The sequence below is a fragment of the Oryx dammah genome, unplaced genomic scaffold (assembly GCF_014754425.2).
Source record: "Oryx dammah isolate SB20612 unplaced genomic scaffold, SCBI_Odam_1.1 HiC_scaffold_4, whole genome shotgun sequence".
Lineage (NCBI taxonomy): Eukaryota > Metazoa > Chordata > Mammalia > Artiodactyla > Bovidae > Oryx > Oryx dammah.
Genome location: NW_024070188.1, coordinates 57,895,485 through 57,967,311, shown reverse-complemented (window position 1 = coordinate 57,967,311; position 71,827 = coordinate 57,895,485). Strand labels below are relative to the sequence as shown.

Below are 71,827 nucleotides of genomic sequence, written 5' to 3'. Positions count from 1 at the left end.
TCTTTTGATAGGAGAAAAGATTATTATATAGCAATAAAAATGAATGAACTACAGTTATATATAGTATAAAATTAAGTGAAAAAATAAGAGCAAAACAAATTCTAGAAGACAACAAATTGCATGATACCCATTTTATAAGAAATTCAAAAAAAGAAACCCATCAATACTTTGATTTAATCATGAACCATAACATGATAAATCTATTAAAGGAATACAAAAACTGATAAACACAAAATTCAGTGTAGTAATTATCTGAGGTGATAGAAAGCAGAATACAGAAATAAGGACACAATTGTCAAGCTAGTTCACAGTCATGGGTGTTTATAATGTTACAAACAAAGCAATAAAGCAAGTAAGATGTATGGCATGATCGTGACCAGGTCGTGCTAAGTTCCTTCAGTCGTGTCCAACTCTGTGCGACCCCATGGGCTGTAGACCGCCAGGCTCCTCTGTCTATGGGATTCTCCAGGCAAGAATACTGGAGTGGGTAGCCATTCCCTTCTCCAGGGGATCTTCCCAACGCAGGGATCAAACCAATGTCTCTTATGCGTAACCTGCACTGGCAGACAAGTTCTTTACCATTAGTGCCACCTGGGAAGCCCTGTGGCATGATTCAGTTCAGTTCAGTTCAGACACTCAGTCGTGTCCGACGCTTTGCAACCCCATGAATCACAGCACGCCAGGCCTCCCTGTCCATCACCAACTCCTGGAGTTCACTCAGACTCATGTCCATCGAGTTGGTGATGCCATCCAGCCATCTCATCCTCTGTCGTCCCCTTCTCCTCCTGCCCCCAATCCCTCCCAGCATCAGAGTCTTTTCCAATGAGTCAACTCTTCTCATGAGGTGGCCAAAGTACTGGAGTTTCAGCTTCAGCATCAGTCCTTCCAATGAACACCCAGGACTGATCTCCTTCAGAATGGACTGGCTGGATCTCCTTGCGGTCCAAGGGACTCTCAAGAATCTTCTCCAATACCACAGTTCAAAAGCATCAATTCTTCCATGCTCAGCTTTCTTCACAGTCCAGCTCTCACATCCATACATGACTACTGGAAAAACCATAGCCTTGACTAGATGGACCTTTATTGGCAAAGTAATGTCTTTGCTTTTCAATATCCTATCTAGGTTGGTCATAACTTTCCTTCCAAGGAGTAAGCGTCTTTTAATTTCGTGGCTGCAGTCACCATCTGCAGTGATTTTGGAGCCCCCCAAAATAAAGTCTGACACTGTTTCCACTGTTTCCCCATCTATTTCCCAGGAAGTGATGGGACCAGATGCCATGATCTTCGTTTTCTGAATGTTGAGCTTTCAGCTAACTTTTTCACTCTCCTCTTCCACTTTCAGTCAAGAGGCTTTTTAGTTCCTCTTCACTTTCTGCCAAAAGGGTGGTGTCATCTGCATAGCTGAGGTGGCATGATTAATTGTAATTAATTCTGTACATCTGAGTTTCATTAAAAATGTGAACAGTTATATTAGTGATAATCCATTTACTCCGGCTTGAGGAAAAAAATAAAATCATATCCCTTTGTTTTACTTAAATTAACTATCTTTCTTATATCCTTTCTGATCTTTTGATGCATTCTGTAAGGACTGAATCCGAAGATTCAGTTCTCCCAAGTTGCCACAAGGTGTCACTGTTGAAAGTATCACTAGGGAGCCACCCAGTGTGGTGTCATTCCATCTGCAATGATGCAGATAATGGGGCTGCCAGGGGACACTATAGATTCCAGGGGCTTAGAAAGGAGAGGACTGAGTTGACACTCGCTGCACTTACATTCAGGAGAAGGCAATGGCACCCCAATCCAGTACTCTTGCCTGGAAAATCCCATGGACGGGGGAGCCTGGTGGGCTGCAGTCCATGGGGTCGCTGGGAATCGGGCACGACTGAGCAACTTCACTTTCGCTTTTCACTTTCATGCATTGGAGAAGGAAATGAAAAACCCACTCCAGTGTTCTTGCCTGGAGAATCCCAGGGATGGGGGAGCCTGGTGGGCTACCGTCTATGGGGTCGCACAGAGTTGGACACGACTGAAGCGACTTAGCAGCAGCAGCAGCAGCACTTACATTCACCAAAGAGTTCGCTTTCAAATCTTTTCATTGGTATTAAAGAGGCTGGTTTAGAGGAGTTTTCAAGGGTCAATTGTCTATCTGCCCTCCATCATGGTCAGTCTTACTCAAGAAAATTCTAATGTTCTTTCTTGCCAACTGGTATATTAGGCTCGTTTATTAAGCTTTTGTATATTAAGATGATATACTTTAGTTTATTAGATATATTCTATCACAGTGAACCTTAGAAAGGAAGAGGACAAAACTCATTCCTTTTGCTCCTTAGCTCTTTAAAAGCAACAATTTATATTCTAACCTGCCTCTGCTACATGTCTCCCATCTACATAATTAAAAGAGAAAGTTTAATTCTTTACAGAATCAAGAAGATTTATCTAAGATGACTTACTGTCTTCCCCCAGAAGTCAGAGTAGTTGCTGGCAACCTTGGAGTAGTAATGCCTTTTGCTTTTAAAATAATTGCTACCTTCTTGGCAAGCAACTGTGCTAATATTTGTAAAGTTTTCTTTAAAAGATACCTTCATATACATTTTCTCAACTATCATGAATATGAATATACTCTGAAATAAGAGGGTTTTTTTTTTTTTTTTCTTATTTCTCTTCTTCAAGAAGAGCTCCCAAGAGATTGAGCAGGACCAGCTATGTAGTTTAGGGAACTCACAGCAAACCAAATATGCAATTTTTTTAAAAAATTTTATTTGTTTATTTTTAGTTGTGCTAGGTCTTTGATGCTGCACATGGGCTTTCTCTACTTTCAGGGAGGAAGGGATACTCTCTAGTTGTGATGTACGGGCCTCTCATTGCAGTGGCTTCCCCTGTGGAGCATGTGCTCTGAATGTGTGGGCTCTGTGGGTGCAGAACGGGGCTCAGTCATTGTGGCACGCAGGCTCTAGAGCACAGGCTCAGTAGTTGTGCTGCGCGGGCATAGTTGCTGCATGACATGTGGAATCTTCCCGGACCTGGGATTGAACCCATCTCCCCTGCATTGTGCTGTGTTAAGTCTCTCTTCAGTCGTGTCCGACTCTGCAATTCTATGGATCGTAGCCCGCCAGGCTCCTGTCCATGGGCTTCTCCAGGCAAGAATACTGCATTGGCAAGCAGATTCTTGACCCACTGGACCACCAGGGAAGCCCTACAGTTTCTTTCCTAAGATGTATTAAGCATTTCAAGAGGGCATTAGCGGAGCCATTGAGCCAAGAGTGGACCCTTTGAAGCTCAGGACTTCATGTGACCCCATGTGACTGCACAAGTGGCATATCCAAGCAACAGCTGTACGCCAAGCTGACAAATCACAGAATAGCTATAATTTTAATCCAGGCAAGCAGACCCTGATCTTTTTTTCTGTTTTCTTTTGAAGTTTTTATTTTGTATTGAGGTATAGCCAGTTAACAATATCATGATAGTTTCAGGTGAATAGTAAAGGGACTCAGCCATACATACATTAATATATGTATCCATTCTCCCTCAAACTCCCCTCCCATCCAGGCTGCTACATAACATTGAGCAGAGTTCTAACAAGGACAATAGGTCCTTGTTGACAGACTCTGATGCCTTTTAGTGACCAGTATTATAGTTTCTCTACATCTGGAATGTGTTGCCTCCCAAAGTTGTCCCCAACAGTGCAAAAGGAGCTTTCACATTTTAAAAGAACAAAACGAAAAGGTAAGTTCTTCAACATGTGAACAGATTTAAGTTGGTAACATCTGAGATTTTGGCATCATTACTTGAGTTCCTTAAAGAGGTTATAATTATGCTCCATTCCTCCAGATCTAAGAGGGTTGATGAGACTTGCTCTTTTAGTCAATTTAAACAAAGGAAAAAGACAAAAATGTTAGGTGATAAGAGCCCTTCTTAGTGACTGAAATGTGAGACATGCATGGACAGTGACAATTAGATTTTCCTAAAGAGATGGGGGACATAATACCATTCTTCTACTCAAACTACCAATCTCACTTATGTGTAATTGAGTCAGGTTCCTTAGGGTCTCCCGTCACTGGAAGGTTTAGAGTTACTTTTACATTTGTTGTATAATTGTGGATTTAGAGCCGTCAGTGCTGGAGGTGATGACAACTTCGGAAAGCAGAGTCCTGAGAGGATGGAGGAATGGTTTAGGCTCATTTAGCTGTTAAACTTTAGAAAGGCAAGGTTTTGCTTTGCTTTTTTTTTTTTTTTTTTTAATTTTCAGAGCCAATTCCCTTGAGACTAATTGTTAAGTTGCAGAACAGCGCAATGTACATAGTTCAGGTGGTTCAGTTCCATAAAAGCATTCGCTTAGATGGAAAAAAAAAAAAAAACAAAGAAATACAGTTCCTCTAGTAAGGAGTTTAATTAGCAATGTCATCTTCTGCAGTACAGCAGGTATGTGGAGAAGAGATTGAGAAGGACGGATCTGCACTTTCTTTTCCTTGGGTTTTCTCAGGAAGCAAATTGTCACTCTAATAATACAGTGGTATTGCTGGTAGATTGATTCTTTTTTTTTTTTTTTTTTTGCGTTTTGGTCCAGTACAAAGAGACATGTAGGAATACAGAAGATTATACATGCAGGACTTAATATAAATTTGTAATAAAAGGCAGAGGTTTTTAAATATGCTAAGAGGAAAGTGTGCTGCCTTTTGGCAGGGCAGCTTGTTTCCTAGGAAGAAGATTTAGAATTATGGAAAGGGTTATTTGTTTATAAGCTGCTGAGCAAATCATTTACCACAGTGTTCACCTGTGTGAGGCAGAGGGTTAAGGCAGTTACCTGGGTTTTTACATACAGTCCCCTTCCTTTGCTTTCTTAGGAGACATCTTTTCTTGTCAAATGTATCCTTGAATGTTGAATGTGGTGCTCATCCCAACCAGGAAAGAGGGAAGGAAGAAAAGGAGGAAGAACAAGAGGCCAGTCACCTTTGATAGTGTACTTTATACATCAGGCATTGTGCTATGACTGTTTACATGTATTATTTAATATGTTAAGATTCATTAACATGAGTTTCAGATAGAAATTAAGCAACTGAAAGAAACCAATTGCTTGGGTAAGGTCAAAATAATTCAAGGAAAGTAGAAAGAATGATTATCAGAACAAAGTACTTTTAAAACCCTCTTAAAATCCTTAAAGAGTGGATTCTAAAGCAGTCGAATATTTTAAATGGGAGCATAAAAATTTAATGACAAGATAAAAAGAAATGAGATCATATTAGAACAATCAGAAAATTCTTTATTATTATGGTCTGCTCCTACAGTTTAATCACTTTCTAAGGGAATGCAGCAATCACTTTTAACACTCGATAGAAGGCAGTTCAGACATAACTGCTTAAATATGAGAACCAAGTGGGAAAGCTCCTTTGACTGAATACAGACTAAGAACAGTGGCTTGAAGGAACTTGACACTAGAAATTCTCCCTTCTCCCATTCCAACCTCTCCTCCACACCCAATTTTCTCTGTCATGTTTCAGAGACACTGAGAATGATTTTCAAAGGTCTCTGAATAACCTCATGCCATTTCTTCACCCTTCCTGCTTAAAATAGAGTTTTTGCTTTTCTGTTCAAATCTTACTCACCCAGTGAGAACCAGGCAAAAGTCTTATCCTCACTGGGGCATTCTTGTTGACCCAGCCTGAAAGCCTCTTGTCCACTTTTGATATTTGAATGCACATATTGCCTAGACTTTTCTCTGGTCAGTTCATCACCACAGTTGCTTTTAATCTGTGGTCCAAAATCATTTGGGTTTTAAGCGTTGATGTATTTTGTCTTTTTAGCTGTTTTATAGACTCTCTACTGCCAGGGATTAGTTCATGCTTTCTTGTTCCTTTCGTTGTGTCTCATGGATTGTGGACATGTATTTGTATTTAGATAGTGATTTTTTTTCTCCCTAATGTACATTTAAAAAAGAAAGTTATCCTGAGATTTCTCTGGTGGTTCAGTACCTGAGACTCCATGTGTCCAATGCAGGGGGCCCAAGTCAGATCCTTGACGGGGAACTAGATTCCACATGCTGCAACTAAGATCCAGCAAAGCAAAATAAATAAATAATATACTTTAGAAAAAAAGAAAAGTTATCCTCATTCATAAACATGTTCCATCCCTAGTATACATGTAAATGGTTACATGCAGATTTTTATATGCAAAATAAAGACACTGGGTCAATGCATGGAGAACATGTGCTACTTAGAACTGGCTTTCTTTCCTAAAACTCGCTACTGCCCAGCCCCTAGCTCTCTGTGTGACCTGCACACTGAAACTTGCCAGGCTGTTACCACTGCACGGGGCTTGAGAGATACTGCAGCGGTGCCCTTACTCTCCACAAAGATGGGGGGTGGTCGGCTTTGGCCTCGGCCTGCCTCTGATTTAGCTGCTCTGAGGGTGAGATGCTTATCAAAGTTCCATGACCAGCTGAAGAGGATGATTCTTCCAGACCGTTAGACTTCCTTAAGTGATTCTTCCTCTTTCAAATGAGCTTAGCATGAAAAAGATAAAAGCACAATGGGAGTGATAGAACATATGCAGGTTTTCGCTTAGTAAACTCCTGGTCCCATAAGCCAATAGACCCCAATCAAACAAGGTCTGGTTACATGTTCCTGACTCATTTGAGGAAGAAGTGATTGTATTGTCTAATAAGTATCAGTATCTATTCTTACTATGTACACAGAGAAGAACAATTAATATTAAGTTCAATAACAAACTTTTCTTCTTCTCTTTGTTTTCCCTTCCTCTTTTCTTCCTCCCCTCAATCTTTTCCTGACTCCCCTCCTCCTCCTCTTCCTTCTAATTTCAGGCCCTGGCATAAATTAAGAGCTTACTGAATGTCAGTGGTATAATTTGAGTAAGTGAGAAGTGAAAGTCACTCAGTTGTGCCCGACTCTTTGCAACCCCGTGGACTATACAGTCCATGGAATTCTCCAGGTCAGAACACTCCAAGTCAGTGTGGGTAGCCTTTCCCTTCTTCAGGGGATCTTCCCAACTCAAGGATCGAACCCAGGTCTCCTGCATTGCAGGCAGATTCTTTACCTGCTGGGCCACACGGGAAGCCCAAGAACACTGGAGTGGGTAGCCTATTCCTTCTCCAGCAGATCTTCCTGACCCAGGAATTGAACCAGGGTCTCCTGCATTGCAGATGGATTCTTCATCTGAGCTATCAGGGAAGCCTTAATTTGAATAAAGGCAAGAGTAAAGTAAATTATGATCACTTAAACTCATTAGGTTAGGATTCTATGAATTGCAAATTTACAGGGTAAGATAAAATACAGATTAAGATAAATAAGAAAGATTATAATAATTCATCATAAATTATATTCCTGAAGTTTTCTATGTCTTTTTTGAATTTTTCTATGAAAGTATATAAAAAACGTGATATATTATCTATTACCTGACACAATCCCATGTGTTCTTGCTTTTTCCTAAGAAACTATTGAATTGCTCTCAATATGGAAGTGGATCTTGCCCAGAAAACGAAAGGCCGGTAGGGGTCCGAGCTGCCATGTATTCCTTCATGGCTGGAGCCATATTCATCACAGTGTTTGGCAATCTTGCCATGATCCTTTCCATTTCCTGCTTCAAACAGCTTCACACACCAACCAACTTTCTCATCCTCTCCATGGCGGTCACTGATTTCCTGCTGGGATTCATCATCATGCCATACAGTATGATAAGATCAGTGGAGAACTGCTGGTATTTTGGGCTTATGTTTTGCAAGATTCATTATAGCTTTGATCTGATGCTCAGCATAACATCCATTTTCCATCTTTGCTCAGTGGCCATTGATAGATTTTATGCTATCTGTTACCCTTTACAGTATTCGATCAAAATGACAATTCCAGTCATTAAACAGTTGCTGATTCTCTGCTGGTCAGTCCCCAGGACATTTGCCTTTGGAGTGGTCTTCTCTGAGGCCTACGCTGATGGAATAGAAGGCTATGACATCTTGGTTGCTTGCTCTAGTTCCTGCCCAGTGATGTTCAACAAGCTGTGGGGCACCACCTTGTTCATGGCAGGTTTCTTCGCTCCTGGGTCTGTGATGGTCGGGATTTATGGCAAAATTTTTGCAGTATCCAGAAAGCATGCTCGTGCAATCAATAACTTACCAGAAAATCAAAATAATCAAATGAGGAAAGACAAGAAAGCAGCCAAGACTTTAGGGATAGTGATGGGTGTTTTTTTATTATGTTGGTTTCCCTGTTTTTTCATGATTTTATTGGATCCCTTTCTGAGCTTCTCTACTCCTGTAGTTTTGTTTGATGCTTTGACATGGTTTGGCTATTTTAACTCCACATGTAATCCCTTAATATATGGTTTCTTTTATCCCTGGTTTCGCAGAGCCCTGAAGTACATTTTCCTGGGTAAGATTTTCAGCTCACATTTCCATAATACTAATTTGTTTACAGAAAAAGAAACTGAATAGATTTATTTGTATGAGTGGATAGAAGCAAAGGACTGGAATTTAGAAGAATGAAGTTACTTAAATTCTGTGTGTGGTGTGTGCGTGTATGTGTGACTTTGGCTACCATGGAAAGTTTTTAGTTTCTAAAACTTTGAGAGGAAAAAATAATTTTTTCTTTGAACCCCAAATCCTGTCTTTTCAGAATTGTTTTTATTGCTTATAGGTGGAGAAGAAAGAAGAAAGTCAGAAAGGTAAAGAGAAGGTAGGAAAAGCCAGGAAGGGGATGAAGGGAACACACACAAAGTTTTGTACTATTTGGAAGGAACCAAAACACAAGCTGAGCTTGAGTATTGCTCTCCCCACTCTCACCATCACACACATTTTGTGTGATATTTTTTTACATTGTCTTCCTCAGAGTCTGATCAGAGGTATTTTGAAACATCGACTACTAAAAATTATAGGTAAGTAAATATGAAAATAACAATTTCAAGAAGTCATATGCTGTCAAGAATCAATCATTTGATAGCTGAAATGTAAGCCTTTACTAGATTTTACAGTTGTGAGATTGAACCTTTTTTTTTTTTAATAAAATAAGAAATGTAAACTGTGTAACTGAGGCCCCAGATTCCATCTTCATTTCCATCCAAGAATCATCTTAATCATGCAGTTGGCATTTTTTCTTTTTTCTATTTTCTATTCTCTATTTTACTAGCCAGAGAATTCCAGCCAGAGCTGTCCTTTCTTTCTCTGGCTCATTCACACTTTGTATGACTACTGGTGTTCTGATTTTTAATAAATGTGAAGTACATACCAAAAAAAGGTTGCAGTTTTACTCATTCACTCATTTTTGCTTAATATGTGTACATATATCTTTGAATAATAGAGTAGCAGCAGAAAGAAGCAAAGAAGAAAGCTTCTATTTATGGTGGTACTTCTGGGTACAAGAAACTTTATACAGTATTTGCTATTCAATGACTTTTAAACTATAAGTTGTGACCCATTAGTAATTTGTAAAATCCACTTAGAAGTCTGCAACCAGTGGTGTGTTAGAAAATGTTTATCATCTGGCTTTGAAAAGAAAGAAAAAAGCCCAGATTTGTAGAATTTGATTTTTTTTTTCCATTGAGCTGATTTCAAGCTATGAGTGTAATGTCAACAGGTTCTAAATTCCTCAAAAGTTAACCTATTCCTGCACATGGACATGAGAGGTTCTAGTTTACCACTGACTGCAAAAAAACATTTTTAATGAAAAGCAAACCAGACTAGAAGAAAGTAAATAATTTCAGAATACACTTGCATTGAGGGTAAAGATCGCCTTATGAAGTTTTCATTTTAATTGTATATACACAAGTATGTTTGTGGATGTATTTTGTGTGTGTGTAAGGGCACTGTGTTTCACTGAAATTTTTTTTTTGGTTAATTTTTCCATTACATTATTTCAATGAGCAACTTTTTTCTGTCTTTGGAAATGTTTACATAACTCCCCACAAATGTGCTTCGATCTTAGTTCACTGCACAGATGACAATGAAACAGTAACTACCCAGCAGTCCGCTTAAGTGGTGTCTTGCCTGGCTGCCTGAAGACGGACTGACCCATGTTCTCCAGACCTTCTCTCTCCCTTCCATCCTTGCTGTCCTAATGATAGGTTGGTCTCACCCGATAGCCTATAAGGCAGAGGTGGAACAGAGCATCTTCTTTGAAATGGTGTTCTGTTTACAAAATGATAGTGTTTGTGATGGTGGTGGTTGTTTATTCTGGTTTTTAAGGATGAAATAACAATTTGTCAGTCCTATCTGGTCTAAAAGTTTCTCATTATGCTTCTCTCTATTAGAATCCTCCTCATATTTTAAAAATCATTCAAGTAGCTAAACATTCTACTCATTTATTCCCCTGTCACTGAAACATAATTTTCTTTGCACTTTTAAAAAGTTATTTTAACCATATTTAGCTGTACAGTTCAGAGGCACTAAGTGGATTCACACTGTTGTGCAACTCTCACCACCATCCAGCTCTCAAAGTTTTCACATTCTTCAACCAGACTTTGTTCCCGTTAAAAACTCCACCTTCCCCTTCCCCGCTTTACTACCCTCTACTCTGCAACCCTTGGCAGCTACCAGAGTGCTTCATGACTCTATGAATGTGACTATTCTAGGCATCTCATAGAAGTGGAGTCATATACAGTAGGCCTCACCAGCCATCTACTTCATACATAGTAGTGTACACATGTCGGTCCCCATCTCCCAATTCATCCCACCCCCTCCCTCCCCTCTTGGTGTCCGTACATTTGTTCTCTAAGTCTGTGTCTCTATGAGGCACTTTTCAGTTTCAAACTGTGGTCATCCTGGCTTGTTCACTAGTTCAAAGACAGTAGTAACCCAGCATCCTATCTGCTTTCCTCCTTCCACTGTTCACTCTGCATTCATTCCCAAAGTCAGTACTGTTTCCCCTCACACGCAGAATTTTATAGGCCATTAGAGATGAGAAAGCTGAATTCAAGGGAGATTGCATGATTTGCCCCAGATTATACAATTTCCTATTGTATTGAAGCTGAAACTCCAATACTTTGGCCACCTGATGTGAAGAACTGACTCACTGGAAAAGACTCTGATGCTGGGAAGATTGAAGGCAGGAGGAAAAGGGGACGACAGAAGATGAGATGGTTGGATGGCACCACTGACTCGATGGGTATGGGTTTGAGCAGGCTCTGGGTGTTGGTGATGGACAGGGAAGCCTGGTGTGCTACAGTCCATGGGATCGCAAAGAGTTGGACACGACTGAGCAACTGAATGGAACTGAACTGATACAATTTTCTTCAGAAGCAGAACTAGAACTTAGCTTTCTGGACTTCTTGTTCAGTGTTCCTGATTTACACTCGTTTTTATCAAGATTTAATGGGATTGTCTATTTTTGTTTTTTTTTTTAACTAAGGATTCTATTAAACTGGAACAAATCACTGAAACAAAAATAAATACTTTTCTCCCATCCCAATATTTTCTCATTTCATCCAGGAATCAAAGTGTAAACTGAGGCCTTTTATGATTCAGACAATTATTTCGACTTTGGATATCAGCCAACATTTACTTTAGCTATATAAAGTGAAAAGTGAAAGTGAAGTCGCTCAGTCGTGTCCGACTCTTTGCGACCCTGTGGAGTATAGCCCACCAGGCTCCTCAGTCCGTGGGATTCTCCAGGCAAGAATACTGGAGTGGGTTGCCATTTCCTTCTCCAGGGGATCTTCCTGACCCAGGGATTGAACCCAGGTCTCCCGCATTGCAGGCAGATGCTTTAACCTCTGAACCACCAGGGAAGTCTATATGGTTTTAAGATACAGAAATTTTATTACCCTATTTTACCAGAATGAAGCCCAAATGACCATGAAATTGATATGAAATTGTCATCCTTTATTTGGAAAAAAAAAAAAAAGCACTGAAAACTATCTGGGATATTAAAAATAGACAGAATAGGTTAATATCCCTCAGGAAAGAGAGGTCAAAGAGCAATTCCACTGGGGCTGTGCACATAGTTTCCCTCTAGGAACTCCTGAAACTGTGTTCTTCACTCCAGTCCTCTGGAGGGAAGAGATAAACTTTTATGAGTCAGATATCTCAGTCCTTGACACTACACTCTCTACAATCCTGACCTGATGCCTGCAAAGCCACCAGAAGAGACACAATGATTCACAACTAACTTATCAAGAGAGGGAAGGTACCGAGTCAACAAAAAAAATTAGAAATGTATTATCCTAGTTTTTTAAAATCTGATTTATTCTCTTCTCCAAAATAACTGAATAACAGTAACTAAATTTTACAAAGAACACAAAATTGTTACAAATAGCATGCAAGAGAGAAGGCAGGATTTTTTTTCTAACTGCAAAATAATTATTATGAAAAAAAGTCTTAGATTTTACATCAAAACGGCAAGGTTTAAAGTCTCTATGTAGTGGCATTTTAAAAATGTTTTTGCAGATAACAAGAACTATGCAAGACATGATTTATATTAAGTGCAAGTTACATATGTGTTTTAATAATGTTAAAATGCACTCTCCTCTTTGATAATATATCTAAATAAAAAAAACTCTTGGTATATACTATTTAATTCACTGCCAGGCACTACACATTTCACTTTTGATATTTTTTCTCTTGCAAGCAACATTTACTTAAGTTAGTCTGTCACTGTTTATTCCTCAAGATTATCCACCCATTTCATACTCAGAGTGTCCAAACTAAAAGTACAGCTTCTTTATTGTCTAGAACCATTCTTCCAGAATTCAATGGTCATGTAAATAACATATTATCCTGCCAAAATGTGCATTGGGGGAGGGGTCTGAGATTTTTCATTTCCAAAAATGTTCCCAGGAGATGATGTCATTCATAGCTGATTACAGGCCATAATTTAATTAGCAAGGACTGTATGAAAGAAATATGATGAAGCCATAGACTTTCTTATTGATATTATTATTATTTCCCATTCTTGGAGAGTAAACAATCGTGGGAAGCTTATTGCAGCAGGAACCAAAAGATCTGGATTGCAATGTTAGTTACAGCATTTAGTAACAACTGTTCCCTCAAGACCTTGGTTACTTTCTATACATGAAAAAGTTGGGAGAAGGCAATGGAAATGTGCCTTTCAAGTAATTTAAAAACTTTAAAATATCCAAATTTTTGTTGTCTGGGTTTCATTTGGAATATTGTATGTTTAGGGAGAGGATTTATTAGGTACTTTCTAAATAAGCCATAAAAAAGAACAAATTTGAGTAAGCTCTAGTGAGGTGGATGAAGTAAGTCAGAAGGAGAAAAACAAATAGAGTGTATTACGCATATATACGGAATCTAGAAAAATTATATTGATGAACCTATTTGCAGGGAAGGAATGGAGATGCAGACGTAGAGATTGGATGCAGACGTAGAGACTGGACTTGTGCACCCAGTGCAGGAGGGAGAGAGTGGGATGAATGGAGAAAGTAGCATCAGCTACTTTATATATACACTATAAGGTGTAAGATGGATAGCTGGTGAGAAGTTGCTGTGTAGCACATAGAGCCCAGCCTGCTGCTCTGTGATGACCTGGAGGGATGGGAGGAGGGAAGGGAAGGGAGGTTAGGGAGGAAGGAAATGTATGTATAATTATGGCTGATCTGAGCTGTTGTATGGCAGAAACCAACACAACATCATAATTTTTTTTTAATATTTAAATAGACAAGATTTACTGTTTCCCTAATGATTTAATCTTTCTCAAACCAAATGTCTCTAATACCATGAGACAAAGTGCCTATTATGTAGGCTTCTTAATGTGTTAAAATTAATTTCTTTCCATTTAATTCAGCAAGCCATTACTGCTTACCTGAGATGAACACAGCTCTGTACTAAGTGTTGCCAGGCTTAGACAGTTAAGGGCATTTTATCTCATTAACTGTAAACTTCTCAAAAAATTGAATTGTAAATTAACGTAATACATATTTTTAAAGAGTTGTGCTAGGAAAAGGATAAAATAAAAGGCATTTGAAATCAAAGTCAGCTGTAAAACGAGGAAGACAATATAACTCTAAGATCTTTAGTCATCCCAATAGTCCAACTGGGAGAGTGAAAAAAGGTTTCTAGAAGGAAATGATATTTGAGCTGAGCCTTTAGACTTTCAAGAGATGAAGGGTCAGGTGGAGAAAAGGGGACTGGCCAAACCACAGGTGTTTGCAGGGGATATAGAGACTACATGACCAAAGGTTGCTGGAGTGTTGTAGATTGAAAGGAGGAAGGGTTACAACCAGGGTTTCCATGCCAACAGATGCTGAAAAGATTTATCTTTTATCACAGGCAAACTAGTGCTCCGATGTTCCAGCCAAAGCATGTTTTTCCAGACCGTTTCCATGTATCCACCAAAAAAAGTACACATCAACTTGATAAAACATTTATTTAGATCAATTTCCATTGGACCTCATACTTCTTTGATAGTTATAGTAAAGATTTTTCTCTTCTGTCTTTCAATAATGCTATAGTTTATGGCTATTATTTATGAGAAAGATATTTACTATGGTTTTAATTTTCACTCTCCTTTCTCTCCCTGCTCTCTGACATGGAGGTCTCTCTGCCTGTTTCTGGTATGTATTTACTGTCAGTTAAAATATTTTTCCTGCTCTCAGATGTTTTCAAGAAGATTGTTTTCAAGGTGTTATCTCTGCCCATTGCCAACTGCCATATGGTTTTATGAAGCTTACTTACAGACTGTGATTCCATTTATTTGGAATATATTAATCATTTGTCATAGAAATCAGTCACAGAAAAAAAATTTTTCTTCTCTTCATCTTAGTTTTCAGCACAGCATTTGAATGCAGTCTTCTTATTGTCATCCCTGGAATGGTTTCCAAGCAGTTTCTGTTACTGTAGTCTTCAAATAATCATTATGGTCTATGTAAGATGTTAGAGAACTTACAGAAAAGATCCAACATCATGGATTTTTGCCAATTTTAAGCTTTAGTTTATCTTTCCTGTTATACTACACGTACCATTTACACTGTTGCAATATAGATACTCTTCAAATTTTGAAATTACTCATAAAATCATACTTTTATCTTTATTTAATAAAAATATTAACACAAATCTGCTGTTTGAATGACATCTGCTTTTTAGGCTAAGCATGATTTTGGAGCTTTAAAAAATAGAATTTATATTTGAGACTTGGAGTTTAAGATCTTTTTTTTTAATAGATACTATAAAAATTGTCATTATTTTCTGACCAATGGAGAGAGAAATGAAACAGTTATTATTGGTGTTAGTTCCAGGTTTTTAAATTGGTCCTAGTTTCAGTAAAAAGTCTCTTTCTCCTAACTGAAAGACATAAACAGAGACATTCAGAAAAGTCTACATTTAGAGAAGTGGATTTGAAAATTTATATAGTTCTCTTAAGCAGTTTTGTAACAGCTGAAATACTTTAGGCTTCAGCCTTAGATGCCAGGAAGCATGGAACAATCAAAATTTAAAGGAGAAAGTGAAAGCACATTATTTATCAACCTTATCTAAGTTCAAACAAATAAAAAATTAAAACATTTAATTTGAGTTAGTATATTAAAGAACTAACAACACTAATGTTTGTTTTCCTTTGCTAATCCATCTGATATGATTTTTTTCAACAAATAAAAAGGAGGAAAAACTAAATTTGGATAATAGTGTACTTTGCCTGCATGTTCATGGACTTAGAAGTATGTAAGTGTAGTTGTAAGTTGTAAGCCTCCCACATAGTATTTTCTTTAATTTTTCAGAGTATGTGAATCAGCAGGAAGAACACTTCCAACTCTGCAAAGGTAAGGCGCCAAACAATGCATAAGGGACGTTAAAGCCAGTATAACCCCATCCTGGCTTCCCTGATGACTTAGCGGGTAAGGAAACTACCAGCAACGCAGAAAACACAGGAGACATAAGTTCAATCCCTGGGTCGGGATGATCCCCTGGAGCAGGAAATGACAACTCACTCCAGTATTCTTGCCTGGAAAATCCCATTGACTGAGCAGCCTGGCGGGCTACAGTTCATAGGGTTTCAAAGAGTTGGACATGACTGAGAACACATATAACTCCATCCTAACAGGGTCCTGGAGCACTGAGTGGGTTCTTATGCCACCACTGCCACCATCTCCCAAAGGCATTTAGCTGAAACCCCTGCAGCGGTTTTTGTTTTTGTTTTTTCCTTTCACTGATACCTTCATATCTGTATCTGTGCTCAAAATCCTTAGGTCTTATCTCACTAACCTAAAGGATCAGGAAAATATGTTTAGAGAAAATCTCTCAGGTCTGCCTCTCTAAATGCTACTCTGGGAGTGATTCTTTTATAGCAGTATCAGAAGTAATTTAATATAGAAAGATACTTTCCTGAACTGAGTTCCTGAATTATTTGATTCTTTTCAGCAAAGTTATAAATGTATTGAAACAGTTGCTTTTATTGGAACAATGCAAGTATTTTAAAACAGCCATAATTTCACATTTATGTATATACTTATTCACTCATAAATATGCATCTAGTGCCTGCTACAAGCATTAACCTAAGTACCGAGAATTCAGGGAAAACAAGATAGACTAGTTCTTTGCCTCCCAGTAGAATAAGAGAAAGGCATGCCTATGATCAATATGAGTCATGTGAGATTTGATTGGCCAAAGTGTGAATAAAGGATGAAATGAATAAAGAGAAGGGTGAAATAGAATAAAATTGACTAAAACAGGAAAAAGTGAGCAGTTGAGGTTTTTCACTTTCGAATGCAGCAAACAACTCAGAAAGTAAGCACCATTTATATAATTTTAAATATTTAAATATATTATAATTGAAATGAATTAATGACAGATGACTTCATTGTACTTTCAGGGCTGAAATTTCCTGGAATCATTTTAAGAGGAGAAGAAACATTGACTTACCTTCCAAAAAAGGAGTTTAAAGAGATAAAGCACCATGGATCTAACGTATATTCCTGAAGATTTATCCAGTTGTCCAAAATTTGGAAATAAATCCTGTCCTCCCACCAACCGCCATTTTCATATTCGAGTAATAATGTACTCAATTATGATCGGAGCCATGTTCATCACTATCTTTGGAAACTTGGTTATAATCATTTCCATATCGCATTTCAAGCAGCTTCACTCTCCCACAAATTTTCTGATCCTCTCCATGGCAACCACAGACTTTCTGCTGGGTTTGGTCATTATGCCATATAGCATGGTGCGATCAGTAGAGAGCTGCTGGTATTTTGGGGATGGCTTTTGTAAATTCCACACAAGCTTTGACATGATGCTAAGTCTGGCCTCCATTTTCCACCTCTGCTCCATTGCTATTGATAGATTTTATGCTGTGTGTTACCCTCTACACTACACAACCACAATGACCATCTCCATGATAAAGTGGCTGCTGGCATTTTGCTGGTCAGCCCCTGCTCTTTTTTCCTTTGGTTTAGTTCTATCCAAGGCCAATGTTTCTGGTATGCAGAACTATGAGATTTTTGTTGCTTGCTTCAATTTCTGTGCACTTGCTTTCAACAAATTTTGGGGGACAATATTGTTCACTACATGTTTTTTTACTCCTGGCTCCGTTATGGTTGGTATTTATGGGAAAATCTTTATTGTTTCCAAACGACATGCTCAAGTTATAGACAACATGCCTGAAAACACAAAGAGGGAAGTGAGAAAAAACTTATCCAAGAAAAAGGATCGCAAAGCAGCCAAGACCCTGGGCATAGTAATGGGAGTGTTTCTAGCTTGCTGGTTGCCTTGTTTTCTTGCTGTTTTGATTGACCCATATCTAGGCTACTCCACTCCCACGATAGTACTTGATCTTTTAGTGTGGCTTGGGTACTTCAACTCCACTTGCAATCCTCTCATTCATGGCTTCTTTTATCCATGGTTTCAGAAAGCTCTAAAATATATAGTGTCAGGAAAAATATTTAGCTCCCATTCAGAAAGTGCAAATCTGTTTCCTGAAGCACATTAATATAAAGGCCATTACAAGTGAATGGAGTATTGAAAGTGAGATTATTATTATTTTGACCTGAAGCATGTATGTTACATCCCCAAGTCACTGCAAATATTATTTTATTAAATTTCAATAATTCTAGATCCAAGAATAATTTAATAATATAATTCAAATATATAGGTTCAAATTGTGTCTTGAAGCATAATATTCAGTAAGGACTACTTCATTCATTACAGTTTTTATTCCCTGTACTTGTTACATGCACCATGAAATTAAGACATTTGCTCTTTGAAGGAAAGCTATGAGAAACCTAGGTAGCGTATTAAAAAGCAGAGACATCACTTTGCTGACAAAAATCCGTATAGTCAAATCTATGGTTTTTCTAGTAATCATGTATGGATGTGAGAGTTGGATCATAAACAAAGCTGAATGCCGAAGAACTGATGCTTTTGAACTGTGGTGTTGGAGAAGACTCTTGAAAGTCTCTTGGATTTCAAGCAGATCAAACCGGTCAATCCTAAAAGAAATCAATCCTGAATATTCATCAGAAGGACTGGTGCTGAAACTGAAGCTCCGATACTCTGGCTACCTGTTGGGAAGAGCTGACTCACTGCACTCATTAGAAAAGACCCTGATGCTGGGAAAGATTGAGGGGGCAGGAGAAGGGTTGGCAGAGGATGAGATGGTTAGATAGCATCACTGACGCAATGGACATGAATTTGAGCAAACTCTGGGAGATAGTGGAGGACAGAGGTGCCTGGTATGCTGCAGTCCATGGGGTCACAAAGAAGTGGACACAACTTAGTAACTGAACAACAATAATTTGCTGGTAGAAAAGCAAATGTGCATAATAAATATATAATTGGTAACCAATGAATCTTTTTATGTTTACCAAAGAGTATTTATTAACCCAATCTGACTGCTGGTCTTGAAGTGAATATTTTAGGCTCTGTCCAGGAAGAAACATATTAGGTTGTGAGAGCAAGGCCAGGATCCTTCTTCCTGAGAGTCTCAGAAGACCATGGACGTGATTCTATTATGCCACTCCCTTCACAGATGAGGGCATTAAAATAGACTCAAACCCCTTCAGTAGCAGATACACTTCACATCCAGTGATTGGGCTGCTCTGTTTGGCTTCCTTCAACTTTTAAAATTCTCATCTGTTTCTCTATTTCTGAACAATTTCTTTACTCTTAAAAACTTCATGCTCTGTGTGTTAGAGATAAGAAATTATTCATGACATTTGTTAAAGACTGTAAGGCAGACTTTATTCAAGGAAAGCTTCTACAATAGGGTTTTTGTAGTAAAGTAGAGAGATCGAATTCAACTCTAACAAGGTGCAGTGGGGATTTGTTACCAGGAGATTGGGTTGTGAGTAGTGGATGGAAAATTATTAAGAGGAAACATCAAGGAGCATTCTTGCTAGACTGACTCATCAGAATTCTTGCTGAACACAGGGCAGAGTGATAAGATAGTGAAGCTAGTCATATACCAAGAGTGGGGGAGTTTTTGCTAAACTGACTTAGCAGGATTCTTGCTCAATCTAGAGTCTACCACGGCAAAGAGGAAGTCCAAGTTTGGCTTAGGCAAGCAGAGGAGTCATAGGAGCTTGATTAAAATTTGATCAAAGGAGAGAGTCTTTGTCCTCTGTTTGTGTGTCTGTGTGTCTGTGTGTGTCTGTATGTTTATGCCCATGTGTTTCTCATGGAAGCAGGATCAGGCATTTTCTAAGTGGGAAGGGAGCAGCGTAGGGATGGCCAGCTTTAATATGTGGAACATTAGCCTGCAATTATTAGACTGAACATATAAATCTATCTAAATATAAACAGGACAATCTATTAGAATGGACTTAGCTAGCTTCATGAAATATATAGCCTAGAGGCTACAGGAAAACTGTCTACATTCACTGAGATAGATATTGGATACTCAGTAAAGGGTAAGAATATTTACTTAGAATTGATTCTCAGCATACGCCTCTTCTCTCACCATGTTAGCTAGTGTTCTTGCTTCCCATTTTACAGCTTTGCAATCTACTCTGCACAGTTATCCCAAGAGGACACTTTCCTCTTAAATATCTCACGTGGCTTCCAAGCTAAATCCCTTCTGCTTGTCCAAGCCTTCTCCACGAACTCCATGAAGAGAACACAGGTTCGGATTAGGATGTACGAGGTCTCTTGCCCTGGAGTGTCTGATGGATGGCATTTTACCAACAGGAAGCACCTGCAGGGGAGGTGAGGATGGAAGGAGGGGCAATCGGGGTGCTTAACCCAGGCCACCTCCCTGCCAAGTTACCCTGGGGCTGGCTGAATCCTTCAGGAAAGGCCATTCAGCCATCCTCTGGTGTTCCTGGAACCATCCTCATCTTCTGTCAATTTCAGCAAAGGTAATGTTCCTGTGCTCAGTCGCGTCTGCCTCTTTGTGACCTGATGGCCTATAGCCCACGAGGCTCCTCTGGCCATAGGATTTTCCTGCTATTGCTGCCCCTGGGTGCTAGAATTTTCTGGCTGGTTTCCTTAAACACTGCCCACATCTTTGTAAATAGTTTCTTTCTTTTCTTTTTTTTTTAAATTAAACTCTCCTCAATCATACAGGCTGATTACACCATCTGTTTCCTGCTGGACTCAGAACGAATGTAGCTTTTCATTGTTTTGAGATAAAAATTTGAAACTCCCCTCAAAGACATCAGGTCTGTTTAAGCCTGACTTGGCCTTTCTTTGTGTTTCTACACAAAGTCACTCTTTGTGTAGAAACTAAGTTTCTACACTTAGTTGCTCTTCTGAAGTCTACCCTTCTCTAAAGGAATCACTGGCCCCCTAAGAAGTCATTCCCTCTTTGTTGGCCCTACCAGAGGGTGATTCACCCTCCCCCATTTGGCAAACTTCTTTCTCTTTTGAAGATCAGTTGTCATCTTGAGATTTCTGGTGTCCTTTTGTGTATAAAGAAGAGTATTTAAGATAATTTTGGCTTTAAGAATAAATATTTTATTTAGAAAACAATATTAAAGAAATTAGCTCTTCTTTTAAAATTTATTTAACTTATACTTTCTATAGAACTTTATTTAACTTAGAATATAAGTTATTCTATACTTAGTAAATTTTCACAACATCTTTTAAGAAGCAGTTAGAGACTTAGGTAATTGAATTCCCTCAATATTTTTATTTACATTTATCAAATTAAAATTTCAAGGTCACTTTTTGAAAATTTAATTGTCAAATATACATAAAACATTCCCCAGTACCTAGCTCTTGCAAATTTAATGACTTACAAATATGGTAAATTTAACCATCTTAACAATCATCATTACTTTAGTAAACTTAGAAAACTTTACTTCTTCCTCTCAACTTAAAAATCATGGTTAAATCAATGATTTAATGATATATTTTTAAGTGGAAATCATAAAGCTTTTGTAGTAAGTGCTAAATTCCCTTAAACATTACAAATACTGAAAATGACAAATGTACAAAGATTACTTTTAAACTGAGCACAAACTGTATTAATACTATGTGGTTGATTTGCTTCATCTACCTGGGAAGAAATTTCTAAAGAGAAGTTTCATAAACCCAGATGAATGTGTAAAGAAACAGTATTTTCCTATCATTCCTATTCATTTTATGATGAAAATCCTTAGAGGCTGTAAAAGTTAATTTTGACCAGTTAATTTAAAAATAGATAATCTGATTCTATTTTTTATAAGTAAGCTTTGATACCCTCTAAGCATTGGGTATTTAAAATATAACGGTTCTGTGGTTTGATGGATAATAAAATTATCATCATAAACTCCCTGAAGATTAGTGCACCATTGGAACTACGGTGCACTCGAGGCTACACCTTGTCATAGTGACTATGAAAATATCCACATGATGATGGAAGCTTCCCCTTTACACTTGGTTGGTTTGAAGCATGGTTCTTATTGCCTTTTGTTTGGGCTCAGGAAATTATAGACAAAGCACTGCAGTGTGAATGAGTATCACTGATTTGTACATGGCAGCAAAAGGAAAAGATGTATAAATTAGTCAAATTTTTACAAGAATTAAAAAACTCACTATTTGAAAACATCTGGCATTTGTTACATGACTGAGCGACTTCACTTTGACTTTTCACTTTCATGTATTGGAGAAGGAAATGGCAACCCACTCCAGTGTTCTTGCCTGGAGAATCCCAGGGATGGGGGAGCCTGGTGGGCTGCCGTCTATGGGGTCGCACAGAGTCGGACACAACTGAAGCGACTTAGCAGCAGCAGCAGCAGCAGCATTTGGTAATAAGTATAGTGAGCATTTGTTGGATTTTAACTCCTTCCTTCCTTCCTACTTCCCACCTTTCCTCTCCCCTTTTCAATCTTCTCCACTTTTGCCTTGTGTGAGGCTAGTTCTTTGAAGTCATGGAGATGATAACACAAAACTTTTATTCTCCCAGAGCCAATTCTCTGGTGACTCGATATAGCATTTCTGCTGACAACATGCCGAAGTTTGTTAAAGAACACTCCTGTTAATAGCAGAACCCAGGTAATGCAGCCACAGGAGGCATATTTTGTGTATAAATACTGATGACAACACAGACTGCCAGGAGCCTACCAATAAGATCTCAGGCCTAAGTGTCTTTTCTGGGGGAAAATCAGCACGGAAGAGAATGGTGAAGCATAAGGCTCATTTGCATGGTAAGACACCTTAGCACAGCAAATAAATCACTTTTCAACCATGTTAGCTCCAAACTACCAGCTTAGCCAAACAAATTCTGATAAGCAAAAGAAGAGTATCTTAAGAGAGAGAAAAGATCAGATATATGTATTTAGGTATGTATGTATGTGTTTATTTATTTCAAGTTCAAAGAAAATATTAATCTATAAATTCTATAAAGCACAAGATCTATAAAAATAAATTTGGATCATTTTTTAAAAATCACTGGAATTCTAAAGAGGTAATTCTAAAGATCCACAACAGTCATTTCTCACATCTAATTCACAAGTAATCTCTCTTACCTAGGAAATTATTGTTTCAGTGAGATAGAGCAAAGCAAGATAAAATCATTGTTTTCCGAAAAACAGTTTCAGAGGTGGAGTGTTTAGGTCTCACAACTAGTAAAAGGGGAAAAATCATTCTTGATAAAGCAAATATAAGTTCTCGCCTTATTTCTTGCATTTCATTTGCAATATATTATTGAATTTGTTGGATATTTTCCTTATTTGAGGAAAATACATATATATTAATAGAATTTTAAATATTTAATACTTGGGTAAAATTATTATATAATTTATTTTTCATATTTTCCTTGAAATTCTGAGGAACTTTTACATTTTTCAAAATTATCATTTCAATGTCCTTGAGTCTGTTTATCCATTCTGTAATTTTTTCCCTGAAAGAATGAAATTTGAACTAAAAAGTAATACAGTTTTTACTTCTCTCCAGAACTGCTAGTAAATATTTCTTATTACCTCCTGGTAAAGTTAACAATTTTCTGTACTTTGCTTAGGCCATTCTTTGCAGTGTTGTCATTAATTTGATCCTTTTTTGAAATGTCAGTAATTAAAAAAAAAAAATAGGTGTAACAACAATGTCCCATGATAAAAGTCAGATGATATAGAGGTTTGAACTTTAAATTGTTAAAAATTACTGTTATTAAAAAATTCTTTTCTGGAGGTTAATCTTCAACAAAAAGGAATTTTACTTTGTTAAGTTTTTAAATAAAATTCTGTGCACTTAATAAATTCCTTTTTTTTTTTTTTTTGGACTATTTTCTTTTTTAACAAAGCAGTAGACTAGTAGTTATGCTTGCATTTGGTTCCTTATTTTGCAACTTTTAACTAATAACTTAAGATAAAGGCTTAATTATCTTTGATAATATCTTAACAAATCTTCCATGTATTAACTTTAAAAATAAATGTGTATTATTCTATCCTTTTGTCTTAATATGATACTTAAATGTTGAAATACTTCTCTAGTATACACAACCACTCATCAAAAACATGAAATAATACTATTAATTTCTAGCAGCTGTTTCATAACTTGTCTTCCAAAATAAAACAAACAAAATTCACTTTACAAACCTAGGAGGTTAAATTATATCAATCCTTTGTTCATGGAATTTTCCAGGCAAGAATACTGGAATGGGTTGCCATTCTTTACCAGAAGTCTATAAGTGACAAATGTATAGGTTATTTTGTGGTAATTGTTAGATATCTTTCAAGATAATTTTAAATAATTAAAGAAAAAATTTTAATTCATGAGACTACAAAGGATAAAATAATTTTTTAAAGTTCATTTATTAAAGAAGTTGATTAGGTATTAAAGATTTTATTATGAATATCAGAGTTTAGGAACCAAAATGATAAGTAATCAAATAATTAGTGCTGGATAATCTGCAGCTTAAAAAAACAGTTGAATAAATCTTTGTCTCTCTTATTTTACTCTCTACATTTTGGTTTCTCAAGTTCAACTCCGTTGCATAATATTGTAATGGTTTAGTTAAAATATATCTTAAGAAAAATGCTAGTCTGAGAAATTAATTCACTATACCCAGAGCAAATAAAATGTGCCATAATGTTAAGGTTTCAAATAATGCACATTGGAAAAAGTTGTTAAGCTATGGTTGCAAGTACTGTAAATGTAAATATTATTTTCAAGGTTACATGTATTCTCACTAGTATCTTTTCCAAGTAAATCTGGCAAGGACTTGCTGGTGGGTTCATTTTCCCAATGGACCAGTGAGTCTTAATCTATTCTCAGGCTAAACTCCATTCTCCAACCTGACCTTAGATCTCATGAATGCTTGTCATTGGTCATCAGAGTTATACATTCAGTCCTAGCTCTGGAAAAACAAATCAAACCCTTGTCATACTCCAGATGAGTCAGTCCCATTATTTTCACATTTTAAGTACAACAGTGTAAATTACATAAAGTAAAATCAATGAGCACCCTATCTGTCAAATTCATTACCAATGTGAGACTTAAAGTCTGTGGACAAAATGACATCAACTTGAATGTGAGTTTATAAATGAATGTGGCTGCCAAATGGAAGGAGGCAACCCAGAGAATTTCACAAGCTATCATTTGAGATATTTCCCACCCCTCTCTTGAGGCAATTTCTGTAAAATCGTGTAGGCTTTAAAGTATTTTTAATTACATATATTGTTCTAAACCCTGAAATCTATATTGACCCCATTGAAGAGAAAATATTTTCTTAATTGAAGAGTATGTATTAAATGGCAGGATCCAAAACATTTGCAAATATTCACAAGAGAAATTAAAGAAAAAAGAAGATGCATAATCTTTAGATCACAATTATTGTTTAAACTCAGCATTAAAGAATAGTTCCCAAGGTCCTGGTAATTCTTGAGGGGAATTATCCAGTAAATTAAATTGATTAATAAAAGTGGGACAGGGAAAATTCTTGATCTGCCCATGTTTTCAGAATCCTGAATAAGGACAACATATTGGTACAATCAGAACATGCCTTTACCTGGATTACTTAGGTGGTTTTAACTGGGTTATTTAGGTGTTGGGTGACAATATTCATTTAGTTGTATTTAGTCCCTTTCTAATCAAGGGATGGTCCTTAGACTAATAACACTGGCATTTCCCAAGAGCTGGTGAGTAAAGCAAATTCTTAGTCCCCATCCCAGAACCAGAATCTGTGTTTTGAAAAGATCTCTAACTGATTCGTATGCATATTAAAGTTGGGAAGCAGCACTCACAGTCAGTAGGGAGCTATCCCAGGAGTGAAGTGCAGTTAGTTGGGCCTCTCTGAAAAGCTGCACTATTTTTATTGTTTTTCCTCTTTCACAGGAAAGAGAGAAACACAGTATTTCTGCAAAAGACTCATAGTACCCACAAGACAGAGACAATGAATTCGCTGGACCGTTGGAACCCTTCAGAAGTCCAACTCTGCTTTGCTCTGGTGAACAATTCATGCCCGAGAAACCTGAGGTCTGGGCTGAGTGCCTGTGCCTTATATGTTCTCATGATCGGTGCCATAGCAATGACCATGCTGGGCAACCTGCTTGTGATCATTTCCATTGCCCACTTCAAGCAGCTCCACTCCCCCACCAACTTCCTGATCCTCTCCATGGCCACCACTGACTTCTTGCTGAGCTGTGTGGTCATGCCCTTCAGTATGATCCGGTCCATTGAGTCCTGCTGGTACTTTGGAGATCTCTTTTGCAAAGTCCACAGCTGCTGTGACATCATGCTCTGTACCACCTCCATTTTTCACCTCTGCTTCATCTCAGTGGACCGCTACTATGCTGTTTGTGACCCTTTACATTATGTCACCAAAATTACCATCTCTCTCGTAGGAGTCTTTCTACTCATCAGTTGGTCTATTCCCATCTTTTTTGCTTTTGGCCTGGTATTCTCAGAATTAAACATAATTGGTGCAGAAGACTTTGTTGCAGCCATTGACTGTACAGGTTTATGTGTGCTGATATTTAACAAGCTCTGGGGGGTGCTGGCCTCCTTTATAGCCTTCTTTCTCCCTGGGACGGTAATGGTGGGAATTTACATACATATTTTCACAGTAGCCAGGAAGCACGCTAAGCAAATTGGCACAGGTTCTATGATGAAACACGTTGGGTCAGAAAGCAAAATGAAGGCATCAACCAAAACAGAAAGCAAGGCCACCAAGACTTTGAGCATCGTCATGGGAGTATTTGTGTTGTGTTGGCTGCCCTTTTTTGTCTTGACAATCACAGACCCTTTCATTAATTTTACAACGCCTGAAGATTTGTACAATGTCTTTCTCTGGTTGGGCTATTTTAATTCCGCTTTCAATCCCATTATATATGGTATGTTTTATCCTTGGTTTTGCAAGGCGTTGAGGACAATTGTCTCAGGAATGATATTCCACCCTGACTCTTCCAGCCTAAGCATATTTCCTGCATGTGCTTAGGCAATGCTCTCCATTTTCTACAATTCTTTCCTACTAGGGAAACTGGATGTTCTTTCTCCCTAGAGGTAAGGGAGTGGATTGACTAGACAAGGATATTCTTCCAGTTGGTGTAATAGACACCTGTGTATTAGTCACTCAGTTGTGTCAGACTCTTTGTGACACCATAGATTATAGCCTGCCAGGTTCCTCTGTCCATGGAATTCTCCAGGCAAGTGGGTTGCCATTCCCTTCTCCAGGAGATCTTCTTGACCCAGGAATCAAACCCTGCATTGTAAGTAGATTCTTTACCATCTGAGCCACCAGCTAGTGTAATAGACACCTAGGTAGAAGCAATAGATCTAGCCTTCTGGTTATACCAGAGTTCCCAAAGTGGTCAGTTTCTGGAGTTCTGGGGGAGACACCTCCAGTAAAAAGACACTCTCTCCCAAGACTTGTTGATTCCTGAATTTCCAAAATTAGAGATTTAGATTTTCACTCCTTTGGCATGTCAGATGGGGATCTTCTTTTTATCCTCCAAACATCAAAAGAGGAGACAGTTGGATTTCACACTTTTAATAGCCATGTAGAGTTTATCTAAGTCTTTCCTGAGCTTATTACATTTTGGGAGAGTGGGGAGAGCTTGAGAATGCTGTGAGGCTGAAGTACAGAACATGTGAGGACACGGAAAGGGAGAAGGAAGCAGCTGCAGTTGCTTCCAGTTTTACTGATTCTGATTTAATCTCTTAAAAAAGATTTCAAGTGACTTTTGCAATAGTTTGATAAAATTGGACTGTCTCATTAAATGAGCAGAATGGATAAAGAAGGATTTTAGGAATGTATTCTTTCTCTAACATATGTTTTTGATCTATATAGTCACATGGCCTACATGTATACATACAAGCGCTGTGAATATCTCTTTGGCTATGTGTGTATATTTTATTGACCAAGATTAAACTTCATTCACAAAACTGAAGTTCTTTCCTTCCCGCACTGTTTTGGTTAATATTTACTGCCAATAATATTTACTGTAAATATTTAATATATTTGGTTATATATTTTTGGTTAATCATTTAGCTCAATGATCGTCTTTTCTCCATGTTGTTTTGCTTTTCTCCTCCTTCTCCTACCCTAGAAACCTATTTCATCAAATTGTGTCCTTTGTGATCTTTTCACCCTTCACACTATTACTCTGTCTCTCTCACCCAGTGGTCCTTAGCCTGGGACAGTTTTGCCCCTTGAGTGCATTTGGCAAAGTCTAGAGACATTTTGGGTTGTTATAACCGGTGAGGGAGTTCTACTGACATTTCAAGAGTAGAGGTAAAGGATACTGACAAAAATCATACAATGCATGGAACAGCCTCCCTGACAACAGAGGATTATCTGGCCCCAAACTTCAATAGTGCCATGGTTGAGAAATTCTGCTCTAACCTTATTTAGCCTCACAGCTTCAATTACTACCTCTCCATGTATTTCTCTCAAAAATGTTTATTTTCAATCTTATCATTTCCTTCAAATTTGAGTTTCTTACTTCTTACTACCAGAGGAGGATCTTTTTGGGTGCCCCAATAAGATCTTAAATTCAATGTAGCTGACATCTTCCTTCTATGTTCCCTGCCCCAATCATGTCTCTTCTGCCTCCTACTTTGTATTGGAGTTGCCTGCTTAGTCATTCAGTTCAGTGCAGTTCAGTTAAGTCACTCAGTCGTGTCTAACTCTTTGCAGCTCCATGGACTGCAGCATGCCAGGCCTCTCTGTCCATCACCAACTCCTGGAGTTTACCCAAACTCATTTCCATTGAGTCGGTGATGCCATCCAACCATCTCATCCTCTGTCATCCCCTTCTCCTCTTGCCTTCAATCTTTCCCAGCATCAGGGTCTTTTCAAATGAGTTAGCTCTTTGTGTCAGATGGCCAAAATATTGGAGTTTCAGCTTCAGCATCAGTCCTTCCAATGAACACCCAGGACTGATCTCCTTTAGGATGGACTGGTTGGATCTCCTTACAGTCCAAGGGACTCTCAAGAGTCTTCTCCAACACCGCAGTTCAAAAGCATCAATTCTTTGGCACTCAGCTTTCTGTATAGTTCAACTCTCACATCCATACATGACTACTGGAAAAACCATAGCCTTGATAAGATGGACCTTTGTTGGCATAGTAATGTCTCTACTTTTTAATTCATTCAGTTGTGTCCAACTCTTTGTGACCCTATGGACTGTAGCTTGCCATGCATCTCTGTCCATGGGGTTTTCCAGGCAAGAGTACTGGACAGGGTAGCCTTTTCCTTCTCTTGGGGACCTTCTTGACCCAGGGATCAAACCTGGGTCTCTTGCACCAGAGGTGGATTCTTTACCATCTGAGCCACCGGTGCTGGAGTTAAGTATGCACAAATGTGTTGGTTGTTCATGTAGATTATGAGCTTCTTATGTGCAAGACTCTTTATATTATTCATCTTTGTATCCCACAGTGATTGGTATAGTTCCTTTCCAATAAATATCTCTTGATGCATTCATTGGATAACCAAAACATAGAAACTTTGAAGAAAATGGGAGGGAGTTCCTCAAATTCATAGAAAGAAACAATGATAAAGGATATTGGACAGTGGGGGCTCCTTCTCCTGGCAAGGAAGATGGGGAAAAAGTCCACTTGTAAAGAAGGAATTGAACTGAATTTAAAACATGTTCTAATGGGCCTTGGTCATATGTGTACAATGTTGTGCTGGGAAACTTGAGGACAAGGCCAGAGGAGGCACACAGTGGGAAATGACTGACCAGCTCAGAAACACTTGCAACATTCAGACTACAGTTTTCATGCTCATACAGTGAACTTCCTGAGGATAGAAATTAAGTCTCTCCTTTCCTAATGCCTCAGTAGTACAAGTGCTATATAGAAAGGTGTGGTTGTACAGAAATATTGTTCACTATTCTATGTATTAACAGATGGAGGTTTTCAAATTTATTAATTTTTAATTGAAGGATAATTGCTTTATCATATTGGGTTGGTTTCTACCATACATGAATTTGAATCAGCCACACCAGACTGAGATTTGTTTTTAAAATGTAAATCATTATAATAGGCTCATTCTTCCAGCTCAAATGGAATATAGTCACAAACTTAGAATTTGTTCACATGTAGCTAGAGCAACATATTCATCAACCTTAGGTTTTTTTTTTTTTTTTTTTTTGCAGAAAGTAAGGTTGTTTTTCATAACAATAACCAAAAGTCACTGGCAAATTGCAAAGAGAAAACTTGTTATCTTTAGCATGTATGTATTTGCTACAAATAAGTGTGTATTTGATTGCAGTAATTCTTACAGTGATATCAGAATGTTTGGTTAACCAATCCCCGCCCCCATTCTCTGACCTGGTAAAATGACATCACACATTTATGCAGTACAGCTAATCCTAAGGTTTCCAATATTCATATAGGTAAATCCTAAGGCTTTCATGAAACTTTTTACTTTTTTTTGAATCTACCCTTGCTTCAGTGTATCTATTGAGGAAACTACACATTATTTTAAAACACCTTTAACAACATCTCTATTCAATTGGAAATCCCCAATACTCTCTTGATCTATCTGTTCTATTGAACATTCATAGCTTCCCAAAGTTAGTACTTGTAATTCAGTAATTTGAATATAACATATTTAAGTACTGAGATGTTTCAGCAAATTACTGTTATCACAGTACAATATATGAAATCAAAACTGGACATTCAGTTCAGTTCATTTCAGTCACTCAGTTGTGTCCGACTCTTTGCAAGCCCATGAATCGCAGCACGCCAGGCCTCCCTGTCCATCACCAACCCCTGGATTTCACTCAGACTCACATCCATCGAGTCAGTGATGCCATCCCGCCATCTCATCCTCTGTCGTCCCCTTCTCCTCCTGTCCCCAATCCCTCCCAGCATCAAAGTCTTCTCCAATGAGTCAACTCTTTGCATGAGGTGGCCAAAGTACTGGAGTTTCAGCTTTAGCATCATTCCTTCCAAAGAAATCCCAGGGTTGATCTCCTTTAGAATGGACTGGTTGGATCTCCTTGCAGTCCAAGGGATCCTCAAGAGTCTTCTCCAACACCACAGTTCAAAAGCATCAATTCTTCAGCGCTCAGCCTTCTTCACAGTCCAACTCACATCCATACATGACTACTGGAAAAATGATAGCCTTGACTAGACAGACCTTAGTCAGCAAAGTAATGTCTCTGCTTTTGAATATGCTATCTAGGTTGCTCATAACTTTTCTTCCAAGGAGTAGGCATCTTTTAATTTCATGGCTGCAGTCACCATCTGCAGTGATTTTGGAGCCCCCCAAAATAAAGTCTGACACTGTTTCCACTGTTTACCCATCTATTTCCCATTGAGTGATGGGACCGGATGCCATGATCTTCGTTTTCTAAATGTTGAGCTTTAAGCCAACTTTTTCACTCTCCTCTTTCACTTTCATCAAGAGGCTTTTTAGTTCCTCTTCACTTTCTGCCATAAGGGTGGTGTCATCTGCATATCTGAGGTTATTGATATTTCTCCTGGCAATCTTGATTCCAGCTTGTGCTTCTTTCAGTCCAGCGTTTCTCATGGTGTACTCTGCATAGAAGTTAACTAAGCAGGGTGACAATATACAGCCTTGACGTACTCCTTTTCCTATTTGGAACCAGTTTGTTGTTCCATGTCCAGTTCTAACTGTTGCTTCCTGGCCTGCATACAGATTTCTCAAGAGGCAGGTTAGATGGTCTGGTATTCCCATCTCTTTCAGAATTTTCCACAGTTTATTGTGATCCACACAGTCAAAGGCTTTGGCATAGTCAATAAAGCAGAAATAGATGCTTTTCTGGAACTCTCTTGCTTTTTCCATGATCCAGCAGATGTTGGCAATTTGATCTCTGGCTCCTCTGCCTTTTCTAAAACCAGCTTGAATATCAGGAAGTTCACAGTTCACGTATTGCTGAAGCCTGGCTTGGAGAATTTTGACCATTACTTTACTAGTGTGTGAGATGAGTGCAATTGTGCAGTAGTTTGAGCATTCTTTAGCATTGCCTTTCTTTGGGATTGGAATGAAAACTGACCTTTTCCAGTCCTGTGGCCACTGCTGAGTTTTCCAAATTTGCTGGCATATTGAGTGCGGCACTTTCACAACATCATCTTTCAATATTTCAAACTGGACATTAAGATGCTTAATAGAGAATTAGTTTATTCTCTTCTGAGAACAGTTATGTAGTCCTCAGGAGGAGATTTTCTCCACCCATAATCCTGAAGGCAATATTTGGATGGTAAGGCACTTCTTTTGGAAAATCAAAAGAACAGGAATCGTTCCTCAGACTTCAGGCCAAGTTAGACCTCCTTCCAGGGCCTGATGGGCAATAGACCACTTTATGATAACAGGAGCACTTTATAATCTGCTTTCCATGATGAGCCTCTTTTCCTCTTTGGGAATTTAGCACAGATGTTTGGGTTGCTGATTCTGAGGGGCTGAATAGGAAGGGCAGCCATTCACTCAGCACATACTTCTTTTCTCCTTAAGATCACATAAAATGTGTTACTTAACATCAAGAAACTGGGGTCTGAGGCCATGGGGTGGTCCTTTTTGTAGACCACCTAGCTTTTTTTTTTTTTTTTTTGCCCACTAGGAGCCAAGCTACATAGAGAAGAAATGAAGGAGCAGGTAGAAGCTTCTACTGCAGTCACAATCAGTATCTCAATGGAGGACTTTTGTAATTTTGAAAGGGTGTCCCATGAATGTTAGTTCAGTTGCTTCACAAAACAGCTTCACATGCTCTTCTCAGGCCAGTCCATATAAAAAGTGAATCATCCCACCCTTATTCCTAATCCAAAATAGATCTTCTATCTAGGTATTATCTAGGATGAACAGAGTAGCCATTTTCTCAAGAGCATGGTGACTGCATGGACACTTTGTTCTCTTTATTAAAAACCACTAAGTTCATTAAACATTTATTGGCCATCTACTATGTGCCAAGTGCTGCTCTGAGTGCTTGTGGTTCCAAGATGAATAAACAAATCCTGGCCTTATGAAGCTTATGATCCGTCACCACTCAATTATACTGCAGGAAGCTAAAGAAGTATGGAGGAGGAAATTTTAGCCAGGTTTGGGATTTAGAGAAGACTGCCTGCATTTTGGAAAAGGAAATGGCAACCCACTCCAGCATTCTTGCCTGGAGAATCTCATGGATAGAGGAGCCTTCTGGGCTACAGTCCATAGGGTCACAAAGAGTTGGACACGACTGAAGTGACTTAGCAGCAGGAGCAGCAGCCTGCGTTTTAGGCCAAAGGATTGTATCATCAGGCTCATTAAAGAACTCACTTCCAATCACTGACTGCTGCTGCTGCTGCTAAGTTGCTTCAGTCATGTCCGATTCTGTGCGACCCCATAGACGGCAGCCTATCAGGCTCCTCTGTCCCTGGGATTCTCCAGGCAAGAATACTGGAGTGGGCTTCCATTTCCTTCTCCAATGCATGAATGCATGCTAAGTTGCTTCAGTTGTGTCTGACTCTGTGCAACCCCATGGACAGCAGCCCACCAGGCTCCTCTGTCCACGAGATTCTCCAGGCGAGAATACTGGAGTGGATTGCCATTTCTTCTCCACCAATCACTGACACAGGACTGCAAAGTCAACACTTATAGAGAAGTCAATGGTTAGCTGTTGTCTCTGGCTGACTGCTGCCTTGGTGCATCCTTCCAGGAATTTGGTGGGAGACCTGAGGCTACCATTGGTCAGCAGTGCCAGCAGACAGGAGTGAGGCCAAGCTGGAACCTGTTACCTCTGTCTGTCCACCATTTAGTCACTAAGTCATGTCCGACTCTTTGTGACCCCATGGACTGCAGCACGCCAGGCTTCCCTGTCCTTCACCAGCTCCCAGAGTTTGCTCAGACTCATGTCCATTGAGCCAGTGATGCCATCCAAACATCTCATCCTCTGTGTCTTCCAGGAAAAACCAGCAGAATAATGACTGCAGCTTCATTTCTGCTTTCCAAATCTCCCCCAAAGTTCCTCTAACTTGGAATCATACACTTAAAGAGATTCTGGGAAACATATTTCTCAGGCTGGCAGAGCATAATTCATCACAAGGAATAAAACAAGTGAAAGAAAAAAGCAGCCAGATATTTGTGTGAGAATAGAACCAGTTTGGCCATGTGACATAGGGAGATGAAACTGCAGAGATGTTGGAAGTGAACTGGGAGCATCTTCTGTGCCTGTTAAAGGCTGAATTTCACCCATTAGGTGAGGGGGAGGCATTGAAATAGATTGAAATTTCCAATACTAGATTTAAACTGTTTCCTCCCCATCATATTACACTTTGGTTTTAATATACATAGGAATGAAAGGATGCAAATTAGAGACAATTCAGCATAAATATTATATATAACACCATCTTTCCAGGATTATTGCTGAGCTAGGAAGTGGTTACATACAAGCTGTGTTAGCTGCTCCTGTCTCTTTACACACTAGTCGAAATAATCCATGTGGACTCTTGAATGGCCTTTGGGATACCAGATGGGGCTTGTTTAGAAGAAGGAGATGGAAGAAAAGATATAAACTAGGAGCTGGTATTCCCGAACAGTCTGTTTTGTGGTCTTGGTTCAGGAGAAACTGTAGGATCTACTTCATGGAAATACTTGTCCCTAAATTTCTATTGCCTAGGAAAAGCTTATTTTTTTTAATGTGCATTGTTTTAGAGGTGAGTTTATTCATATGACGTTAATTGCTGAACCTCCAGTTCGCAAGACAAATGGATTGTGTGTCTTCTTGTGCTTGTCTTTTACGTCTTAGTCCATCACCTTAAAACCAAGCACAAGGCAAGTTTCTGACAGTCAACACTGGGTGTGACCCTGACTTTGCAGAGAAGGCGGAGGTACCTGCCAAATTCCTTTCTTTCTTTTTGGACTTCCCACCTTGTCCTGCGGGCCCTGCTGCTAGATATAATCTATTGTTTCCTTTAGAATTCTGTCATTTTTGTGACATCAGTTTAATTTGCACTGTGGAATGATTTCTCCAAGGCTGCAAAGAGACATTCCATCCTCTGGAGGTTTGGTACCAAGAAACAGAAATAGCAGAGTATGATTGAACACATTATTTTCCTTGATATTATCTCTGTGATATACGACATATGAGTCTAATCATAGGTAGTCTTATCAATGGGGAAACAAAGGGAAGGAGAGGATCAGTGATGACCTAGAAAGTGGCAGAACAAGAATCTAACTTTGCTATGTCCAGGTGAACTGTTTCACATTCTTTGATTTCTTTAACCAGCACAAAATGGAGAGCTTAAAAAGAATACATGATGAATCCAATGTAGGAGTCACAAACCAAGGTGCTTATGATCAATTATTCTCAATTATTTCTCATGCTGGGAGAAAAATACATAATCTTAAAGCAGAAGGGATATATGGAACATACTTAAAGTAAAATTAAGCAAAATAAAATGTAAATCCAGTTTCCTTAAATTTCATCTCTAATTAATTAGCAGGATAAATGATCCTATATTGAGAAGGAGCCTTAAACTACTGAGACTTGTGAACCATGCAAACGAGGTCCCTGGGTACTCCTTCAGTACTAATTTGTTTCACATGCCAAAATAAAGGAGCAGTTTCTATTTGGAGTATAAAATCATTACCTGCTTGTACATCTGCCATCTTTGCTAAAGGAAGTGAATGCTATGCACCTTATGTCACCTGCTAAAAGAACTCCTTTCCATGAAGTGATTCTGACTCTTCTGTAAGTCGCTTAAAAGCTCAGAATACAATTTTATTAGACTTTGTTTAAAATTTCACAGACTAGTGACTAGACTAGATAGATAAAAATGCTTTTTTTATTTGTGACAGTTCCTCCAGGATGTGTGTCTTCAGAAATTGTATAGCACGCAAAACTAAAATAGGGCAATTCTATTCTTTTAATTATTTGTATGCTGAATTCTTTTCCTGAGGAGAGTTGACATGTAATTCAAAAAGCTTACTCTTTGCAGGGAAGGAATGGAGACACAGATGTCAAGAACAGACTTGCAGATGTAGCAGGGGATGGTGAAGATGGAATAAATTGAGAAAATATCATTGACATGTATCCACTATCATAACCAGTGGGAAGTTGCTGTATACCACAGGGAGCCCAGCCTGGTGCTCTGTGATGACCTAGAGGGGCAGGAAGGTGGGAGGTATAAGGGAGGTTCAAGAGGGAGGGAGTTATATTTATGACTGATTTGTGGTGGTGTACAGTAGAAACCAATGCAAAATTGTAAAGTAATTACCCTCCAATTAAAAAATAAATAATAAATTACATGGAATATATTTTAGTCATAAAAAATTCAATCTTGCAATCTGAGACAACACTGATGGACCTTGAGGGCATTATGCTAAGTGAAATAAATCAGACAGAGAAAAATAAATACTGTGTGATCTCACTTATATGTAGAATTAAAAAAAAACAAGCTCATAGATACAGAGAACAGATTGGAAGTTGCCAGACACTGGGACTGAGTGAATGGGTGAAGGGTGTCAAAACATTTAAACATCCATTTATAAAATAATTAAGTCATGGGGATGATGATTGAAATTAATATTACTGTACTGCCTACTTGAAAGTTGCTAAGAGAGTAAATCTTAAAAGTTTTCATCATAAGAAAAATTCTATAACTATGTGCAGTGTCGAATGCTAACTAAACTTAGTGTGAAGATCATTTCATAATATAAATATATATAAATATAGAAACATTATGTTGTTCTTGAAACTAAGTCAAGGTTACATGTCATTATATGTGTGTCAGTCGCTCAATCGTGCCCGACTCTTTGCGACCCCATGGACTGCAGCTCACCAGGCTCCTCTGTCCATGGGATTTTCAGGCAAAGATACTAGAGTGGTTTTTCCAGGGGATCTTCCTGACCCAGGGGGCTCGAACCTTGGGTCCCTTGCAGCACAGGCAGATTCTTTACTGACTGAGCAGGCAGGGAAGTTCCATATGTCTTTATACCTCAATATAAGTAAATAAATCAAAAACAGCTTGATCAGTTGATTTTACTGTCAGTTTATTTAATTCTTAGAAGGAGGGGACAGAAGTTACATCTTCCCAAATAATGATTTATTAACAAGAATTAATTCTTCCCTGGTTCAGACTCAAAAATAATTTTATTTTTCCCCAGTTTTATTTAGATATAATTGACCTACAGTGCTGTATAAGTTGAAGTACTGTATAATTTTAAAATTTCTCCTTGTGAGGAGAACTCTTAGGATTTGCTCTCCCAAGAATTTCCATGTATAACATACAGCAGTGTTAATTACATTTACCATGTTGTATTTTATATCCCAGGTACTTATTCATCTTATAACTGAAAGTTTGTATCTTTTTGACTATTTTCATCCAATTCCCCCTCATCACTTTAATCTCACTTTACATTTGACAGGAGGTACGTTTTCAAAATGCAAGAGACACCTCTCAATAATTTTATACTCCCTACTGTGATATAATTAACTTTTTATTTGAGGAAATAGGTACTTACATCCTTCTTCTCTTTCCTTAAGGATATTGTCTCCAGTAGTTTTAAAAGTGCTTAGTCAGACAAACCAGGGCTAACAGAAGTAACTCTTCTGGGACCTTGAGTCCCATGCTGTATTTGATTTTCAAGGCACAGTTGATTCAAATGTTCCTTTAGTTCTTCCTGCATATCTCACTTTCTGGTTGTTTATCAGATAAATTTTGTTGTTGTTGCTGTTGTTGCTGGGGACAGGCAACTCTTCCCAGAAAGAGAAGAGGAGGAGAAACCATAAATGAGTGTGGTCCTCAACCAAGATGCTGAAGAACGCCCCGAGACTTTCTGCTACCAGGTGAATGGGTCTTGCCCCAGGACAGTTCATCCCCTGGGCATCCAGCTGGCCATCTACCTGTCCTGTGCAGCAGGCGTGCTGATTACAGTCCTAGGAAATTTGTTTGTGGTGTTTGCTGTGTCCTACTTCAAAGCACTTCACACTCCCACCAACTTCTTGCTGCTTTCCCTGGCCCTGGCTGACATGTTTCTGGGTCTGCTGGTCCTGCCCCTCAGTACCATCCGCTCCGTGGAGAGCTGCTGGTTCTTTGGAGACTCTCTCTGCCGCTTGCATACCTACCTGGACACCCTCTTCTGCCTCACCTCCAACTTGCATCTCTGTTTCATTTCCATTGACCGCCACTGTGCTATCTGTGAGCCCCTGCTCTACCCCTCTAAGTTCACGGTCAGGGTGGCCCTCAGGTACATCCTGGCAGGCTGGGGGGTGCCAGCAGCTTACACTGCCTTCTTGCTCTACACAGACGTGGCAGAGAGAGGACTCCACCTGTGGCCGGAAGGGATGCCTTGTGTGGGCAGTTGCCAGCTGCTGTTCAATAAGTTTTGGGGCTGGCTAAACTTCCCTGTGTTCTTTTTCCCCTGCCTCATCATGATCAGCTTATATGTGAAGATCTTTGTGGTTGCAACCAAGCAGGCTAAGCAGATCAACAACTTAAGCAAAAGCCTGGCTGGAGCTGCCAAACATGAAAGAAAAGCTGCCAAGACCCTGGGCATCGCAGTGGGTGTGTACCTCTTGTGCTGGCTTCCCTTCACCATCGACACGATGGTCGACAGCCTCCTTCACTTCATCACGCCACCACTAGTCTTCGACATGTTTATCTGGCTTGCTTACTTCAACTCGGCCTGCAACCCCATCATCTATGTCTTTTCCTACCGGTGGTTCAGGAAGGCGCTGAAACTTCTCCTGAGTCGGGAGATCTTCTCACCACGGACTCCCACAATTGATTTGTACCAAGATTGACTGAATGTAGGCTTGTTGTTTTTCAGCCACTAAGTCATGTCTGACTCTTTGTGACCCCATGAACTGCAGCACCCCAGGCTTCCCTGTCCTCTACTATCTCCCAGAGTTTGCTCAAACTCATGTCCATTGACTTGGTGACACTAACCATCTAGGGACAGGGTTTTGCAAAAAGCACGAGCGGAATGGTGAAGGTGGGCTGTGTGGTGTTAGAAGTTCGTGGGCAGGCTTCCAGGGCAGCATGGTTTGAGCAGTGGGGAAAAAGACAAACTTCTTATTCTGAGAAGAGATACAGCGTTCTTCTTCAATGTTTCTACAGAATGTAGGGAAAGGCGAGAGTGCCATCCTCTAAATGTTTATTGGATATTTCAAAACTTTGTGCAAATATTAATCTCCTTATTTATAACTTCCTTGGAGACAACTAAGATCAAGTGAAGGGAAAGAAACACAGAGGGCAGTTTTCTGAGCTCCTGTCCTGGTCCTGTAACGTGGCAGCACCAGGTCAGGCTATTTTGACAATATCTTACCCCTCCCCTCATCAGTTTCCCCATCAAAAAAAAAAAAAAATCAAGGGGTTGTACTCTTTGCTCTCTAAGATGCCCTTAAGTTCAAATAATTGAGCTTTGTATAACTGAACTTTGGGAAAGATTGTTTGCATCCTAATTTCACGTCACTTTTCATCATCATGGTCAAGTGTTCAGACTGTCTCTTTTTAAAAATGGTCCCTTTAAAAATGCTGTCTCCTTGGAACCGAGTTGCTAAACAGGTTGATGATAAGCCAGGTTTGTTTCAATGTCTGTTTCAATGCTCATTGAGTAAATGTATTATATTCTTGAAGGAATGTTTTCTTTTTTTTCTTTAATAATTGAAAAATGAAAATGTGTGGCATATTTGTAAAGGGATGATGCTCCACATCTCACCATTTTAATATTTTCTCCTTTTAAAAAATCATACAAGTTAGACCTATTTTTCCAGAGACACTGGTATGTGGATTTTCTTCAGAAAAATAAGTTGTTTATGCCACATGCTTGCTCAGAATTGAGTCATTCTTTACAGGAGCTATTGCTAGGAAGGATGTGTCTTTTTTGTACATATTATTTTTGTTTTCTTCTTAAATCTTTCCCTACAGGTCTCTAGTCAGTCTAATTCCATGTTTCTTAGTGACTTTTTCAGATTAATACTTACTGGAAAACTATTGGTAAATTAATTTTAAGTGTCCGGTGTACAGATATATAGATGATATTATAGCTGCAGATACAGACATAGACATAGCAATCAATAAAGAAGTAAAAGTCATATTTTGGCAATGAAGTTAGCTAAAATGGATTTATTTCTTTTAATTTTTGATGGAAGGATAACTCTTATTGATCCCACTCTTTCATAATTAAAAAATACATTTGTTGTAAAAATATTTTCCAATATATTTTTGTTTTTAATTTTATTTTTTAACAACAAAAACATTTTGTATTGTTGTATAGCTGATTATTGTATTAACAATATTAACAATAATGTATTAACAACATTGTATTAACAGGTGAACAGGTGATAGTTTCAGGTGAACAGTGAAGGAACTCAGCCATACATATACGTGTATCCATTCTCCCCGAAATCCTCTTCTCATCCAGGCTGGCAAATAACATTGAGCAGAGTTCCATGTGCTATACAATAGGTTTTTGTCAGTTAACCATTTAAACTATAGCAGTGTTCATGTACAAACTGCTATATTCAATGTATTTTTTAACACTAAATACTTCTTTGAAAGTAGTTATTCTTTCTTTTGCATTAACTCAAGCATTATGAGATAAATTACAATTGAGTTACAACTCAAATTATCTTAGTACTACAGTTTTGAAACATTAAGGAGCTTGGAACACTGTGTCTTAGATGTAGCAATAAATATAATTTGCAAAGTATGTCAGTCATTACTTTTAAAAACACTTTCCACTTCCCTTCTTAGAATACATCCATACCCATTCCCAGTCCATTAGGTATGGTGCTGTCTGTCCTGAAAGTAAGACTACTTAGCAGCTTCACAAGCTGGAACTCTGCAAGTCAATCACATCCACACAGCAGGAAATGATTCTGCTTTTGTATGAAACTGACCATTATTTTTCCCCTAAACATCTCTCAATTTAATTACATTGTTTTCTTACAATTTAATCAAACCAGGTTATAGCTCATCCCAGCAGGTAGCATCTGAGAATATAGAAAACACATGAATGTATATGTGCTTAGTCGCTTCAGTCACGTCTATTTGCAACCTCATGGACTGTAGCTTGACAGGCTCCTCTATCCATGGAATTCTCCAGGCAAGAATACTGGAGTTGGTTGCTGGGCCCTCCTCCAGGGAATCTTCCCAACCCAGGGATCGAACCCAGGTCTCCCTCATTGCAGTCAGATTCTTTACTGCTGAGGCACCTGGGAAGCCCATGAATGTATATGTGTATGAGTATAAACATGAAACTATATATGTTTTACATATGATCAAAGGTTTTGAGCAGGGCAATTTCCATAGCAAGGTCCCCTTTGTATTGCTTCTGAATAGCTCTGTTCTGTAAAGTTAGTTCTGCAGAAGGCATTGGGAACCAAAAGGTCACACAAACAGTGGCCTACAAAGTGTGTGAAAGAAGCTGGTCCTTCCCCCACACAGACCTTTACAGTTTGCATGGATTTACTCTGCAACTCTGGTAGCTGCAAATTTGGAATTATAGGGAAAGGTGTTGAGAATCAAAGGAAAGGAATACATCATCCTCAGTCTTGGCCCTTGGCACCTCTCACAGGATGGCACTGAGGCTTTGTCTTCTCTACTTCCACCTCTATTTCATGCTTCTTTCTCACTGCAGTCTCCCCTGCTCCCTAATCCCTGGGAAGTAGCAAATGTCCCAGGTCCACTGATGTTGGGCTTGGCCATACATGTTCTGATCATTAAAATATGGGCTAATGTGGCATTCAGTTCAGTCGCTCAGTCATGTCTGCCTATTTGCAACCCCATGGAGTGCAGCACACCAGTTTTCCCTGTTTGTCACCAACTCCCAGAGCTTAGTCAAACTCATGTCCATAGAGTCGGTGATACCATCCAACCATCTCATCCTCTGTCATCCCCTTCTCCTGCCTTCAATCTTTCCCAACATCAGGGTCTTTTCAAATGAATCAGTTCTTCACATCAGGTGGCCAAAGCATTGGAGTTTCAGCTTCAGCATCAATCCTTCCAATGAATATTCAGGACTGATTTCCTTTCGGATGGACTGATTGGGTTCAAATTCTGATATATACACTTAAGAACATGAGAAAACAAGGTAAATAAAAGAACAAAAAAAAGCAGTACCAACTGAGAACAGTACCAATTAGCTGAGACAGTGATTTTTCTGAGGAAGTCATTTTAAAGCTGAGGCCTAAAGAATGAGAAAGAACCTGTGAAAATCTGAGCAAAGAATGATGCAGGCAGATGAGAGTCTGTGCTAAGGCCTTGAGGCATCCATTTGGGGTAATGAGGGCATAGGAGTAGAAGCTCAGAGCATGGAGGCTCAGAACATAGAATCTGGAGCCAAATGGCTTAGATGCAAATGCCCAAGGTCATCATTAACTAGAAGTGTAACCTTAGGCAAGTTATTAGCTTCTCAGTTTATCAGTTTTTTCATTTATAAAATAATGATAATAATACTTCTGACTTCATTTATTTTTTTGGAACATAACCATTTTATGACTTAATACATGTAAACCAAACCACTTATATATACTGTTTGCTGCTTGCTACCATTATAAGGATGGTTGCATTAAAGTAACATGTCTTGCACATCTTAATCTATTCTCTGTGAGTCAGAGAAGATACTTGTGGGTGTGTCTGGAATATCCATCATGTTTTAGGATGCACACATCAGGATGCCTACTGATTAAAAGTTGTAAGCCAAGGGCTGTGACTCAAATTCTAAGAAAACTGGTGTGAAGATAGATGTACAGTAGGCTTTCTGAAGTTATATTCAGTTCAGAAATTACAAGTGACTGTGATGAGAGAATTTGAAAAAGAACTTCGGAATATTCCCAAATTTCTGGACATACACAGGGTAATTAGCAAGAAACTAGGAGAGAAGGAGAGATGGAAGAAGGAAGATAAAAAAACAGAAAACTGACCGAGTACTCTGACATAACTAAAATCTTGGAGTCCTGGCTAAAGATACTAAAAAGGAAGGGGTTTCAAAAGGAGAACTGCCCCCCTGATAAGTCTATACTTTCTAAAAAGTGGAATATTTTCCCACAGATAGGGGGAAAACTGATTATGGAACATTAGCTCTGAAATCTAAAAAAGCCAGAGCAGCATACTACGTCATGAGCCACACGTGGATGGTCTGAAGCAGACCATCAGAGAGGGTCACCAGTTTCACAGATCTGGGGTGGATTATTGTTATTCAAGCTTAGGGTAATGTGGACTTCTTTTTTCCCATTATGAGAAATGTCCATCTCTTACCAGATGGAATATACAAAGACAATCCCAATATGCTCCCATGGAAACCAGGTCATTTGCTTAGCATCCTGGAATGCTGATGCAATTATGCGAGGAAAAGAGCAAGGGAAAAAATGAGTGTTATTGTTGCATTTAATCAAATAATCACAAAATTCTAACTTGATAATGTGGTGAATTATATTAACTGATTAGATGGGGAAACAGTGGAAACAGTGTCAGTGTTTATTTTGGGGGGCTCCAAAATCACTGCAGATGGTGATTGCAGCCATAAAATTAAAAGACACTTACTCCTTGGAAGGAAAGTTATGACCAACCTAGATAGCATATTATAAAGCAGAGACATTACTTTGTCAACAAAGGTCCGTCTAGTCAAGGCTATGATTTTTCCAGTGGTCAGGTATGGATGTGAGATTTGGACTGTGAAGAAAGCTGAGCCCCAAAGGATTGATGCTTTTGAACTGTGGTGTTGGAGACAACTCTTGCGAGTCCCTTGGACTGCAAGGAGATCCAACCAGTCCATTCTGAAGGAGATCAGTCCTGGGTGTTCTTTGGAAGGACTGATGTTGAAGCTGAAACTCCAGTACTTTGGCCACCTCATACGAAGAGTTGACTCACTGGAAAAGACCCTGATGCTGGGAGGGATTGGGGACAGGAGGAGAAGGGGATGACAGAAGATGAGATGGCTGGATGGCATCGCTGACTCGATGCACATGAGTTTGGGTAAACTCCGGGAGTTGGTGATGGACAGGGAAGCCTGGCATGCTGCAATTCAAGGGGTCGCAAAGAGTCGGACACGACTGAGCAACTGAACTGAACTGAACTGAATGTTAAAGCAATTTCCATTCTTGGCATTGATTGAATCAAATGTATCATCTTTTTATATGTTGATATGTTTGGTTTACAAACATTCTGTTTAGAATATTTGCATCTTTGTATATGAGTGAGATACCCTCTCATTTTCATTTTTCATGTGATCCCTGTTGTGAGGTCTTTCTACATCACACAATGCATTTTAACTGGAGATTATTAAATATAAGTTTCTTCTCTCTGTTCACACCTTGCACTACAGGGACTCCACTGTAGATATTTTGATATAGGCTTTGGGTGCTTCATTGACTATACCAAAGCCTTTGACTGTGTGGATCACAATAAACTGTGGAAAATTCTCAAAGAGATGGGAATACCAAACCACCTGACCTGCCTCTTGAGAAACCTATATGCAGGTCAGGAAGCAACAGTTAGAACTGGACATGGAACAACAGACTGGTTCCAAATAGGAAAAGGAGTACGTCAAGGCTGTATATTGTCACCCTGCTTATTTAACTTATATGTAGAGTGAAGTGAAGTGAAGTTGCTCAGTCATGTCTGACTCTTTGCTACCCCATAGACTGCAGCCTGCCAGGCTCCTCTGTCCATGGGATTTTCCAGGCAATAGTACTGGAGTGGATTGCCATTTCCTTATCATGAGAAATGCTGGGCTGGAAGAAGCACAGCTGGAATCAAGATTGCTGGGAGAAATATCAATAACCTCAGATATGCAGATAACACCACCCATATGGCAGAAAGTAAAGAGGAATTAAGAAGCCTCTTGATGAAAGTGAAAGAGGAGAGTGAAAAAGTTGGCTGAAAGCTCAACATTCAGAAAACGAAGATCATGGCATCTGGTCCCATCACTTCATGGGAAATAGATGGGGTAACAGTGGAAACAGTGTCAGACTTTAATTTTTTGGGCTCCAAAATCACTGCAGATGGTGACTGCAGCCATGAAATTAAAAGACACTTACTCTGGAAGGAAAATTATGACCAACCTAGATAGCATATTAAAAAGCAGAGACATTACTTTGTCAACAAAGGTCCATCTAGTCAAGGCTATGGTTTTTCCAGTGGTCATGTATGGATGTGAGAGTTGGACTGTGAGGAAAGCTGAGCGCTTAAAAATTGATGCTTTTGAACTGTGGTGTAGGAGAAGACTCTTGAGAGTCCCTTGGACTGCAAGGAGATCCAACCAGTCCATCCTAAAGGAGATCAGTTCTGGGTGTTCATTGGAAGGACTGATGCTGAAGCTGAAGCTCCAATACTTTGGCCACCTCATACGAAGAGTTGACTCATTGGAAAAGACTCTGATGCTGGGAGGGTTTGGGGGCAGGAGGAGAAGGGGACAACAGAAGATGAGATGGCTGGATGGCATCACCAACTCAATGGACATGAGTTTGAGTGAACTCCGGGAGTTTGTGATGGACAGGGAGACCTGGCGTGCTGCAATTCATGGGGTCTCAAAGAGTCAAACACAACTGAGTGACTGAACTGAACTGAACTTAGGTGATTCCTGGGGGTTTTGTCATTAACTCCTCAGATATTCTTGAGGGGGTGGGGGTAGTAAAGGTAATTAATAATAACAAATCACATATATCTTCACTAACTTTGATCATGAGGAATAAATACAATATCCAGTCCAGGTAAAAAATTTTTTTCATAAATTACAAGGCAAGAAATTTATTGTGGTGAAAGCAAACTTGCCACAGATTTGCTTAAATTCTTACTGGATATGGAAAGTTGTTTTCAACTATATTCTAAAGAATAAAAATAAAATAGTAATTATTAATAGTAGTATTTATTGCAGAGAAGGCTATGGCACCCCACTCCAGTACTCTTGCCTGGAAAATCCCATGGATGGAGGAGCCTGGTGGGCTGCAGTCCATGATGGGGTCGCTAAGAGTCGGACATGATTGAGCGACTTTGCTTTCACTTTGTACTTTCATGCATTGGAGAAGGAAATGGCAACCCACTCCGGTGTTCTTGCCTAGAGAATCCCAGTGACGGGGGAGCCTGGTGGGCTGCCGTCTATGGGGTCGCATAGAGTTGGACACGACTGAAGCAACTTAGCAGAAGCAGCAGCAGCAGTATTTATTGAGAACTTAACTTGCATATATTCTTATTTTATATGTTCTGAGCTTAAAATTAAAATAGATATGTGACAGGGCATTATGATAATATCTGATAACTGTAACATGGGTATTTAGTTAAGAGGCTCTGTTCTCTTTTCAGAAGATAGAAAACTGCTCTATTTTATGTAATTGAAAAGGGCAGAACATCTCCAGGTGTTCACATGCTATTAACAGCAGCATCATGAATAGCAGTTCATCCACCCGTGCAGCTGTGCAGCTCTGCTATAAGCACCTGAACGGATCCTGTGTGAAAACCCCCTACTCACCCGCATCCCGGGTGATTCTCTACATGGTGTTTGGCTTTGGGGCTGTCCTGGCTGTGTTTGGAAACCTCCTGGTGATGACTGCCATCCTTCATTTCAAGCAACTGCACTCACCAACAAGTTTTCTCATCGCCTCTCTGGCCTGCGCGGACTTTCTGGTGGGAGTGACCGTGATGCCCTTCAGCATGGTCAGGTCCGTGGAGAGCTGCTGGTACTTTGCAGCCAGATTTTGTGCTCTTCACAGTTCCTATGATGTGGCATTTTGTTACTCTTCTCTCTTCCACTTGTCCTTCATCTTCATCGACAGGTACATTGCTGTTACTGACCCCCTGGTCTATCCCACCAAGTTTACAGTGTCTGTGTCAGGGGTATGCCTCAGCATCTCCTGGATTCTGCCCCTTGTGTACAGCGGAGCTGTGTTCTTCACAGGTGTTCACTAGAACGGGATAAAGGAATCAGTAAGTGCTCTCAGCTGCACTGGAAGTTGTCAGCTTGTTATAAATCAATTTTGGATTTTGATAGACTTTCTAGTATTTTTTGTACCTACTTTTGTTGTGATAATTCTGTATAGTAATATTTCTTGTGGCTAGAAAACAAGCTGTAAAGATTAAACATATTCCTAGCAAAGTAGAAGGATTATCAGGCATATACAAAACCAGAGTGACTAAGAGAGAGAGAACAGCTGCTAAAACTCTAAGTATAGCATTTTTGGTGATAGCATTTTTGATCTCATAGTTACCGTACATGATTGATTCATTTATTGATTTTTTGGGGGTGGGGGTTTATAACGCCTTCCCTGGTGGCTCAGATGGTAAAGCGTCTACCTACAATGCAGGAGACTCGGGTTCAATCCCTGGGTCGGGAAGATCTGGAGAAGGAAATGGCAACCCACTCCATTATTCTTGCCTGGAAAATCCCTTGGACAGAGAAGCTTGGTAGGCTACTGTCCATGGGGTTGCAAAGAGTCAGACTCGACTGAGTGCCTTCACTCAGTTCATATGTTTATGAGCTATTTTGCTGGTTTGTTTATTATAATTCTGCTCTAAATCCTTTGATTTATGTTTTATTTTACTCTTGATTTAGGAAAGCAATAAAAGTGTTAACAGACAGCTCATCAACCATAAACTTATTTTCTAAAGAGAGCTAATTTTCAAACTGAGGAATTTAATAATTTATTTGGAATTTCTCTGTAACTGTGGCATGCAATACATTGCATAAAAGTGTTCCATTCAGCTGGGGAGGAGAAACGATACCTCAATTTCAGCAGCATCATCTTCATGCTCTTACTTTTTTGATGAGTGAACGTATGAGAAATATATTCAACATAGTCAATAAAAATGTTTGACACAAGTTGATATTTTCTAGTTTCCTCAAATCTGCATGCTTCCTTACTTTGTTGTTAATGATTTTCCTTTCTGGGCCTCTCTTTCAGGCTGACCTTTCCTTCACTTTCAAAAGTTTCTTAGTTCTATGTCCCATGAAATTCTTGTATTCCTTGTCTTTTTTTCTGAACTCTGTTAACTTTGTTCTCATTTTCAGAGGCTTTTATCTTGGAGAAAGGTCTATTTGGTCCTTGAGTCAAGTCAGGGACCTTAAGAGGTCCCTGAGTCATATACATCAGCCATTTGGACTCAGGGCTGGACTTATATAATTTGGGGATTTCTGTAAACGTGGGAATAGCCATGAACAGGTGGTTCTATTTCCACAACAGTAATTGTCTTTTTATGATGATTTTTTCTCATCCCATCAAGTGTGTTATTTTACCTTCCAGTTATGACAGGACAATTTTTTTCTATAAACACTATCCAAAGTTTGTCCACTGTTTTCTTTTTAACTTTTTTAAATATTGGAATACAGCCAATGTATTAACAACATTGTATTAACAGTGTTGTGACGGTTCCAGGTTCACAGCAAAGTGACTTAGTCATACATATACATGTATTCGTTCACCCCTGAAGTTCCCTCCCATCCAGTCTGTCATATAACATTGAGCAGAGTTCCCTGCACTATACAGTATGTTCTTATTGGTTATCCATTTAAAATAGAGCAATGTGTACGTGTCAATCTCAAAAGATGTTTGCTTCTTTTAATTTAATGAAAATAAATTTTGTGTGTATATTCCTAGTATATATTTTTCCTACCTAATGAAAATAGACTGTAACAGTGTTGGTATATTTTAGGATTTTTGTTGTTTAGTCTCTAAGTCGTGTCCAACTCTTTTGCAACCCCATAGACTGTAGCCTGACTGACTCCTCTATCAGTGGAATTTTCCAGGCAAACATACTGGAGCAGATTGCCATTTCCTTCTCTAGGGGACCTTGCTGAACCAGGGATCAAACGCACGCCCCCTCCTTGGCAGGTAGATTCTTTATCACTGAGCCACCTGGGAAGTCCAATATTTTGGGGACTACATCTTGTGATTAAAACATCTCAGGAATTATTATATCTTTCTGTATTAAAGTAGTTTAATATTGTTTTGCAGCATGTCTTTAAAGCTTCCAAGGTGGATCAGTGGTAAAGAATCCACCTGCCAAAGCAGGAGATTCAAGAGACGTGACTTTCATCCTTGGGTTGGGAAGATCCCCCACAGAAGGAAATGACAACCCCCTCCAGTATTCTTGTCTGGAAAATCCTATGGACAGAGGAGCCTGGCAGGCCTTGGTCCATGAGACTGCAAATAACTGGACATGGACTGAGCAGAGCATGTCTTTACGATTCTTCAACTCTTCCCTCACTAAAGATTATGTGCCGCCTGGTGGGCCTTTATTAATACATTAAGCCTGATCCTGCTTTACTCAACTTCCACACTGATATCACACACTTGAGATCCATTCTCATACATATTCCTTGGGTTTCTGTCCATATAGATGGGCAGAATCCTACACGCTTCAGTTTGGAGGTGCATGTCTTCATGAGTCTCGCTTTGTACCATTCCCTTTGGGTCCTGCTAGGACGGGTCCTGATGATAGGTGAGGAGATGAGGACAGGTGTGAGGGGACGCCCCAAGGAGGGTCCAGGTGCGTTCTTACAGCAACTACCTCGGAGGAGGACATTGCAGCTCCTTCAGAGAAAGGAAGGCTGAATGGTCAGGCAGAGGGGGAAGGGCTGCTGCTTCTGCCAGAGAAGACTTGGCAGAATTAGAGGTTGGAGGTGACCAGTTTCACTAGGACCTGCCTTTATGTCACCATCCTAGTTTCAAGAATCCCTTTCCTAATCAATGCCAGACTTTTAGTGAAAGAGGCTCTAGAAATTTGAGAATTCTGTTTGCCTTGTAATTCAGGGCCCTACAGATTTCAGCTTGGAGTTTGGTTTTCAGAAACTCAGCTCTGTGACTCTAGGGTATTAAGAGTTCTTTCAGAGCTTTTATCAAAGCTTTCGAGTCTCTTATATGACCGTTACGCTGGCACTTTAAAGCCTATAAGCTAATACCCTCCCCCACCCCCAAGTTCTTCAGAGCAGTTAAACTAATCAACACAAGATACTGCTTATTATTACCAAGATGTTTAATGCAGCAAGAACCTTTGGCCACCCAGAGCTCTTTCTTCTGTAGGCACTTGATTACAGGTGTCTACAGGTACTGAAGTGAAGTCAAGTGAAGTGAAGTCGCTCAGTCGTGTCCGACTCTTTGCGACCCCATGAATCACAGTACGCCAGGCCTCCCTGTCCATCACCAACTCCCAGAGTTCACTCAGACACGTCCATCGAGTCCGTGATGCCATCCAGCCATCTCATCCTGGGTCGTCCCCTTCTCCTCCTGCCCCCAATCCCTCCCAGCATCAGAGCCTTTTCCAATGAGTCAACTCTTTGCATGAGGTGTCCAAAGTACTGGAGCTTCAGCTTTAGCATCATTATAGCAATTTAAAATTTAGATGCTTTGCAGCTATTTGCAAAGCATCTAAATTCATAAATCATTGTTGTGGTTGTTGTTGTTCAGTCACTAAGTCTCGTCCAACTCTTTGCAACCCCATGGACTACAGCACACCAGGCTTCCCTGTCCTTCACCATCTCCTGGAGTTTGCTCAAGCCCATGACCCATGGAGTCAGTGATGCCATCCAACCATATCATCCTCTGTTACCCCCTCTCATCCTGCCCTCAATCTTTTCCAGCATTAGGGTCTTTTCCAATGAGTCGGAAAAACCATACATGATGTAATTAAATGGGAAAATGAGAAAATTTACTATCCTGATCAAATATTCCAGTGCCTCTCTTCATAACTGTTTTAAAGACTCAATTTTATAACAATGAACACTGCTGGGTTTTGTTTTATTTTGTTTTTTGTTTTGCTTTTTTGACAAGGTAGTTTTAAAAGTTTTATAAAAATAAAGACATAAGATGGCCAAAACAATTTTGGAAAAGACAAAAAAGTAAAAGGTTTACACAACTTGGCTTTAAGACTTAAGGTAAAGTTTCAGTCAAGACAAAAGGGTATTGACCTAAATATAGAAATAGAGATCAACAGAATAGAAGAGAATCCAGAAATAAATCCACACACATATGGTTGATTGATTTTTGACATGAACAAACATCATTCACTGGAGAAAGACAGTCATTTCAAGAAATTCTGCTGGAATTACTGAATATCCTTATACTACTACTCATTCTCCTAATAAATCTCAGACCCCTTCTCATAACATATTTAAAATTAATATGATGTGAGTCATAAAACACTAGCAGTAAAATTATAAAGATTCTAGAAGAAGCATAGAAGAAAATAGTTGTGACTGCATTAGACAATTTTCTTAGGCAAGAAAACAAAAACAATAGCCTTTAAAAAAAATAGTAAGTTGGACTTCATTAAAAATAAAACCTTTTATTCTTTAAAAGACACTCTCACGAAACTATTCAGGAAACTAAAGTCAAATATTCAGTCATATTCAGAAGATATATGCCAAAAGAACTCATACCCAGTAAACTCAATACTAATAAATTTTAGAACTCAAGCAAAAATGGGCAAAGTTTTTAACGGACATGTCACCAAAAGTGGATACATTAATGGCCAATAATAACATGAACAGGTTCTCAATACCACCATTCATTAAATTAAAAACATGAGATGTGACTATACACCATCTAGAATGGTTAAATTTAAAAACATGTCAATAGCAAATGTTGAAGGAGACTTGAAGCATTTAGAACAATCGTAAACTGCTGGTGGGAGTATAAAATGCTATAGTTACTTTAGAAGATAGTTTGTATTTTCTTGTACAGTTAAACATATATTTTCCATTAGGGCCAGCAATTTACCCAAAATGAAACACATGTCTATGCAGACAGTTATATATGAGTGTTCTTAGCAACACCTAGTAACACCCCTAATGTGAACAAGAGTCCAAATGAATATCAAAATATATATGAATATAATAATTGTGGTATGTTCCTACAATAGATCGCTCCTTAGCAAATAATTGGAAATGCATTCCTAACATACCAAATAAATGGATGAATATTGCACAGACACTGAACTGAGGTGTTGGAAACAGTCTGTTCTATACCTTGATTGCAGGGGTAGTTACATGAGTGGATACAGTTACCATAATTCCACAACCTGTTCACTTTAAAAGTGTGAAAATTTCAAATATAAACTACACCTCCGATTTAGAAAGCTGATTTTGTAAAATGACCAGAAGTCACTCATCAGAAAAAAATTTTTTCAAGTCTAAGTTGAGTTCTGTTCTAGAGCTCTAAGAGAAGAATTTGTCAATGGTTAAATTCATAGTATAATATAGGAATATTCACATTCCAAAAATACATTTTTCATATTATTTCTTTAATATATTCCCAACAGTTCCCATTTAGAAACAACAAAATTCCTTCCTCTCCAAAATAAAAACCTTAGCAGGAAGTGCTTTTAAGGTGTACTTACTCTTCCTTCATGTATTTCTGTGAGGAAACATTTTGGATTCTCCACGTTCAGTTTTCCAAATCAGAATTATTAAAACTAAACCTGAAACAGTCTAGATTTTAATATAATTCTGTATTTAATCTCTTTACCCAAACTAGAACTGTAAGAGCTTAAGAACTTCTTTGAAAGACTTCTAGTGACAAATGGGAATCAACAACCAGTGGTCCTTACAAAATGAAAATTGAGTCACCCATAATTAGTAAGAATAAACAATACGGCTTTCAAACCTTGAGCAAGTTTTTAAGGAGACTATTCCCATTTCTATTTCATGAAAAGGTCAAATGTCATCAGAAAATTAGTAGGACATAAAATTATTTTTAGCATAAACACAATCATGATTTAAAATTTCCTTTCTTTCTACACCTTCCACTATGGGGATACAATCTTAAGTGTTTTGGGTATTGGAATCATTTGGCTCCTCTCCTGAGGGGATAGAGTGTTTGGGGCATTAGCCTTGCTCTGATAAATTAGGAAAAGGGTCCTATAAAATGTAGCATTTGAACAAGCATCATATAACAGCTTCTTGAAGACCAGCACTTCTCAGACATGAAGTACCAGGTAATGCAAAGGAATACATTTTTTTTAATTTAAATAATTTAATGATTTAAGTTAACTGTTAATGCATTTGTAAGTGAATTATTTTACAAGATATGAATCACTTTCTAAACATGAAAGTAAGGATTTGGGGACTTCCCTAGTGGTCCAGTGGTTAAAAATCTGCCTTGCAAGGGAGGCAATACAGGTTTGATCCCTGGTGGGAGGACTAAGATCCCACATGCTGCAGGGCAACTAAACCCACACACTGCAAGTACTGAGTTCACAAGCCACAACTAGAGAGTCCATGCCATGCAACAAAAGATTCCACATGGTGCAACTAAGATGCAATACAGCAAATAAATAATTTTTAAAAAAGAAAATAAAGATTGGCACTTACAAAGAAATGGAGACAGAATATGCTGGCAATTACTAACATATTGTATTTATCTTTTTTTTCCAAGGACTTTGAAAACTAGAATGACATTCTGGCTCACAGAGGGCGACAGGTTTCCAGGTATCAAATCAGAGAATCATGAGCAGTGCTTCTCCTGCTGCTGCAGCTGTGCAGCTCTGCTACGAGCACCTGAACGGATCCTGTGCGAAAACCCCCTACTCACCAGCTCTCCGCCTCATCCTGTACACAGTGTTCAGCTTTGGAGCTGTGCTGGCTGTATTTGGAAACCTCTTGGTAATGATTTCCATTCTCCACTTCAAGCAGCTGCATTCTCCAGCCAATTTCTTGATCACCTCCCTGGCCTGTGCTGACTTCTTGGTGGGAGTGACTGTGATGCCCTTCAGCACAGTGAGGTCTGTGGAGAGCTGCTGGTATTTTGGGGAGAGTTACTGTCAACTCCACTCTTGTTTTAATGGGTCATTCTGTTATGCTTCCATCTACCACTTGTGCTTTATCTCTCTGGACAGGTACATTGCTGTCACTGACCCCCTGGTCTATCCAACCAGGTTCACGGTATCTGTTTCTGGCATGTGTATTGTCTTCTCCTGGCTCTTTCCCATTATTTATACTTTTTCCTTTCTTGGCACGGGAGCGAATGCAGCTGGACTGGAGGATCTAGTAAGTGCTCTCACCTGTGTGGGAGGCTGTCAAATTGCAGTGAATCAAAATTGGGTAGTGTTGAATTTTCTATTATTTTTCATCCCCACCCTTGTGATGATAGTTCTTTACTCCAAGATTTTCCTCATTGCTAAACAGCAAGCTAGAAAAATTGAGAATCTGAGCATTAAGACTGGGCGATGCTCAGAGAGCTTCCAAGACAGAGTGGCCAAGAGGGAGAGAAAAGCAGCAAGAACCCTGGGCGTTGCAGTGCTGGCGTTTCTGATCTCCTGGCTGCCTTACTTCCTGGATTCCATAATTGATGCCTTCCTAGGTTTCATCACTCCCACATATATTTATGAAATATTGGTTTGGATTGCTTATTATAACTCAGCTATGAACCCCTTGATTTATGCTTTCTTTTATCCTTGGTTTCAAAAAGCCATCAAACTCATTGTCACTGGCAAAATCTTGAGAGAGAATTCCTCAACAATAAATTTGTTTTCTGAGTAGGTTCTGGTCTTAGTTTGGGAAAACTGAAAATAGACTTACATTGGACAGATAATGAGCAGAAAAAAGTAGATTGTAAAAGTCCAATTTTTGTAATGCAAAATAACTAAATTATAGTTCAACCCTGACCCAAATGCTTAAATTCAAGTTCATAATTCTTTGGTGAATATAACATCAAAACCTATTTGTAATGGGGACAGCACAGCTTTGGAGCCAGAAATGCCTGGATGGCAATACCCATCCTGCTGTTGAACACTTGGATGATCTTATGTGATCTTGGGTGGCTTGGCTCTTTCTGAAATTCATGGTATTTCTCTGGTTAATAACCTCTCCCTTGTAGTAGTCATGACCAAATTTAAGAGAATACAAGTGAAGGACCTTTATATTTGTTAACATAAATCCTTCTTTCAGTTACCTTATATTAGTTCAATCTCTGCCTAAATCTTCTGTTTCTTCCTTTGTATTATTTTTCTATTAAAATGTAAATACAACCACTTAGTGACGTGGTGCCTCCTTGCTCAGGGAGGGCAAAACAGTGGGTCTGCACTGTTAGGTGTTGAGATTTGTGATTCCCACATTGTGGTTTCAGAGTCAGGTAATATACATCAAGTGATCACTCTGTTAACTATAATACCAACTCAGTTATGTACAATGGGAAAGAAAATTTGCATCATAGCATTTATTTATTCAGTGAGCTTCTTCCTTATTAGTAAGTCTGCTCATGAAAGTATATTAGAGTTTAGAACCAGTTAGCAGATGTTTAAAGAAGGGTTTAAGACTGTCATTCATTATGTTACTTTATTTTCAGATTAATTTATTCCGTATTCATTTAGCTGTGCAGTGTTCTAAAAGTAATTTACAGTGGATTTTGAGGATACACTTGAAAGCATAGCTTAAAAGTGCGCACAAAAGAAGAAAGAAAACTGAAGTGAAGGGCATAAAGTGAAGCCAAGACAGAGGCTGTGAAATGCATTTTCTTATGTCCCACAAACTCAGTTCTAAGACAAAAAGAAAACAAAGAATTAGTTCTGCAATTAACAGTGGATAAATCAAGCCAATTATTTCAGAGGATTATTCTTGATACTAAGACTGGAGGGTTCAATTAGACATCAAGATTTTAAAATCAGATTATGATATCTTTGGGGCAGGAGAGAATATACATCAAAGTATTCTTGCTATATTTTAAAATTTTTCTAGCTTGATGTAAATCAACATTATCTATTAGCACACTATTTCTGACTACCATTACACAAATACTTGGAATTGGTAAACATTTCTAGAAATAGTGTATTATTTCTAATTATACTGTTTCTGGAGAAGGAGATGGCAACCCACTCCAGTATTCTTGCCTAGGAAATGCCATGGACAGAGGACCCTGGCGGGCTCCATGGGGTCACAAAGGGTCGGAAACGACTTAGTGACTGAGCATACTGTTTCCATCTGATTTTACAGATAATGAAAGGCACCCTAGCCTGCATGGTATCAGTTTATACACATTTTTTCAGTTCTAACACAGTATAATGAATTTATTTTGATTCCTGTGGTTTCAATATAGTAATTTTCCTATGTAATCTTGTTTTGCAAGCTACTGATGGAATGCAATTTATGTTTCGCGGCAGGAGAAGAAAATTTAAGTGTAACATACTCCCTGACCGTTTTGTTGTTCAGTCACATTGGCAGGCAGATTCTTTACCGCTGAGCCATCTGGGAAGTCCATTTTATATATAGAAATTGTGTGTATGTCAATCTCAGTCTTCCAGTTTATCCCTCCACCACTAATACCCTGGTATTATAAGTTGTTTTCTATGTCTGTAACTTTATAAAATACCACTTTTACTATTAAAAAGACTAATGTATCAGGATGGTGGTTCTTAGAAACATGGGGTTCAGAAATAATAAAGATGGTGAAAAATTCAAGGAACCCACAGATAATTTCTGAGTGTTAACTTTGCCAACCAAGGACATCACAAAAAGCAACAGCAGCAAGGACAATCATATATACTTTGCAATAATTTCATAAAAGAAAAGTGTGCTTTACTTTGGGAGGAATCTAGCTCCTAACTTTATGGAGATCTAGGGGTCTGTCCAGGTTTTACACAGAAAAAGCTTCAGGTCCCCCACCCCATCCTGCTTCTAGACCACAGCTAGACTTCTATCTCTCCCTCTTTCGTTCTTTCTATACTTTTGGTGTAATATTTCTTTCTCATTAAGTTTCTCTATGCTAAAAAAAGGTCTGAAAACCCCAACTATAGTTTCATTCATTTTCTATTTTCTTTCTCTGAGTATATATTCTATTTGCTGTTATTGTTTTTAGTTGTAAGTCGTATCTGACACTTTTACAACCCCATGCACTACAGCTCACCAGGCTCCTCTGTCTAAGGAATTTTTCAGGTAAGAACCCTGGAGCAGGTTGCCATTTCTTTCTCCAGGGATCTTCCTATCCCAGGGATAGAACCCGCATCTCCTGCATTAGCAGGCAGATTCTTTTCCACTGAACTACCAAGGAAGTGCATATGTTACATTAAAAGTCTACAATATTGCAGCAGCATTTTGAGTTTATTCTGTTGGTAGGAACTTTACTGTCCCCACCTGCCTGTCTAGGTGGTCACTACGCTCTCACACAAAGGTCTTTCACCTTTGTAATACTTCTCACAATTTTTATTCATATATCCATTTATCTGCTTTACTTGTTGAAGGTTTGTTCTCCTTTCAAGATTGAAAGTTTCATGAAGAAAGGAGTCATATCTGTTTGTTCACTTCTTTGTACCCAGCTCCTGGCACTCAATAAATGTGCCTTGGATTAAAGAATTAATTGTTGAATACATTTAAAATAATGGAGGGAGATAAAGTTATTTTTGTACCCCAAATGACAAGTGATACTTGCAATACTTGTGATCATATGATACTTGTTTTTTGCCTAGAATCATGGTTCTAAGTAAGGCAGATCCACTGATATATTGGGTTCAGACAGTAAAGAATCCATCTGCAATGAGGGAGACCTGGGTTCAATCCCAGGGTTGGAAAGATCCCCTGGAGAAGGAAATGGCTACCCACTCCAGTATTCTGGCCTGGAGAATTCCATGGACAGAGGAGCCTGGCATGGACAGAGGTGTCCATGGGTTTGCCAAGAGTCAGACATGACTGCGCTCATTTTACTCATTCCCTCTCTGATACATTTGCCCCTCAAAGGACACTTTCAGTGGCTGGAAATATTTTTGGCTTTCACAATTAAGGAGATTTTACTGGCATCTAGTTGCAAGGATGCTGCTAGATGTCCTTCGATATACAGGACAGATCCCACATCAAAACTTATCAGAACTCAAATGTCAATAGTGCTGAAGCTGAGAAAGCCTGCTGCTGCTGCTTCTGCTGCTAAGTCACTTCAGTCGTGGCTGACTCTGTGCGACCCCATAGACAGCAGCCCACCAGGCTCCGCTGTCCCTGGGATTTTCCAGGCAAGAGAACTGGAGTGGGTTGCCATTTCCTTCTCCAATGCATGAAGGTGAAAAGTGAAAGTGAAGTCGCTCAGTTGTGTCCAACTCTTCACGACCCCATGGACTGCAGCCTACCAGGCTCCTCTGTCCATGGGATTTTCCAGGCAAGAGTACTGGAGTGGGGTGCCATTGCCTTCTCCATGAGAAAGCATAGCCTACACCTTTGTCGATTTAAGTAACTGATTATTTTACAAAATCAAACTCTCAGAATACATTAGGAAGAATCTAAGAGATCATTAAGAACACTTTGTGTGTGTGTGATTAGGAGTCAGATGGCCAGATGAATTAATAATAATTCCTATGGCACAATTCAAAAAAACAAGTCCAGATATATCTTCAAAATCAGTGGTCCTACAGTGGCCAGAGTCTGGAATACTGCTTGAAGAAGGCTGGATAATATTTTCTTTTCCTCTGCTCTGTCCCGACATTCCAAGGGTGGGAAATTACCGAGAAATGCATTGCTATGTTTCAGTTTTCTGTTCATTATTCCTTAGTTGACATTTTTTAGCACAAGGGACAGAAAGTTCTATCACTTGGATTCACAAACGAATGTGAATCATTTGGAGGGTTTATGTGTGGACTTCTCACGTGGATGAGGAGACATTACAGATCCACTTCCAATGAGGTCTTTTTTTTTTTTTTTCAAGAGATTCATGTTCATTTTATTTTTTTTCCTTTTTTATCTATTATTATTATTTTTTAACTTTACAGTATTGTATTGGTTTTGCCACACATCAACATGAATCTGCCACGGGTGTACACGTGTTCCCAATCCCGAATCCCCCTCCCACCTCCCCCCCTACACCATCCCTCCGGGTCATCCCAGTGCACCAGCCCCAAGCATCCTGCACCCTGCATCGAACCTAGACTGGTGATTCATTTCTTATATAATATTATACATGTTTCAATGCCATTCTCCCAAATCATCCCACCCTCGCCCTCTCCCACAGAGTCCAAAAGACTGTTCTATACATCTGTGTCTCTTTTGCTGTCTCGCATACAGGGTTATCGTTACCATCTTTCTAAATTCCATATATATGCGTTAGTATACTGTATTGGTGTTTTTCTTTCTGGCTTACTTCACTCTGTATAGTAGGCTCCAGTTTCATTCACCTCATTAGAACTGACTCAAATGTATTCTTTTTAATGATGTCTTGAGATGAGAACACATCTTTTCTCTAAGAGCACTGACAGTCATAGTAGTTCAGAAATGTGGACATGTCTAAATAACCTGGTGTGTTTTTTTTTAATGTTTTCCTGAAATGTAATTCATCCAAATCAAGTTGCTTACACTGTATGCTACCTTTTCTGTTTGTTAGGAGCCAGTGCACAGGCAAAAATTAGTTCTTATTGGGAGAGAAAGGCTAAGTATCGACTCACAGTGCCTGTACCTTATGATACCTCTGTAACAAAGATCCAATAAGGCGATCACAGCAGGACTAAAAATAGGGGAAAAGTCCAAGTGTTAGAAGAAAAAAAATCTTGAGCTCAAGAAACATAATGACCTAATTAAAACAGTTGTTTGTGCAGTAGCTTTCTTAACACTCACTACTAAAAATAAACTTCCAAGTTCACACCTTGCACTACAGGGATTCCATCTAGGGATTTTCCTATTGATGGCATTTATATATCTGGAAGGGCTATATGCTTTAGGCGGTAAGGCACATAAACCTAACAGGAGTTGACGATATAATTACTTCCCATATCAGTGCCTGTTGCAAAGAGGAACTCTGAAGGTAAAAATTTTTTTAAGATATTTAAGACCAAAAGGGAATTTTATCAAATTCAGGGATCTAAGCTTTAGTTAGTTGAAATTCACTCCCAGTGACTTTGTCCAATGTAAACTTTTTGCATTTTATTCTGTTACTGAACTTATTTAAGATTTATAATAAAAAGGAAAATTGAAAAAACAATAGTACTTAATGTCTGATGATTTCCTCAGGCATCCTACTGTATGTATGATTTCCTTCAGAAGCATTGAAAGTCCGTGGAAATGAAGAAGGACAGAATTCTTTGAGTGTAAAGGACAGATCATGAGCAGCAACTCGTCTCCCACTGCAGCTGTGCAGCTCTGCTACGAGCACCTGAATGGATCCTGTGTGAAAACCCCCTATGCACCCGCATCCCGCGTGATTCTCTACATGGTGTTTGGCTTTGGGGCTGTCCTGGCCGTGTTTGGAAACCTCCTGGTGATGACTGCCATCCTTCATTTCAAGCAGCTGCACTCACCAACCAATTTTCTCATCACCTCTCTGGCCTGTACAGACTTTCTGGTGGGAGTGACTGTGATGCCCTTCAGCATGGTCAGGTCCGTGGAGAGCTGCTGGTACTTTGGGCAAAGTTTCTGTGCTTTGCACACATGCTGTGATGTGGCATTTTGTTACTCTTCTCTCTTCCACCTGTCCTTCATCTCCATCGACAGGTACATTGCTGTTACTGACCCTCTGGTCTATCCCACCAAGTTCACGGTGTCTGTGTCAGGGATATGCATCAGCATCTCCTGGATCCTGCCCCTTACTTACAGTGGTGCCGTGTTCTACACGGGTGCCAATGAGAATGGGCTAGAGGAACTGTCTAGTGCCCTCAACTGTGTAGGAGGCTGTCAGATAGTTATAAATCAAAATTGGGTGTTGGTACATTTTCTGTCCTTCTTTATACCTACTTTTGTTATGCTAATTCTCTATTGTAATATTTTCCTTGTGGCCAGACAACAGGCTAAAAAGATTGAAAATACCGGTAGTAAAAGAGAGTCATCATCAGACAGTTACAAATCCAGAGTAGCCAAGAGAGAGAGGAAAGCAGCTAAAACCCTGGGTATCACGGTTATAGCATTTATGATTTCGTGGTTACCATACAGTATTGACTCATTAATAGATGCCTTTATGGGCTTCATAACCCCGGCCTATATTTATGAGATTTGCTGTTGGTGTACTTATTATAACTCAGCCATGAACCCTTTGATCTATGCTTTATTTTACCCTTGGTTTAGGAAAGCCATCAAAGTCATTGTGAGTGGTGGGGTTTTCAAGAATGGTTCTGCAAGCATGAATTTGTTCTCTGAACAAATGTAAACCATTGGGTTGAAGAAGTTGAAGGTATCTTCACATTTTACACATGAATGAATTTTTAAATATCAAGTAAGATTGTTACTTCAGAGAAAACAAATTGCTTTTCCAATTTAACTGGATAAATCAATGTGTCAGTCTGTTAGGATGTGCATTTCCCTTTTGCTTCTGCAAAAATATTTATTTGACTAATAAATGTTAAGCCCATTATTGTTAACTGCTGTAGAATGCACCATTGCCCATTCCCTGCAGTCATTCCCCACCTTTTTTCTCTTATTCCATTGACTCTTCCCTTTGTAACCTGTAAACATATCTGTTGCCTTTTATTTCTTTTTTTCCTTACAAACTGATCTACCCATTTGCAATTTACCAAAAATTTCTGTGATTAACTTTCTCCAGTTTGCTGCTTTTCTTGCTTTGATTATTTTCCCAGGGAATTTTTTTTGGATGCAGTTAAAAGTATTATGTTTAAGTCTGCAAGGTGTCTGCGTCAGGAATTGGCTTCAGCATCTTCTACATCCTGCCCCTGGCATACAGTGGTGCCAAGCTGTACACAGATGTCAGAGATGATGGGATGGAGGGATTAGTAAGTGCTCTCTGCTTAATAAGTGATTTTCAACCTGTTTAAATCAGTTTTGGATATTGATAGAATTTCTATTATTTTTCACACCTGGCTTTGTTAAGATGCTACTATACAGAAATATTATTCTTATAGTTTGAAAGCAGACTAAAAATATGGAAAATATTACTAGAAAATAAATTTGTTACCAGGGACTCGCAAGATCAGAGTGGCTAAGAGACAGAGAAAAGCAGTTGAAAGCCTGGGCTTTGCAATGTAGCACTTTAGGTCTCATGAATCCTCGATGTATCTGATCCAGTCATTGATTCTTCTTTAAGTTTTATCACACTTCATATGCTTATGAGATACTTTGTTGGTTCAGTTATTGCAAATTGCCCTAAATCATTTGATTTATGCTTCGTTTATCATTGGTTTGGGAGAGCAATAAAACTTATTAAACTGGCAATATTAAAAGTTTATGAATTATAAAACTAACTTCTAAAGCCTAAATTTCATATCGATGATTTGAAAAATTTTAAGTTGATCTGGTGCTATATTGGACATTTCTAGTGATTATTACATGAAATAGAGACTTGAAAATGATCATTTCATTGAGGAGGAGACACAGTACCTCAACTTTAACAGCTTCACTTTTATACGTTTACATATTTTGAAAAGTGAACATCCTTTGAGCGCTTGATAGAACCATGTTATTTAGTGGTGGTCGACACAGTGGTCATAATTCTAGTTTCCTCAAATCTTTACATCACCCTGCCCTGTCAGTTGTTATTTTCTTCTTTCAAGCCTGGTGCTGTTTTACCTTTCCTTCCACTTACCGTTTTTTCATTTTCATGTTTCTTCCTTCCCTGTTCCCTGTTAATGTCAGGTTATTCTGTGGACTCAGTTCGCATTTATTTTGAGCAAATTGAGTCTTGGTGTCCAGTTGTCTAGAGCTCCTAAAGGTCTCTGAGACATATCCATCAGCCATTTCAGACTCAGGATGAGATTCATGTTTTATTTTCTTAAGAGATATTTTGTAAATGTAGGAATAACCATTAGCCAAAGGGAAGCCCAGTTTCCATCATAGTTGCATCCCTTTATGTAACCGTTTTCTCATTTCATGAAGTTTGTTGTTTTACCTTCCAGCTGATGATGGAGACCAATTGTTGGTTATTTTTCCTTCTATAGGTACTATTTGGAGCTTATACACTGTTCATGATAAAAAAAAATACCACTATTATCGATGTTATTGGAAAAATGTGTAATTTAGAAATGTTGTTGTATAAAACTTTTTGAAAAATTCTTAAGGATCTTGCTTGATGTATTTCACAAAATCAAAACTGATTTCTTCCAGATGTTAAAAAACCAGAAGAAAACATATATATATTTTTAACCTTTTTGGTGGAATCATGACAGAAAATCCATACAGATTCAGGCACTTAATTTTTAAACTTCAAAGAAAAAGAACGCCATATTAGGGAAAAACAGACAAACTTGGAAAAACTATTGGTAGCATGCATGATGAAGAATTAGTAGATTTAAAAATGTAAAAGCAATTTACACAATAGAAAGATGGAGACAAATGTCCCACTAAGCAAATAAACAGGAAATTTTACAGAGGCATGGCTAATAAATACATTAAAATGTCCAATGTACAAATAATTTTAAAAGTTAGTTAAAATGTAATAAAGTTTCATGTCTCAAATTGGAAGGACATCATTGAAAGGATCATTAATATCAGATTAATTAGATTCTGAGAAGTTGAGCACACTGCTGAGAGTTGGGCATGTTCATATAGGAAAAACACCATTTAATACTTCTTCTCTTAGAGGAAACATTTATATAAAATTTCAAATCACTTGTAGTTCCATTTCTGCCAAGCAAGCCTAAGAAGATAGAGTCAGGCAAGGAAGGAAACATGACAAGGACATTCATTGTATATCTCAATTACAGATTGAAATAAACTAGGATTGATATGGTGTAAATTAAATCAATTATGTTCTACTTTTGAAATGGAACATTATAAAACCATTAAAAAGAACAAATGCCCTGTAACAATTAACAAGGTTAGACAACCACAATATATTTTTTTCACTAAAATCCAAAGAAAACAGAAGCAAAAAAATCTGACCTAGATTATAAAACAATATATGGACTAGGTCCCCATATTACACTTTTACAAAATGCAATTTTATGTATAACAGACAGTGTCTGTGTTTGGGGAGGGGGATTTACTTTGTAATTTAGCTTTATCATTTTAATGTTTGTGATTAAAATACATAGGTTAGAATTGATATTAATAATACCACCTTTATTTTTATCTAAGCATCATTAGCTTTATCTGTGTGCTTGCTTGTTTAATTTGGGGAGGGAATATCTTTTGAGAATATATCTTTGGTATATTTTTGTCTTATCTAATGAAACTATGACATAGGTACATTAGTATATTTTAGAAACTGCACTTATATAGATAAAGTATCTAAGGAATTATATCTTAATATTTTTAAGTATTTTTATGGTTTTCTTTCAGCAGATCTTTAATATGCTCCAACTCTTCTTGTCTATATTAATTATCTGCTGTCTTTAGGAGCGATGGAAGCTACCAAGAGTCATGGTTCAACGTTCCACTTGTGCTTTATTTCTACTTTTCAGGTCATTTCTTGAAAAGTGATAAACAAGTACAGTAGATGTGTTGAGTAGATGCACATATTTTGAGAAGCGACTTCACCTCCCAGCGAGGCTGGAAGGAGCATTTCCCCTCTATAAGGGGAATGTTGCCCAGTCTGCCCCTTGCTGTTTAGTCACTAAGTCTTGTCTTTTCTTTTGTGACCCCGTGGACAGAGGAGCCTGATGGGCTACAGTACCTGGGATTTCCCAGGCAAGAATACTGGTGTGGATTACCATTTCTTTCTTCAAGGAATCTTCCTGACCCAGGGATCAACCCACATCCCTTGCACTGGCAGGCAAATTCTTTGGTAAAGCGTCTGCCTGCAATGCGGGAGATCTGGGTTCAATCCCTGGGTCAGGAAGATCCCCTGGAGAAGGAAATGGCAACCCACTCCAGTACTCTTGCCTGGAAAATTCCATGGACAGAGCCACCAGGAAAGATTATAAATCTGTCCCTTAAGGTAGGAAAATGCATTCCTCAGAAGACAGACCTCAAAGAACACCCACAGATACTAATGTGAGACCAAGCTCTCTGAAGATGGATGAAACTGTGGGGATAAAGGTCACAATCCCTATATTTACTGAGGTATTTTTCTTGTACGTGGTGCAATGTGAAACTCTAAGTAGATTTAAGAGTATTGCAGAAAAATAAATCCTCCCTAGCATCCCTGAGCAAGTGAAGCGAAGATTTGTACCTGTTCCCACGGGTATTTCATGTCCTCTCCCCTCCTACCCACTGACCTCTGCAGAAATCCAAACAGCTTGGCAAAAAGAGGCGGGTGTGGTCAGGTTGTGCGCAGGTGTCGTTGAGTTCATGCCACTCCCCACACTGCGCCTGCGCTGCAGCTGCTCTCAGACTTGCTAATGTGTCCAGCCCCCATCTCGGAGCCTCAAAACACACTCCCCTCTTGCCCTGGGAAACCCTTCTCTGTTTTTACTTTAAATATCTCCTTGACCCTCTCAACCTATCTTTATAGTTACCTGCTTGGTAAAATTGCCTGTGGATACAGTTCCCTTGCTTCATTGTGGTGACCTCCGCTGCACTCTGTGTATCCGAGCTGTCACCACATTGAGTTGTCATTACTTGTTCACATGTTGGCCTCTCACATGGAGTTAGAGAAGTAAGATAAAGTATAATGGATAAGCTTTGATTTATTCCAAAATCTTTTAAGTCGATAGATAGTCCACCAGGAGGAAAGAAAGATTTGGAGCAAACTGGAACACTCATAGCTTGCTGGTGGGAGTATAAAATGGTCCAGTTACTTTATTTATTTATTTATTGCTCTTTTTCTTTTTTTTTTTTTTTTTTACTTTATTTTACTTTACAATACTGTATTGGTTTTGCCATACATTAACATGAATCCGCCATGGGTGTACATGTGTTCCCAATCCTGAACCCCCCTCCCACCTCCCTCCCCATACCATCTCTCTGGGTCATCCCAGTGCACAATGGAGTATTACTCAGCCATTAAAAAGAATACATTTGAATCAGTTCTAATGAGGTGAATGAAACTGGAGCCGATTATACAGAGTGAAGTAAGCCAGGTCCAGTTACTTTAGAAGATAGTGTATACTTTCTTGTAGAGTTGAACCTACACTTCCCAATATGACAACCCCAAGCTGAACAGTCTGAATATTTATTAACTGGTCAGACATGACTGAGCAACTGGACAACAACAAAATACGGATAAAATAATTGTGGTATATTCAGACAACGGAATTACATTTAGCAATAACAAGGAATGAGCTGAAAATGTACTCAGACATGGATGAAACTCACAGACATTAACCTGAGTGAAATAAGCCAGACACCAAAGAGGACAAACTTTGTGACTCTTTTCATAAAAAAATTTTAGGCCTTGAAAATTAATCTCTAGCCATAGAATGGAGATCAGCGTTTTCCTAGGACAGGGAAAAGGAAATGTGGGGTGAGATTAACTATTAAAGGGCCTGAGGAGAACTGCCAGGGTGTTGCTTTCTACCTTGGTTGTGGTGGTGAATATGAGGGTAGATACATTTATCATGTCATCAGTCCGTGCGTGCTAAAAATGTAAACTTTTCAAATTTATGTTATGCCTCAATATGAAAAAGCTGGTTTTTAAACATAGAAGTCATTCCTCAGAAAACACTTTAAAAAAACAATTTTATTTGTTTGGTCTTTGGCTGTGCTGGGTCTTCGTTGCTGCGCAGGCTTTTCTCCAGTTGCAGCCAGCGGGGGCTATTCTCTAGCTGCGGTGCACAGTCTCCTCATCATCGTGGCTTCTCTTGTCGCAGAGCACGTGGTGCGTGAGCTTCAGTAGCTGCAGCACATGGCCTCAGTAGTTGCAGCTCCCCGCCTCTAAAGCACAGGCTCAGTAGCCGTGGTGCAGGGACTCAGTTGCTCCATGGCCTATGGGATCCTCCCCGATCAGGGATAGAACCTGTGTCTCCTGCGCTGGTAGGCAAATTCTTTACCACAGAACCATCAGGGAAGCCGCAAAAACACTTTTTTAAAAACTAAGGTGAGATCTGTTCTAGAATGCTGAGGGAAAAAGGAAATTTGTCGATGGTATAATCCAGAGTATAACATAGGAATATTCACATTCCAAAAGTCCTTTCAATATTTTATTTTTTAAGTATCTTCCATGCTGCTCCCACTACAACTCCAACAACAACAGGAGCAGAAACAGTGTTTTATTTGTACTTACAAGGCTATGGTTTTTCCAGTGGTCATGTATGGATGTGAGAGTTGGACTGTGAAGAAGGCTGAGCACCGAAGAACTGATGCTTTTGAACTGTGGTGTTGGAGAAGACTCTTGAGAGTCCCTTGGACTGCAAGGAGATCCAACCAGTCCATTCTGAAGGAGATCAGCCCTGGGATTTCTTTGGAAGGAATGATGCTAAAGCTGAACCTCCAGTACTTTGGCCACCTCATGCGAAGAGTTGACTCACTGGAAAAGACTTTGATGCTGGGAGGGATTGGGGGCAGGAAAAGAAGGGGACGACAGAGGATGAGATGGTGGAACGCATCACCGACTCGATGGACGCGAGTCTGAGTAAACTCCGGGAGATGGTGATGAACACGGAGGCCTGGCGTGCTGCGGTTCATGGGATCGCAAAGAGTCGGACACGACTGAGCGACTGAACTGAACTGAATTGAACTGAACACTTCCTTTGCTGTTCCCTGAGGCAAACACCTTGTATTCTACTACCCTACTTTTCCAGGTCAGAATTTTTAGAGCTAGACCTGAAGCATTCAAGTATTTAACATATGATTATTTAACTTCATCGAGCCTTTCAGTGTGCACTGTAGTAGATCTAACTGCTGATACAGGAGACATAAAACACAGATATTAGATCCCTGGGTTGGGAAGATCCCCTGGTGAAGGAAATGGCAACCCACTCCAGTGTTCTCGCCTGGAAAATTCCATGAACAGAGGAGCTTGGTGGGCTATAACCCATATGGTCATAAAGAGACACGACTGAGTGACTGAGCAACTGAGCCCACACATTTAATTTTTTTAATACAAATCAACACTGGTAGGGATAAAGAGTTTATTTGAAAGAGTTTTAGTGACATTCAACACAGAAATCATATACATAAAAGGTTCTAAATAAAGTGAAAAGGCAGTATTTAATAATAGCAAATAATATGACTTTCAAATTCCACCCGAAGGTTTTAAAGGATAGGCACTATTCTGTTCCATGCAAAGCTAAAGTGTCATGAGGAAATTAGTAGGGCATAAACTTATTTTAGCCTAAACATAATTGTTATTTACTTTTTTCTTTCTAAGCACCTTGAACTTATGGGGATTCAATCTTAAGGGCTTTGGGGATTGAAATTGTTTAGTTACATTCCTGAGGGGAGAGAGTGTTTGGGTCATTATCAGTGCTCTGGTAAATTAGGAAAATAATGCTAATAAAATGTGGCATTCGAACATGTATCCTGTAAAAGCTTCTTGAAGACAACCTCTCCTTTAATATGAAAAACTAGGGAAGATTTTTTTAAATTTAAATCAACAGCATTTTATGCAATGTTGTAAATTAACTGCTTATTCATTTGGAAATTATCATTTTACAAGATGAGGATATGAATCACTTTCTAAACATGCATCTTTAGAAAGACAGAATACACTGGCAAGTGCTGACATTGTATTTATCTTTTCTTTAAGGACATTTTGAAAACTGGAATGACATCCTGGGTCACAGAGGGTGACAGGTTCCCAGGTATCAAATCAGAGAATCATGAGCAGTGCGTCTCCTTCTGCTGCAGCTGTGCAGCTCTGCTACGAGCACCTGAACGGATCCTGTGTGAAAACCCCCTACTCACCAGCTCTCCGCCTCATCCTGTACACAGTGTTCAGCTTTGGAGCTGTGCTGGCTGTATTTGGAAATCTCCTGGTGATGATTTCCATTCTCCACTTCAAGCAGCTGCATTCTCCTACCAACTTCCTGATTGCTTCTCTGGCCTGTGCTGACTTCTTGGTGGGAGTGACTGTGATGCCCTTCAGCACAGTGAGGTCCGTGGAGAGCTGCTGGTACTTTGGGCAGCGTTACTGTCAACTCCACTCTAGTTTTGAAGGCTCATTCTGTTACGCTTCCATCTACCACTTGTGCTTTATCTCTCTGGACAGGTACATTGCCGTCACTGACCCCCTGGTCTATCCAACCAGGTTCACTGTGTCTGTTTCTGGTATGTGTATTGTCTTCTCTTGGCTCTTTCCCATTATTTATACTTTTTCCCTTCTTGGCACAGGAGTGAATGCAGCTGGACTGGAGGATCTAGTAAGTGCTCTCACCTGTGTGGGAGGCTGTCAAATTGCAGTGAATCAGAGTTGGGTATTGGTGAATTTTCTATTATTTTTCATCCCCACCCTTGTGATGATAGTTCTTTACTCCAAGATTTTCCTCATTGCTAAACAGCAAGCTAGAAAAATTGAGAATCTGAGCAATAAGACTGGGCAATGCTCAGAGAGCTTCCAAGACAGAGTGGCCAAGAGGGAGAGAAAAGCAGCAAGAACCCTGGGCGTCGCAGTGCTGGCGTTTCTCATCTCCTGGCTGCCTTACTTCCTGGATTCCATAATTGACGCCTTCCTAGGTTTCATCACTCCCACATATGTTTATGAAATATTGGTTTGGATTGCTTATTATAACTCAGCTATGAATCCCTTGATTTATGCTTACTTTTATCCTTGGTTTCAAAAAGCCATCAAACTCGTTGTCACTGGCAAAGTCTTGAGACAGAATTCCTCGACAGTAAATTTATTTTCTAGGTAAGCCCACATTTTAGGTGGATGAATTGAATATAGATTCACAGTGAACACATCATTGGGTAGAAAACGTGATCATATACATGCAAGATCTTGTAAAAGAATAAATTATGCTTCCAATGTGACCTGAAGACTTAAATTCAGTTTCATCATTCTTTGGTCAATATAACATAAAAACCTGGTTATTATGGAAACAGCATGACCTTGGAGCCAAAAACGTGGCATTTTAACATTGATCTTGGGTTGCTACTTGTCTCTGATCTTCACTGTACATCTCTAGTTATTAATCTCTTCCTTGTAGCATTCTTGAGAAAATGTAAAAGAATGTATAGACAGAAACTGCAATGTTTTGTTATTCTAAATCCTCCCTTTTATTACTTTATAGTAGTTTAATCCCTGGTTATAGCTTCTCTTTATTCCTTTGAAATATTTTTAAAATTACTATTACAGTGTAAATGTAGCTGGGGAATACTTAGAGATATTCTGGCTCAGGGAGGGAAAAGTAGTGACTCTGCCTTGTCAGGTGTTCAGATTTGTGAGACCAGAAATATGATCTTAGAGGTGGGTAAAATCAACCTAGAGATAAATGAATTGACTATAATATCTGTTGAATTATTTGCTATGGGAAAGGTAATTGATGTTATAAATAGCATTCATTTGTTGAGTGGGCTACTTCCTGGTGATTGTCTGCTCATAAAATTTCAGCTGACTTTATAAATTTTACCAGTTAACGTATGTTAATAGAGCACACACAAGTTTTTAACATTGTCATTTTTTTTGTACTTTATGTTAAATTAGCTTTCTGTTTTATTCACTTTTGCATTGTTCCAAAGATTATTTATAAGGATTTTCAATGATATACATGAAAGCTCAAATTACAGATATGTTCTAAAAAATACAGAACTGAAATGAAGGATATAAAAAGATGACAGAGGCTGATAAATGCATTTTATATAACCCACAAATTTGAAACTGAACAAGTTAAGCAATTCACATTGTATAGAAGCCAGTCAACTTTTCAGACATGGAGACTTGTTTTTGGTACCAAGACGAGCAAATGCTATATTTATGTATTTTTTAATAATTTTTTAAATAAATTACTTGATTCTATTCTAATTTTATTTTGTAGCAATCAGATATCAAGTTTGAAAAATTAGAGCATCATATCATTGGGACAGGGATGAATATACATCAAAATATCCTTGTTTATTTCTCTAATTTCTCATTTAATGTGAATCAATCATATATTAGGGATATCATTTCTGATTATTATTAACAAATGCTTTCAGTTGGTAAACCTTTCCTGAGATTGTGTATTATTTCTGATTTAATGTACTTGTGAGAATCTCTCTCATCTTTACTTGATAGTTAAAGATGAAACAAATTATTTAAAGGCACCCTAGACTGCTTAGTATTAGTTTACTCTCAACTCTTCAGTTCTGACAGTGAAAATCATCAATTCATTTTGATTTACCACTTTCAAAACTGCAATCTTTGTTGTTGCTCAGTCACTAAGTCATGTTTGACTTGTTGCAACCCCATGGACTGCAGCATACCAGGCTTCTCTGTCTTTCGCTATCTTCCAGAGTTCGCTCAAATTCATGTTCACTGAGTCCATGATGCTATCTAACCATCTCATCCTCTGTCTCTGTCACCCCCTTTTCCTCCTGCCCTTAATCTCTCCTAGCATCAGGGTTTTTTCCAATGAATTGGCTCTTCCCATCAGGTGTAGCTCAGCTAGATAAGAATCTGCCTGCAATGTGGGAGATCTGGGTTCAATCCCTGGATTGGGAAGATCCACTGGAGAAGGGAAAGTCTACCCACTCCAGTATTCTGACCTAGAGAATTCCTCTACTCTATAGCCCATGAGGTTGCAAAGAGTCAGACACGACTGAGAGACTTTCACTTCACATCAAGTGACCAGAGTATTGGTGCTTCAGCTTTAACATCAGTCCTTCCAGTGAATATTCAGGGTTGATCTCCTTTAGGATTGACTGGTTTAATCTCTTTGCTGTCCAGGGAACTCTCAAGAGTCTTCTCCAGCACCACAATTGGAAAGCATCAGTTCTTTGGTGCTCAACCTTCTTTATGGTCCAACTGTCACATCCATACATGACTACCGGGAAACCATAGCTTTGACTCTATGAACATTTGTCAGCAAAATGATGTCTTTGCTTTTTATTATGCCATCTAGGTTTATCATAGCTTTCCTTCCAAGGAGAAAGCGTCTTCTAATTTCATGGCTGCAGTTACTGTCAGCAGTGATTTTGGAGGCCCCCCCCCCGAAATAAAATCTGTCACTGCTTTGGCTTTTTTCCTGTTCTATTTGCCATGAAGTGATGGAACCAAATGCCATGATTTTAGTTTTCTGAATGTTGACTTGTAAGCCAGCTTTTCACTCTTCTCTTTCACCCTCATCCAGCGGCTCTGTAGTTCCTCTTTACTTTCTGCCATTAGAGTGGTATCATCTGCATATCTGAGGTCATTGACATTTTTCTTGGCAATCTTGATTTCAGTTTGCAATTCATCCATTCTGGCATTTCACATGCCAGATGTATGCATGCCAGTACATTCAGATGTACTCTGAATATAAGTTTAACAAGGAGAGTAACAATATACAGCTTTGTCTTTCTGCTTTCCC

At 38.9% G+C, this 71,827-nt stretch overlaps 7 protein-coding genes across 7 annotated transcripts; all 7 read left to right on the top strand.

Annotated features, from left to right (window-relative positions):
- Positions 1 to 3,695: 3,695 nt before the first annotated feature.
- Positions 3,696 to 8,437, top strand: LOC120863040 (trace amine-associated receptor 2). The gene is made up of 2 exons (XM_040239245.1): positions 3,696 to 3,722; positions 7,439 to 8,437. The coding sequence occupies exon 2, from the start codon at positions 7,517 to 7,519 to the stop codon at positions 8,435 to 8,437; it is 921 nt and encodes a 306-aa protein (XP_040095179.1). The 5' UTR covers positions 3,696 to 3,722; positions 7,439 to 7,516.
- An 8,404-nt stretch (positions 8,438 to 16,841) lies between these two features.
- LOC120863039 (trace amine-associated receptor 3) lies at positions 16,842 to 17,873 on the top strand. Its single transcript, XM_040239243.1, has one exon. The coding sequence runs from the start codon at positions 16,842 to 16,844 to the stop codon at positions 17,871 to 17,873; it is 1,032 nt and encodes a 343-aa protein (XP_040095177.1).
- Positions 17,874 to 25,691: 7,818 nt separating this feature from the next.
- Positions 25,692 to 26,735, top strand: LOC120863038 (trace amine-associated receptor 4-like). Its single transcript, XM_040239242.1, has one exon. The coding sequence runs from the start codon at positions 25,692 to 25,694 to the stop codon at positions 26,733 to 26,735; it is 1,044 nt and encodes a 347-aa protein (XP_040095176.1).
- A 10,738-nt stretch (positions 26,736 to 37,473) lies between these two features.
- TAAR5 (trace amine associated receptor 5) lies at positions 37,474 to 38,487 on the top strand. The gene has a single exon (XM_040239241.1). It carries the CDS (start codon positions 37,474 to 37,476, stop codon positions 38,485 to 38,487), a length of 1,014 nt encoding a protein of 337 aa, XP_040095175.1.
- Positions 38,488 to 46,069: 7,582 nt separating this feature from the next.
- Positions 46,070 to 54,155, top strand: LOC120863036 (trace amine-associated receptor 6-like). The gene is made up of 3 exons (XM_040239240.1): positions 46,070 to 46,582; positions 51,427 to 51,436; positions 53,647 to 54,155. Exons 1-3 carry the CDS (start codon positions 46,070 to 46,072, stop codon positions 54,153 to 54,155), a joined length of 1,032 nt encoding a protein of 343 aa, XP_040095174.1.
- Positions 54,156 to 59,673: 5,518 nt separating this feature from the next.
- Positions 59,674 to 60,717, top strand: LOC120863035 (trace amine-associated receptor 6-like). The gene has a single exon (XM_040239239.1). It carries the CDS (start codon positions 59,680 to 59,682, stop codon positions 60,715 to 60,717), a length of 1,038 nt encoding a protein of 345 aa, XP_040095173.1. The 5' UTR covers positions 59,674 to 59,679.
- Positions 60,718 to 68,161: 7,444 nt separating this feature from the next.
- LOC120862662 (trace amine-associated receptor 7a-like) lies at positions 68,162 to 69,193 on the top strand. The gene has a single exon (XM_040238746.1). It carries the CDS (start codon positions 68,162 to 68,164, stop codon positions 69,191 to 69,193), a length of 1,032 nt encoding a protein of 343 aa, XP_040094680.1.
- The last annotated feature ends 2,634 nt before the right edge of the window (positions 69,194 to 71,827 follow it).

Bases quoted from the DNA above. Each gene is read 5' to 3' on its own strand.
- LOC120863036 (XM_040239240.1), top strand. From the start codon at position 46,070: ATGAATAGCAGTTCATCCACCCGTGCAGCTGTGCAGCTCTGCTATAAG.
- LOC120862662 (XM_040238746.1), top strand. From the start codon at position 68,162: ATGAGCAGTGCGTCTCCTTCTGCTGCAGCTGTGCAGCTCTGCTACGAG.
- LOC120863035 (XM_040239239.1), top strand. From the start codon at position 59,680: ATGAGCAGCAACTCGTCTCCCACTGCAGCTGTGCAGCTCTGCTACGAG.
- LOC120863038 (XM_040239242.1), top strand. From the start codon at position 25,692: ATGAATTCGCTGGACCGTTGGAACCCTTCAGAAGTCCAACTCTGCTTT.
- LOC120863039 (XM_040239243.1), top strand. From the start codon at position 16,842: ATGGATCTAACGTATATTCCTGAAGATTTATCCAGTTGTCCAAAATTT.
- TAAR5 (XM_040239241.1), top strand. From the start codon at position 37,474: ATGAGTGTGGTCCTCAACCAAGATGCTGAAGAACGCCCCGAGACTTTC.
- LOC120863040 (XM_040239245.1), top strand. From the start codon at position 7,517: ATGTATTCCTTCATGGCTGGAGCCATATTCATCACAGTGTTTGGCAAT.